This window comes from Aplidium turbinatum, chromosome 9, assembly GCF_918807975.1.
Source record: "Aplidium turbinatum chromosome 9, kaAplTurb1.1, whole genome shotgun sequence".
NCBI classification, from domain to species: Eukaryota; Metazoa; Chordata; class Ascidiacea; order Aplousobranchia; family Polyclinidae; genus Aplidium; species Aplidium turbinatum.
In genome coordinates, this window is record NC_137480.1 from 26,159,905 (window position 1) to 26,231,993 (window position 72,089).

General features: G+C 37.4%; 4 protein-coding genes and 2 non-coding genes across 6 annotated transcripts; 3 read left to right on the plus strand and 3 right to left on the minus strand.

The window, feature by feature from the left end:
* Positions 1-4,704: 4,704 nt before the first annotated feature.
* On the minus strand, positions 4,705-16,048 carry LOC145777615 (synaptotagmin-5-like). Its single transcript, XM_082589046.1, has 9 exons — positions 15,949-16,048; positions 10,916-11,319; positions 10,133-10,221; positions 9,377-9,509; positions 8,834-8,982; positions 8,317-8,454; positions 7,583-7,712; positions 6,182-6,353; positions 4,705-5,576 (listed from the first exon to the last, which is right to left on the minus strand). Exons 2-9 carry the CDS (start codon positions 11,235-11,237, stop codon positions 5,333-5,335), a joined length of 1,377 nt encoding a protein of 458 aa, XP_082445172.1. The 5' UTR covers positions 11,238-11,319; positions 15,949-16,048; the 3' UTR covers positions 4,705-5,332.
* Positions 16,049-21,982: 5,934 nt separating this feature from the next.
* Positions 21,983-22,056, minus strand: Trnai-aau (transfer RNA isoleucine (anticodon AAU)). The gene has a single exon. It is a non-coding gene; the product is annotated as a tRNA-Ile (tRNA).
* Positions 22,057-28,842: 6,786 nt separating this feature from the next.
* On the plus strand, positions 28,843-28,916 carry Trnai-aau (transfer RNA isoleucine (anticodon AAU)). Its single transcript has one exon. It is a non-coding gene; the product is annotated as a tRNA-Ile (tRNA).
* Positions 28,917-35,876: 6,960 nt separating this feature from the next.
* On the plus strand, positions 35,877-36,973 carry LOC145776886 (interleukin-17F-like). The gene is made up of 2 exons (XM_082588103.1): positions 35,877-36,046; positions 36,745-36,973. The coding sequence occupies exons 1-2, from the start codon at positions 35,877-35,879 to the stop codon at positions 36,971-36,973; spliced, it is 399 nt and encodes a 132-aa protein (XP_082444229.1).
* A 14,549-nt stretch (positions 36,974-51,522) lies between these two features.
* Positions 51,523-53,199, plus strand: LOC145776887 (kelch-like protein 31). The gene has a single exon (XM_082588104.1). It carries the CDS (start codon positions 51,523-51,525, stop codon positions 53,197-53,199), a length of 1,677 nt encoding a protein of 558 aa, XP_082444230.1.
* Positions 53,200-59,429: 6,230 nt separating this feature from the next.
* On the minus strand, positions 59,430-62,813 carry LOC145777120 (uncharacterized). The gene is made up of 2 exons (XM_082588415.1): positions 62,533-62,813; positions 59,430-61,829 (listed from the first exon to the last, which is right to left on the minus strand). Exons 1-2 carry the CDS (start codon positions 62,805-62,807, stop codon positions 61,712-61,714), a joined length of 393 nt encoding a protein of 130 aa, XP_082444541.1. The 5' UTR covers positions 62,808-62,813; the 3' UTR covers positions 59,430-61,711.
* Positions 62,814-72,089: the final 9,276 nt, after the last annotated feature.

Consider the following 72,089-nt stretch of genomic DNA (forward strand, 5'->3'; position numbering starts at 1 on the left):
ACTTCCTGCTCCCAGTTACTGAATTAATTACTAACCACAGCGGCACACCCGTTTTGGAAGTATTTTCAAAGTGGAAATTTATTTTTTTGAGATCTTCCATTTATCCAAACCCAACCCCAACACCTGTTTAATGAACAAATGATCAGTTAGTTTCTGCGTGTCTTTGTCCTAAAAAGATGGTGTGTACAATTATGTATGCAACTCACAGCACGTATCCACCACAACTAGGCGCAGCTTGAATCTTGGGTAACCCCATAAAGCAAAACCTTGACAAAAACTAAATAATCATAAAACGAGATAGAATGTCGAGCTGGCTGCAAAGTAATTCAAACGCTTTAATTTTATTCTTGCAAACACAATGATAAATAATAACAACAATAATAATAATAATATAGTTTTAATAATACTAAAAACTTGAAATAAAAAAATAATGATATTAAGTGAAAGTAATACAAAAAGTAACTGTGCTTTAAAATTTCGTGTGAATGCAAAATCAAATTTGAAACAAAATTTACCAAATTGAGTAATTTTGCAAAATATTGAAAAATTCCTTGTAATTCTAACCACAAAGACGCATTCACCAATTTGTTTTGATAAATTTCTATGCAATTATGTGGTTGGCTCTTTAAAAGCTGGCAACCCCGTGTAATTAACACCTTCGTTCACAGGTGAATATGCACTTTTTCATCGAAGTATCCATTATCTCACTTCTTCGGGGAACTTTTTGCGGGATGCAAATAAGAAATTTTGTCGTGTTTTTGTATTTTATCGAAACAAAAAATGTTGCTTTGACTTTGATGGAAATCAAATCATTAAGTTGGCAAAAATGACTTTGAACTCTAAAAGGTCGTGTCACGTGACAGTCAAAGCTTTGTAAAAAAAATTAAAGTGTAGCAGCCACAATACGAGTCGTTTTTATGAAAACACCCGAACTAAAACTAATATTTATGTTTTTTTGACTAGTTGTTTCTTTTGCAACTTTTGCCTAGGTTCAAGTGACACTATAGTTGAATCCATAGATATTTTTACAAATGTCAACATAAAACATATCTGACCTAACTTTAATGCTTTGGTGCTTATTTCAATATAATCGCTCCTTTATCAGTCAGGAGGTTGCAAACGTGCTGCCATTGTTTCCAACGTAACAAAAACTGTTATGACCTTTTGAAGAATGGCTCAGTGTGACAAAACAGATGCGATAGTGTAATTGATTAAAAAGCAGACTACTGGGGTCAGACAAGGGGCATTCCAGCGGCGCACAAAGAATTTAAAGAATTCAACTTTTGATTATTTCGGTCTGTCTAATCTAATTATTATTTCAATACAAACAAAAGATTTTTTTTATTTTTCATAAAGTTTTGTTTTATCTGAGCATTAAAGTTGCATTTTATTGCTACTGTTTCGTGTGTTTTTGTAACTTTTTAAAAATTATTAAAATTATTTTTCACGTCCTTGGTTTTTTCATGTTTGGATTATTTCAATTTTTATAAAGAAATAGAATCATATTACACTTGTACCAATGGAGTATCCTGGTTGATTTTCATAGCCACGCAATGAAGGGAGGGTCATAACCATTGTAGGAGGTCTGGAAGCATGCTCCCCCAGGAAAATTTTGAAGATTTACCTTAGGTTTTATAGCTTTTTCTTGCAATCTGAGTCTTACTTAGCTGATAATTGTTTGAACTGTTTTGCAAAAAATGAGGTTTGGAACGCACCATGATTCCAATGTCTTAATTTTATATCTTTATCCTGCATTGCAGGAAAGCAGACTTGAAGCGCTATGCAGCGGTGTACACCCTTCAGTATATACATGACCTGCGCTGCAGACTACGACATTTTTTGTTTCCGGTTGTTTTTGCTACATTTAACCATTTTTACTGAGTTAATGCCACCTTATCTGATTTTTATCTATAGCCTTATACTGGATTAGTCTAAAAAATTCATTGTCTAAAGCTGAGGAGAAGAACCCGCGGCCCGTCAAAGAATTTTGTGCGGCCCGTAAAACAATTTGACAATCGCTCATGCATTTAAGACAAAAGACATCTCAAAGCTGTTTTATGCCTTCACTGGTATACCTTTTCTTTGCTATTTTCTTGTTCTAAACACTAACTTTCAGGGTTTAAAGTTAGACAATAGGAAAGCTATAAGGTAAAGTTGTAAAAACACTATTCACCAACTTCAGAGTTGCCAAATTTTGATAACGAACAATGGCTTCGAATATTGAAATGAAGAGAGCGAAGAGGTTCTGCTATTAACATTTTCAATTTCTACGCAGAACTTCGCTGTTTCAGATTTCCGATTTCATCATAATTGTAAGGCATGCAATGCACGCCTTGCATGCATAGATAAGACTCCACTGGCTTGTACGTTCACTTACTTTTTGCAGTTGTTTGTATAGACATAGCTTCCTTAGTCTATACATATCATTGTATTCGATTGTCATACCACAATGCAATGTGGCATATCAAATAATGTAATAATGGACGCATTGTCAAATAAAGCAATCCACAATGCTTTGTAGTAAGCTGCTTAGTTCTTTGTCAAAAGCGGCGAAGAAAAACGTTAATTTTTTTTCTATTTATATCACAAGTCAAACAAAGTCTACTTGCGTATTGTAAACATTTCAAATACTAAAGCCTCTTTAAAATAATATTTGTATTGATTTTGTTTATGAATTCACCATGTAAATGCTGGGACCTCTGTACATCAAGAGTACGAAGATGAGGCAAAATCTAATGTTTTAGAGTCAATTGTGGACCTATGAAACGACAAGAAAACATTTTCCTATCGCCATCATGATTACCACTTATCTACATTACATTCACATTGCAGTTATGTTTATTCAGGCGCTAAAAACATTCATCTACTCTGCTTCACAGCATTGCATTCGACATTGCTTCAGTCACTGTAATTCTGTTAGATGACAATTGACCTCATGACGTGATAAGCGTATTGTTTTCCATTGTCTTCATTTTAAAATAGTTTTGCAGGAAAGTAGCACGATGTAAAAAAACAAAAAAAAACGTTACAGTATAGGCCTACGATTGGTCCGTTTAAGCGGGGTGGTAGTCCAATGAAGCTATGAAAATTGTATAGAAGAATGGATTTGGATTTGGGATTATGAAAAATTGTTCCGAATAAGGGAGTGGTCCAATTAAACGTGGATCACGTCTTCTTGGCAATGTTACGTCCCTGCGAGTCGCTCTCTGCTCTTCAGTAAGCAAAATGCTTCAGAGATGAATATGTCGTATGTGTATGAGTGAAGTCCAACAGCACATTTCATTACTTGCTCTGTTGCTGGGAGTTTCGTGAACACAGCTTAAGAATCGTTCAAAGATATTTTTAACCATAGTCTACGTACAAAAAGTCCGATCGATGGTTGGCTTTGATTTTTTATAGAATGTGTCAATTCTATAAACGCATCGCGTGAATGAGAGAGCTACCCAAAACAAACATCGAAGCATGTTACGATTAGAAGTATATAAACGTATCTTCCAAGAATTTGTTGTTCCGTAACGATGTGTGAATGATGAGCCAACAAGTCGATACCATCTCATTTCTGAATATAGAATTGAATTTTTTTTACTTTATTTCAATTATGGCAAATCCAGACAAAGTTTATCCATTGTTCAGGTTTCTGATGCCACAAACAGAATAATGGGTTTACGTTTAAAAGTTTTTCTTTATTGATCACAATGACTGATTGTGACGATTAAATGCTTCATATTTTGATTATTCCTCGCTTTAATCTGTATCGCCTTGCATTTATTGTGATGAACAATTTTCCTTAGCGCTGAAACAAAATTTTATTTGTCTAAAAAAATTAAAAAAAAACATCTTACAATACTTTTAAACTTAAATATAAATGTTTTTAATGAGTTTGTACAAAAATCACTCATGAAACATATCATTTGCTTATTTCATTGCACATAGTCTTTATGTTTCATTGTCGTCTTGTTTTTGTTGTTTTACTATTATGTTAAGTGCCGGTATTATGTTTCTAAATTTTAAAGTTTTCTTTATATGTTTGGTTGCTGACCTTTTGGTCTTTCGCTGCCATCCTTGTTGTGCGGATGATTTGTGTTTATTGTGTTTCGTGTAGTTTTGTTTATTTCCCAGTAGGAAAAACTAAACTAATCATTGTTATAACTGATTGTTATAACTTAAACTGATCTTACATTGATTCATCGTCTACAGACGATCAATGTGAAAAATGGTTGATTTGCTATCGTGGTTGCGAGCATTTGCAAAAGTCAAACTTTGTCGACAGGGAAGTGAAAGTAAAGATGCGAACCTCTCAAAAACAAGTAGCTCTCCAGACAGCGAAGATGGCAACACTTTTCCATTGTGAGAAACGATAATGACTACAAAGGCAACTGCAGACAAAGGCCAACTGTTTCCAACTTAAGGTTTCCTGCAGCACACAATATCTTTTTAGCATTTTTTTTCTTACAATAAAAAAAATGTTGTGAACTGTAAAGTCAAGTGATTTTCACTCTATGTGGAGCTGCATGTGCTTGAGACGTTGCTGATCTTCGCACTTTCACTTGTTGACTTGTATGGGTCAGCTTTTATCTTTTATGGGTCTTCTTTTGTATCATGAACCAATCTGGCAGACGTTTGCAGGTACACCTCTTATTTTTCTTACAATTCTTGTAAATAAAACCTGGACGACAACTTTCCACTCACACAGTGTGTTTGACAATTTTGTATTTTCAATCTTTGTTCTGTAAGCTATGACGACAATTGCTAAACCGAACTTCTTTGATTCTGGTTATGAAATCTTTTGTCAATCCCGCAATCTCAACTCTGATTTGGTAGGGAAGGGAATAAAAAGTTAAACAGTTTACCATTTAAAATCTGTAAACAAAAATTTAAAACATATGAAAAGTTTTCGTTTCTAAAACTATCAACGCTCGAAAAGCTTATTGCCTTGAATATTAAACCTCTGTTTGACGAAAACTTCAGAAAAGGAAAAGAAGCGCTGCTTACAGCGCCGTCTAGCCGCGGGATTGTACAAAAAATGGTCTATCCGTTTATATATTCAATATTGCAAAAGGCAAAAAAATAGTCTATCTACAAATATACAACATATCGTCAACTTCTGCAAAAATCTGTAGATAATTATGAAATGTAGAAAACGTGGATTAAAAAACACTTCAAATATAAACATCAGCTATTTGGCGCCGTAAGAGGTATCGGAAAGTCGATATAAGCTGCATGTAACAATAAAAGCAGCTATTGTGGTCAACAATGGGAGTAGCATCGATTAAGAAACGCTTAACTTCGATTTGTTTTCACAGCGCTGCGGCTCAACACATTTTTCAGTTAATTATGACGTTGCACTTTTTAAAAGTGATGACTCATCTTTTGCCGCTGGTGCGTCGTCCACAGATGAACACTGCCCACTTGAGGACAAAACATTACTTGTATTATAAGTCGTTAGGTAGTGCCAGCGAGCACGTTTCCTTAAGCTCATTAAATCTTTCCAGTGTTGCAATTCATCTCCAGTTGAATGAGACCCAATCTCGAGAAATCCAATCACTTCCTTCTTTTCAACTCCTGCCATCGTGTCTCTAAGTAATGGACATAATAAAAAGTAACAGATCATTTTAGTTTAGATTCCAACAAGCCGAGCATCCGTCACTCGCCACTCGTGTTCACGATCGAATTTACACGCCTTTGGCTACTTATGACGTAACAACCTAACAGCGACCCTCGCAATCCTCATTGCATACGGTTGTTTTTTTTATTTTGATTGCTTTCAATGTAATCATTTATGAGACTAGTACGCGTGTCTATAGAGTAGATGCTTGTGCCCTTGGTGTTGTAGTATCCTGTTGAGGAAATTTATAACCACACCCTGCAGTAGTTTCATACACAGCAACCAATTTTAAAATATTTTAAGGCTAAATGTGAAAAAGTTTATCTTTCTGAATTTGTTCTGTTTTCCTAAAAATACTTTTTTATAAACGTACTGTAGTGGCAAAGACAAAGATTAACCTACTTAAACCAACAAACTGACAAAACTAACACCAACATACACCTAATTTACAAAGCAAACAACAGAGAATCTTGGAAAGTTTTCATGTAAGAGGCAGTCAATGCTTGGAATCAAGTGCGACAATAAAAGAAGAAGACTGTAGTGGCTGTTGGTTTAATTTCAACAGAATAATCTTACTTAGTTTCGTGGATTACATGGAACTGGATTTCAATGAGCGGAAGCACATGAAGCGGTATCGAAAAGTTAATGACTTGGTTATAAGTTGCGTAGCAGGTGCTTTTCTTTGTAGATGTTTTCTTTTTACTCAACTTCGACCCTTCTCTGAGTATAGTTACTCTGATGTATGGATCTGGAAAACAATATACAAGGTCATATCATTCGCATTTATTCCAGTTTTCTTGATAAGTTAACACAGGGTGGCCCAAACCTTGGCATGCGGGCCGCATGAAGCTTCGTGCGGCACGCAAACACTTCATGCGCGCTGGCTTTTCCAGTGCAAAATCCACAGGTGTTGTAATACGCCTACCAATGCGTTACATAAATGCATTGCATTCTACAACCCTAAATAAGTCGCACAACATCAAAGCGAAGATCAACAGGTCACTAACATAAAGTAAGAATTTCTTTATACTGTACGGTTTGTGGCGACACAGACTAGCATTGGGTTTTGCTCTTTGTTGCTCGCACAGACTCTTGAATTCAGTTGCAAGTTAGCTGCTAACTTATCTATTTAGTCAAGTGAAGTAATTCATTAATAAAATAAGTGTCAAAGGAAAATAGAGAGTTTAATTTTGTTTGAGAGAAGTGTTTTTTTTTTACCAAAAGCAATGGTAATGGTAAACCAGATTTCTGGTGTGCTCGCAAGTAATATCCGTTTCGAAAGAGCTTAATTAAACAGACTCTACACGGAAGATGTGCACCATGTTTGATGGCAGGCCTATGTATAATTGCGAAAACTCTGTTCTTACTTACGAAGCGATTGAAAAGTGACACGATTAACAGAATGGCTGATGACACCCTGAAAGCTTGCTTACACTGGTCAACCACCGAATAGCTTGACACAATAACCAAAAGCAAGAAGCTACAGTATACCGGTACTATAAATTGTTTTGGTTTGTTATTTTTTTGATGCGTTATGTATTGTATTTTCTTTACAAGCTCAAAATCACTTTTTGGCTGCCCATAACATTTTCCTCAAACCTTTATTGCTCTTCATCCTCGCAGTTTTGGACCACCCTGTGTTAACATGTTTTCTTTTGTTCAGCTCTGAACGGCAAACTGAAATCTCTAGTTTGTTTATATTATTATTTGTTGCAATATTTTATTTTCTGGTTGGTATTTTGGCATGCGCATTTACTTCTGAGTTAGCGCATGCATGAAAAATAAAAACAGTAAAAAGTTTCCAATTACTTAAAAAGTCTTACTGTTTTGTAAAAATAAAAAAAAGTAAAATTGAAAATACTCTTGACCTTTGGTATTCGAAAACATTGTCCACGCAACTCTGCATCAGCCGCTAGCCTTTGTGTCACGTCATATAATAACAGACCAAAATGCTATTTTTCTTCTTTGGAATGTTACCTGGAAGTGTTTTTCTTTTTTCATCGCCAATTTCTTTCAAAGACCTCGCTCTGAGAACCACCACTGTCAACTTTTCCTCTTGTGTTGCGTATCCGAGCCTTATAAGTAACTCGCCAGCTTGTTCGGGTGTCTGCAGGTGGAATTGTTGTTGGTGGGACCAAGACAAAGACAAATAATATCTTTTTGTATTTTCTTCAGACAAAGTTATCATTTTAAACAAAACACAAGCAAGCCTTCAAAAATCCACAAACAAATTTTGTTTCAGGGAGAAAAACCACGAAATACTGAGTAAGAAACTTTATGTGGTTACTGGCTATGGAGACTTTTTGCAGTTGCAGATTACGGAAGGTGCCAAAGTCCAGCATCACTTGTCAGGCTGAAGCCATACTTGACATCTGTGGTCTTTTCTCTGGGCCTGCTAGTTTGAGTTAGGCGGTTGGGGCCATTTTTAAACATCAAAACCACGAAGGTTATGTAACGCATTGGTATTCTTGAATAGGATGTACGAGTTTGGCATTAACACTCTTTTTGTGTTATTTATACCATTTATCGCATCAATGCAGCAAATGCAAATATACAGTCAAGTATGCACTGTGGCCTATGATAAAACATTACTGAGACGTTGTGAGTGAGCAAATGGTAAAGTCTCCGACATTACATTTACTAAAATTAAGTAGGCTATAGACTTTGCTTTTGAAAATGATTTTTTTCTGGAAGCATAATAACAAACTTACCTGATCGCCGTAAAGAGCTGGTGAAAGAATTTTTCTCCACAAGTTGGCTTTAGAATCAAATGAAAAGTCTTCCAGCTTTTGTTGGACAACCCCAATACAAACGTGTCGCGAGTGTCGATCGAAATTGTAAAATTTCAGCTGAGATATCGCACAAGGCGCTTTAATTATTATACACAACAATAAATGAATTTAAAATTCAATTATAAGGTATGTTTGCTGCCTCTTGCTTTGTTTCAAATTAAAGCGACACGACCTTAACAAAAAGCTGACCTTCTCTTGATAATAACACTTATTGTATTCAAAACTAAATACTTTAAAAACAAATTGCTTTTTTCGACATGAAACCACAGCTGTTGCACTGATGCTGATGTGATCGGCATCATATTACGATAAATTTTAAACTACTTGCGCACTAGGTCACTGAATATAACCCAGATTAGTGTTGGACATACTAATTAGATTACGGTTGGTTTCAATGTTGTAAAGTTGTACCTTTTTATTCCAAGGTCAAACTTACTTGCAAAGTTTTTTCTTTCAGTTCACTCTTGGCAAAAGAAAAACTAAATGTTTCCCCAAAAAATGGGCTTGCTGTGTTCCATTTGGTTCCACTTTTCTGTTCCGGATACCCAGGCACAATAGCCACTGTACAGTAAGGATTGCAGGTGTCTGCAACACATTGTGACGTCAGAAGTCTTTATAAAGACCTATTGTATACATCGAATACAAGAAAAAACTACAATTTTGACAAATATTTTTTCCATTTCTCTATTTTTTACACTCTAGAAAAGTGCAGTACCAGCTGCAATACATGATACGCAGACGATGAAATAAAAATAGTCGTTGTTCATACGGTTTAAACAAAACAAACAAAAATAGACGGGTTTAAACAAAACTAGGGGCAAAACCAGCGAAACACAATGCTCGCTGTTCTGTAGTGAGTAGTCAGGTAGTGCTGACGCCAGGAAGATCGCTCCTTCTCAACTCTCAACTGATCTTAAGAATTCCAATTAGTAAACACAAGAAACAACACCGCCACCGCTTGGATCGATATTTGTCTTACTAATGTTGCTAGGTGGCTTCAAGAACTTTGCTTGGTCAATAAACACTCGGATACGTTTGGTGGCATCCTCATATTCAATCGAGAGGAACACCTGAGGTATACGCGTCTGCGAGTCTGCGCCGAAGCTGGAACTCTGCAAAAGCAAGGAGGCGACTTGATACTCAATTGACATCACTGAAAAGCAGCACTCTTCCAGCACTGAAAAGCAGCACTCAATTAACATCACTGAAAAGCAGAACTCTTCCAAAGAAATTAAAAGTAATCATGGACGCACTAAAATGAAAATTATTTATTTCTAAATTGTAGTTTTGTTTTTGCTGCAGTTGCATGAAAATTCTATCCTACTTCGGCAGCGCCATGTAAACTAGGCTGATTACAGCAAACTAGTGAAAATGCATAATAGACATCTCGCTAGATGGTGCCATTCTTGCTTGAATTTTGCTTTGATTTTACAACTGCGATAAATTGCCTCCACCAAGGTCAGTTTACTTTGATTCTTTTCTGACCGCACCAAAATATTGAAACATGGTAGGATTGACAGGAAATGTAAAAAAAAATTGTTCGAAAAATACAAAGAGGCAAGGCAAAAATATTTTCAGACAGAAAATTAGTCATCCTTCAGATTGTATCAACGTCTGCAGACGTTAATACAATGAAAAAACGAATGATTTGCAAACTGTCAAGAAAATCGAAATAGGAATGAAACACTTTATATGTGAGTCTCTTAAAAGGTCTTTGAAAACCCTCACAATTTACCTCTTGGTGATCTCCACGGTAGAGACGAGGATCCAGCGAACCAGGTTCAATCGGGGATTGCATCGAGACAATAGATTTAAGTTGATCTCCTGCAACGAATTGTTTGCTAACAATAGATCTCTTTGCGTTAGATTGCATTTTTCAATAAAACTCTTGACAGAATTTTCTGATATAAAGCGCCAACAAATCCCCACTACAGACCATTATCTGAGGTCATCAGGCACGTCCATGAATAAACGCAAGAAAGTCAAGGCAATAATTTCCACTGTGCATTTGCAGTGAGCGCCATATATTAAAAGAGGCAAAGATTTTTCAATTAATTGAATGATTGATTAGTTTAGTTTGTTTCAAACAAAAATCTATTTTATTTCGCTTCCCATGTGCATGTGCATGTGCATTGTGCATGTGCATGTACATGTGCACTGTGCACTGTGCACTGTGCACTGTGCAGGCGTTAGAGGAGTACCATAATGTAAATGTCGATGGGTTGTCAAAAGGCTAAACCGTTGTTTTGTTATACAGATTTCTTAGTTCAAAGTAAGAAAAGCAGTTGTAGATTTTTCTTGTCATGCAATTTCTTCGTTTCGGGGGAGCTAGCCTGTCTTCTTTAGCCATGCTTTGTAAGCAACAAATGTAGCTTAAATGTATTTTTTGTGTTTAAGTTTTCAAAATTTCCAAATACACCTGACAGCTTACAATGTAGTACAATGAAGTAATCGATATTTTCTTTGTACTTTATTTTGTGCTTAAAGTTCTGATGAAAAACACAATGATTATGCTCACCATCGCCATCTTCCGGATCAAAATCCGTCTTTCCTGGGATAACAAACGCCGGTGTCTTGTTTTGATTGAGCTCCCTGGCAGTGAAGAACTGTCCCGGAAGGTGAGAATGGAGGAATGAAGCTTTCGCTTCCGGGAGCTTTGCGATTGTTTGTGACTTTCGACTTCTGGCTTCATACTTCTGCCACAATTTTTCGCATCTTTGAGAGTATTCGGCGCTTTGTCGTCTCTTCTTTATGACAAAATAAATGGCCCACGCAAGCAGCACCCCACCGACAATGCTAACTACAATAATCCCCGTGAGGATTCCAGCCGACAACGTCATCCTTCTTATATCGATTGCATGATGTTGAGAAGAGTAACTGCTCCGATTTGTTTCAGGTCGATTTAGCCTAAAACTTCATTCTCTGAACAAACCACAAATTAAAAATTTATGCAGAGTTGGGTCTCAACTATCAACCTAAATTTCACTTTTCAAAAATGACCACTTTCTATCACTTTACAAGAGACGAAAGAGAAGTTTTTCTATAAAACTCCCCAAGCTTGTTTTTCCACAACAGCAAAGCGTAAAAAGCGAACTATGCCTCGAATTGGTAAGAAAAAATTTAATTGCCACACCGACTGTGAGTGTTATGTTCTTGGGAAAGACACTTCACATTGTTTTCCAACCTTGTGCTCAAATAGAATTGAAATCTCACTGAATATAGCAACATTTAAAGCGACCAATAGTCTAGAAACCGGCGAATGAAATTAAAAAAAAGTAGCTTTGCTTATTTCCAGTACTTCCACACTCATTCTTAGTTTATCTAGCACTAAAAGCAGCACTCTAACCTTATGTTTTGCTTTTAATTTTAGTTTAAAACAATGTTTTATTGATTGGGCAATGCCAAAGACAACCTTAGATATTCGTGTTCTCCAAATCAGAAATATCCTTTCATGTGGCTTCTTGTACCTTATAGTCTACATGTGAAGCTTTACGTTGGAATTTCATCACACATCGTATTTTGATGTCGCTTGAGTTCTTTATATGCAGTAGCTTAATGTGGGACAAAAGAACATCCAACTTTCTTAAATCTAATCACTGACTTAAATGACATGATGCGTTCTGCTGGTGCAAATTAGGTTAAACGATCACACAATGTATAAAGTGACAATCTGTTTATATAATCACTGACTTTTTGACTTTGGCTCTCATTGTATCAAAATATTCAAGTTTTAAGTTTTCCTTAGAATGGCTGAAGCCTGTTCCCTCTCCATATGAATGCTTAGGGTGCTTTCTCTGCATGTTGGATACCAATTGGCGGAGCAAGATACAAGCGCGCTGTATTATCCGGTGTCTAACACGTGCTTCCTTTGAGATAATTAAAAGTAGTTGACGCATCCAGAACATACGACACAGTTTGGAAAGTTTGCTATGGATGGCTTAGAAATATACTTTTTGGGAAACCAAATAAAGGAAATGTCTATAGGCTTTTGGATGCAACTGGCTGATTAATAGAATCCATTATGATAAACAAGGCAGTTTGGTGTTCACAATGAGAAGCAGTGAGATTGCATCGCGTAAAACCACTAATTTCACTTGTGTTTTGTTTGTTGTTTAAGGAGATGCTGTAACAAATCATAGTTTCAAAACACGTTTTCATCTGTAATAACTGCACTAGGTGTGCAAAATTTTACTGCGCAATTACGTTTTTAGTTTAAGAACTCTTGTACAATCAACCATTAGTAATGGTAGTGACGTAATAAAAATGGTTATGAGAGCATATAGCAAGCATGAACATTCCCGTGCAACAGGCGGAACTTGGACATGTTTCACTATTCATTTATTCTTCTTCTTCTTCTCTCGTTTGACTTGCAGTAGCTTAGATTGGCAATGCCTCCTCGTGCAGCCAAGATACGGCAGTTGGGTCCAGTTGTCGAATACCAGTAATTCCACTTGGGGGTCGTAAGATGGGACATTCGTGGAGTATGTGTTGCATTGTTTGTTCTACCGCTCCGCAGACACATATCGGCGAATTATGCAACCCCCACCTAAACAAATTAGCTCCAGTACAGCCAACGTCACATCTGATCCTGTTCAATGTGACCCATGCCTTTCTTGAGAGGTCTGCTCCAGGAGGGATGGAGAGTGCTGGCATAACTGAAAACTGGGGAGGGATATGTGGCAGCTCGTTCCATTCTTGGGTCCATGTTTCCATGCAGCTGAAGTTCTTATCCACAAGTTGTGTAGCATATCGATGGAATGGGCGCCTTGATGATAGGCGTTGAGGTCTGACTGGTCCATTTGTTTGGGAGTGACTGTAGAGAAGGTGTTGAGGATCGAGTCTCGCATGTAGAGCCAGTTTGTGAGAGGCTTCTTCCCTACGGACATGAGCAGGAGCAATGCCAGCCAAAGTTGGCAGATAAGCAGTAGGTGTGGGGCGGAGACAGCCAGTGATGATGCGCAAGGTGTCGTTAATGCACACATCCATCTTTTTTGTGTGTCTGCTGCGGTTCCATACAGCTGAGGCATATTCGGCTGAGCTGTAGACCAAGGTTAGTGCACTTGTACGCAAGGTTGATGCTCGGGCTCCCCATCCTGTTCCTGCTAGGCTTCTCAAGAGGTTATTTCGCGAGGTAACCTTGGCACGGAGTGACTCGATGTGGGGGTCTGTAGGTCAACTGCCGGTCAAATTTTACTCCAAGGTAAGTTGGGTTTGCAGTGTATGGATTCATTTATTAATTAAAATATCAGAACGTACTGTACAAGGCAGTCAATAAACCAAGGTGCAGTTGTATATTTTAGCGCGAGCGAAAAGTGTTTGCAATTTCCCTTTTTTCTATTAAAGATTTTCTGGATGACGTTTGTTCGTCGTTTCGTCATTTTCGAAACTCTTTTCTCGATTGTTAAACATAATTTGAAGAAATTTCGTATGATTGTGTTGATGATGCAATCCTACGCAATACAGAACGATACCACATCATGTTACGAGCGGGTAATTATGCGCGTTGTCGTTTATGTCATCTGTTCAAACACGCTACGCTGCGCCTTGTGCTGTGTATTCCCGAACAATATTTGCATATGACTTGCGGCGTGTTCTCCAACACTAGTTTCGCGTTGGAGGACGTCTCATAAACGTCCTTTGAACAACTCAGAGAGAATGAAGCGTTATTACCACATTTAAAACAAAGATGGTCAAATGTCACATCATAATAACAGCTGCACAATCACCTTGATCAAGCGACTTAAAGCTTTCGATGTGTATATGTGGCGAAACTACAAGTGGGCCAACCATAAAAAAGAGTTTCGATCCTTTAAAAAAATTCCAGTGAGATGATTCACCTCATATGCCAATAAAGCGTATTTCGCATTCCAAAATGGGAAGCCGTCGCCGTCGTCGTGTGAGCCGAGATTCTGTCTTTTCACCACCCCAGATTTACGACATTCCCGGGCTATGTTCGAAGGCTACTAGAGAGCAGCCAGTGTTTAGTTTCATCATCCAAGACAACCAGACCTTCCACTCCATTAGGTGGCTTGAAGATGGTACAATCCAATATGGGAAAGAAGCGTATACGATCGTTTATCATTTACTATAGGTCAACTAGGTAGATCAGAAATACAAGTTCCACAGCAATATTTCAAAAAACAAATTTTATGTAATGTTCCATGGATATATGCAAATCATAGCGTCGTTTGAAGAGTGACCGGTCATTATGAATCATAAAGATGATGACGATGCATTACAGCAATTCTTTAGTTGAAAGCAAACACTTTGCACTTGATATTTAAATACAACATAAATAATCATGGTCATACATAATCGATTGCGGAGTTCTTGACCTTCGAACTGAGATACTTCAATAAAAGCTCCTGACAGTTTTTCATACTCGTAGAGCCTTTGAACCGCTGACACAGACCAGTCACTGAAATCGACAAACTGAGTTTCTGATTGTTGAAGTTTTGTTGTTTTTGATTTATTTTAAACACTAGGCGCCGCTAAATGGACAGCAGACCTTGAAATGCGTTGCTCAAGTGAACATCCCGAGAATCGAACCAGCGCCGCTTGAACTTTCAGTTTTTGTTGTGATTGTTTGAAATGATATTTTTAGCAACGAAACCAAACAAAATATATTTTATTTCATCTTTTCAAAGTAAAAAAATAAAATAAATGCCAAGAGTAAAGGGTTAGTAGATCGACGCAAAACTAATGAATATGCGACACCCTTATTTATTTGAATAATGATTATTGTTTTACAGCAAGTTTATTTCTATAGCAAGTTTAGTTTCTCAATTTGGTAGTTTCGGGACGACCACGTGAAGGTGCTTTCCCAGACAGCCATTTTATCTTGTCCAGATCTGATAAAGTTCTGATAAAGTTCTGTTCTTTTATCTTGTCCAGATCTGATAAAGTTCTGATAAAGTTCTTGAACGACATGGCTCATGTATGCTCTATCACTCTTTTCCTGATACGGGGCCTCTTATCATTTGCTTACTTCTTCTTGTTTCGTTTGAGAACGCCGCAGATCACGTTGTTACATCCAGGCGCAGCAGCCAATAGATTGTGTGTTCATCGAGCGTTGTGAGGTCCACTTTTTGTTGCGAGATCCAAGATTTGCTTACAATTTGGGTACACGACGAAACAACAAGATAGAAAACCAGAAAATTTTGCATCAAAATTAAAACCATCCGCAAGTTTGAAATATTTACACCAGCCTGAGAATGTTGATTTTCTGAGGTTCTTCTTAAACAAGATGTTTTTGCTTCAAATTTGTTTTGAAGGTTTTACTCTCAATCTTTGTCGACTGCGTTGGTTGGTCATGCTGACATAAGCACAGCAATACACAATCTAAACAACCTGTAAGTTTCAATTGCAAGTCTCATGTAGAGCAATTATGTGGCCTATGCTCATTTTTTAATATTGTACCTTACCACGCGGTGTCACCACTGAGCTTTTTAAGCACACAAGGAATTTTTTTTATTTTCTGCATTGGTATCAAGCAGCTTGCTGGTTCATAAATGATTGCATCTTCGAAGCAAACAGACATAACTCACTGACCTCACAATTGAATAGCGCTGCAGGGATCAATGTTACGTCACGTGCGTAGGTTTGTTTTCGTCAGAGCGATACATTTGAGAAAAGAAACAAAATATCAAAAACATTAACAACAAAAATTGAAAACAGAACGTGTTAAAGTCTGAATTTCCTTACTCAACAAACGAATACTTGTGATGTGTGTGTTGTCTACGACTTGTAAATTCAACAAATTTCCAAAATGAGTAGGACCGGTAAGTTATTTCTGATTTACTACACACCCATTTTTCGATTTCTGTTTCCATCTGCCTCATGTAAAAATCTGAGTATGATTAACATGATAAAAATAATGTCCATGATTCATTCCTTCGGTTTCTGGATTTCTATTTTATTACAGTATATTGACCGTGTCCGATAATGGGTCATCTCGATTATGGTGTAACAGGAGCAGCTATAGTGTACAGAGCGTCTTGCTGCGGTTGCTCTATCAGTTTGTTTAATTTGAGAAGTAGCCTTGTCTGGCCAAACATGCACTCATTTGACCTTTCAATGATGTGTACAGGCAAGGCAATTGAATTGCAAAATTTTTAATGGCAAAATTTTTCACCCAGTTAAAAATAGAGATAGGTAGGTATCACTGTTAATAGCCAAAAAGAATGAAGAATAAACCACAACTGCTCTGCTGTATCTCTGCTTGAATGTTCATATATCTTTGTGACATAACAGTTTTAACCTTTCCATATTTGTTCTCCCAACAAACCGAAAGTCAACCAACTGACCAACATGCAAGGGTGTTCTTTGTCGTGTCTAGGCTTACACATAGTGCTTGATAATTTACATTAAGTGGACGGGAGGGCAATCTTCGTGTCCACCTTCAGGCATGCCTTTAAGTGTCCTGTCAAAGGCACAGTCGCATGCTCTTGAGCGGTGTCGAACCGGCGCCCTTTCAATTGCCGTTCCAGGGCTTTCACCACTCGGCTATGCAGCCGATCGGTGATGTAATTGTGTGACACTGCACTAAATGAGTTTTGTATCATAAAAATCTACATCAAAGCTGCCATCATTCGCGAGCTATTGCACTTCTTGATCACGTGTTAAAAGTGTATCGTGTTGGCTACTGTATATTTGAAGACGCAGACGTTACTATACAAGAGCCCGATGACAGTGAACCTACTCGACCAAACATTTATGTTTCGTAAACAAAATCCTCAATTGCAGTTCATAGAAACTGAAATTGTTGACGGCAGAAATAAAAGAAAGCCTATGAGAGGTCACAGAACGTAGGCATGCTCATGATGAAGGCTACAAGATGGCAAGACATTCATCGGAACAAAACAGCAGATATTCGTAAAATGCTAATAAATAAATGACTAAAATTAATTACAAGTTAATTACAATTAAGTTATTTTTCTGACGAGGGCAGAAAGTTTTGCCAAATACGTTCGAATTTATGTGGCCATCTTTTATTTTATGTATTGTTTTTGAATTATGCAATTCAAATCCTATCAAGTTGCTATCAATTATCTGACTGTGGTATTCAAGAATTATCTCTACCAAAGCTATACTCTTATGATAACGTTTTGAATCTTTTATGCCCATGTTTTTGGATCTCCTATACCCATGTTTTAGAATTGCCTTACCCAAGCTTTGGATCACTTGTGCCCATGTTTTGGTTTTCTTGTGACCTTGTTTTGAATCTGTTATGCCTAAGTTTGGATTTCTTGTGCTCAGTTTAGATTTCTTCCGTCTGTATCTTTATCGTCTGTATCCTTACCTTGTATCTTTTAAGGTCATGTAGATTGTACAGTATGATCGACCATTTATATGCCCATAGTCAAAATCTGTCATGTCCAAGTTTTGGATGTTTTAAATCCATTTCTTGGATCTTCTATTCCCATTATATTTGGATATAAACTGAACCTTTGTGGGACGCCATTTGAAAATTCAAACAACACTTTGAGAATCACTGTAATGCGCCAATAAACCCGAACATTTTTTAAATGTCGAAATTTATCAATCATGCTGCAAATTCGGAAAGTTTTACTGATCCCTGAAAACGTTTCGGGGTCCCCTTGTGGGTCCGCGGATTTCCGGAGGAGAACCGATAGAATTACTGTACTGCAATTTCAAGCAAGTCCAACTCCTTTAATCAAGATCAGATAAGATAACTGATTGTCTTGCTTTGGTATCACGCACGATATGACGTTCGCGTTTGTCGCTGCCACCTAACTCTAGAGTCTAGACCTCTTCTATATTTGGCATATATTGTTTTTGTTGTATAATGTTCAGAAATAAAAAGAAACTGAACCGAACTGTAGAGAATAGATACCCAACAAGCTATTAAGTTTTCGTGATTGATGTGTCGTGTGTTTCTGAGCACGGCGCTCTGTTCCTCAAGCATTCTACTCAGTTAATTATTGCCTTGTTTTCTACACGCTTTGGTTCTACGCTTTCTTCGTTCATTCATTCATTCAGTTCTCTTGTTGCAGCATTGTGTACTGTAGGAAGCAGTTATTTATGTATCCTTTTCATTTACAGATGTAGTTGCTTTCTATTTTATTAAAGCCTAAGCAAGGTTGTTGCACAAGTTAATTAAGTTCACTTCATGATGTTGGTTAAATTTCCAAAAAACAATTATTAATTAAACTGACGAAATAATTTTATTGGAAGTTGGTAAACAATCGATCTACAGTGACAAAACAATACGTCCAAAATTACATTATTGTATTCGTCAACAAGCATAAGCAATCAGGCATTCATTCATTATTGTTGTGTAACAAACGGTGTGCACAAAGTTGAAATCCACTTTTTGTTTCTTTGGGGCGTGTGGATACAGGACCGTCACATGATTTTCAACCAAAACGACAAACTACTTCATGTAATATGTACAAGCGTCATCAGGGGTGGATCCAGCAAATAACCTTAGGGGAGGACAATTTTAATAAAACATACTGATGTATATCCAGCATGTTTCACAGTAACATGTATATCTACAGTAATCCAAACCGGCAAATACACTGTGAACATAGTTACTTTTCTGTATGTTAAGAAGGGGGCATGGGGGAAGCAATCACCCCAATCGTCCTCCCACATCAGCCACAAAGCGTCGTGTAGACTAATATATATAAAAATTAACTTACGTCTGAAGAATGCAGTATTTTATGACAACACAACCACACAACATAAATAAACATAGACTTGTATACAGTGGCGTGCGCAGGAATTTTTCATGGGGGAAGGAGGGGTTGAAAAAAATTGTGAGACTATTCTAATTGTAATCAACATTTAGTTCACGACTGAAACAAAAGTGAGCCTATAACACGTCCACTAAACGTACAGTACACTTGTCATTTACTGATAATTAGGGCTACGAGATGGTCGAGAAAGCTTGAAGAACATTGGCGTACGTTTTGAGTTAAAAATTTGTTGGTTAATGCAAATTTCGATGTAAATCGTGAATGCAATGCACTGTCGATTCAGAATTTGGTCGATCTTTCCTGTGGAGTACGAAGACGTTTTCCAATTGAGTTACGTTAAGATTGCATTTTGTAGCAAAAAGGAATTAAAAATACTCATTTTTGGCTATAATTTTTGCATCACAACACAAATACCTGTTTACAAAACTTGATTTACATAAAAAGTAAGAAACATTAAGGATGACTTGTTTAAATAGATTCTTGCGTACGCCATTGCTTGTATATTACGATCATATGTCCGCCACAATCTTGATCATTAGAATGGTGGTATTGTGATCATTGTATATCAGACAAAACATTAATACTGTGACATCACTGGAATGGTACAATGGCATCCCACTTGAAGTTCAATTGTCTCCAGATAACACTGATTTCTATGGCGGCATTCGTTCACGTTTGTAGTCCAATTCAACCGGATGACGTCAATATTCACCTTTATAGCCTCGCTGACGTAACTGCGCTTTTCCATTGTTCCGTCATAGCATCCGCCACAAAGGCATTTTGCTTGGACAATGTTCCGAGGATATCTGAGAAAAAGTGAAGCAGAAAAAATACAAAAATAAGTTTGAAAAATAGCTCTCCAGCAAATGAGACAATCAAGTAACTGATAAACAAAGTGATGCTTTGTAGTTCAAAAATTACATTTGTTACCAAAAATCATTTTCTGTGTGGTATTTCAATACAGATGTACAGACTTATTCTTGTTCTAGACTATTGCCAATAATTTTATCATTTTATTTACTGAAATAAATATTATAAAAAAATGTCAGAAATAAGTAATTGCAATGCACTTTAATTATTAAATTTTTTTATCAAGAAAATGAAGTATCTGTATTCTTTGCATTGTTTGACGTATTCTTTGCATTAATTTTGTTATTATTTTATTTGCGCCAGATCAATAAGTCCATTTTAATTACCATACATCCAAACAGACAAAAACAAACCCAAAAATAAATATAAAAAGTTGGTTAAAAAGTTCTTGGAAGATTGACATCTATATAAAAAGTTGTAAATAGATTTGCGAAGTACTGCATCAAAGGTCAAAATAAAAGCATAAAGTGTAAATTTAAAGTTTGATCAATGCTTAAAAAAAAAACATCTTAAACAATTTCTTTACCTGTGATCATCTCTGTCTACGCACAATTCGTAAGGCGAGAAGCTCCTCAGCCTCTTTGACGTGCCACAAGTTCCCCTGCAGGTAGGTCGCGATATATCGTCACAATAGATCGATCTTCCAGCTTGACATTCTTCGTCGTTGAAAAGACAAAGATAGTTTGTACAATACAGACTGTTGGCAAAAATTGCGCTAGACTATTGTCAATAATTTTATCATTCTATTTACTGAAATAAATATTATAAAAAAAAATGTCAGAAATAAGTAATTGCAATGCACTTTATTTATATTAATTTTTTTTATCAAGAAAATGAAGTATCTGTATTCTTCGTATTCTTTGCATTAATTTTGTTTATTATTTTATTTGCGCCAGACCAATAAGTCCATTTTAATTACTATACATCCAAACAGACAAAAACAAACAATTCAAGAATATTCACAATAACTTAGTTAACAGATAATGCTGTTGCGGGGAATTGTTGACAAGTTAGCTGCAAATGGCTGATTTGAAATACGACGATTTGACAAGAGCGTCAGAATTGCAGAGAGCATTTATGTAACAATATTTGAAAGATTGACATCTACATAAAAAGTTGTAAATAGATTTGCGAAGTACTGCATCAAAGGTCAAAATAAAAGCATAAAGTGTAAATTTAAAGCTTGATCAATGCTTAAAAAAAAAACATCTTAAACAATTTCTTTACCTGTGATCATCTCTGTCTACGCACAATTCGTAAGGCGAGAAGCTCCTCAGCCTCTTTGACATGCCGCAAGCTCCCCTGCAGGTGGAAGTAGTGTATTGCGTTCACTTGCTACCAAATTGTGTGCACATTTTTATGGGTCCAGAATACTTTTCTGGGACAATTTTGTGTGCACATTTTTATGGGTCCAGAATATTTTTCTGGGACAATTTTGTGAGGATATTTTTCTGGGACAATTTTGTGAGGATATTTTTCTGGGACAATTTTGTGAGGATAATTTTCTGGGACAATTTTGTGAGGATATTTTTCTGGGACAATTTTGTGAGGATTTTTTCAAGCCCTCGCACATTGGACATTTGAACTTTCTGCGCATTGTGAGCGTATTTTTTCAAGCCCTCGCACATTGGACATTTGAACTTCCTACGCATTGTGAGCGTATTTTTTTGGGACAATATTGTGAGCACATTTTTCTGCTGATGACGCTATATCAAAGGTAACACATATTCATAACGGTTGATTTGAACCAGGAAGTGTTTGTATGCCTAATTACCTAAGCCATTTTTTAAAACATGTATTAAGAGGCTGCTTCGCCAGACCGCCACTGATTGCAATAGCAAACAGCTCATCTTAAATTGGATACAAAATATAGCCTAATTCGAAGAAATTCTGAAGTTCGTTCAAACGCCAATGAATCTAGATTTTTCTTTTAGCTACTTCTTCTACTGAAAGAAATATACAAAGACTTTTTTAAATCAAAATAAAATACATGGCCAGTACGGGGATCGAACCCGCGACATTCGCGTTATTAGCACGACGCTCTAACCAACTGAGCTAACCGGCCATTTTATTTTGCTGTGTTTTAATTTTAACTGGAAATCTTGTTTAATAAAACTTATGTGCTGACTGACAAAAGAAACAAGACAGTACAGTTTCAATCATATTTTATTGACAAATCGTACAAAACAATCACAGAATAGAATCTAATTTAATACGTTTTTGAGGTCGAAACGCGCTTGGTGATTGATCCTTTAGGACTTTTAAATATTTGAGGATTTCTTGTAATTGGTGTTGATCTTTTGGAGTTGGCAAGGGACACGCTTCGAATGTTTAGGTTGATTGAAGATTTCGTTGTACTTTGATGAGTTTTTTGATCTGTGGATCGGTTTTAGTTCATTGTACGGCAAATGATCAAAGGGTTGGGTATAATTATTATAATCTATGACTTGTCCAAAAACCTTAATAAATACTGCATTTAATCATCTTGAACAATAATAAATACTGCATTTTTTCATCCTTTCGGTTAATTTTCGTTTCGGTTTATGTTAGTTTCGGTAAACCTTTATTTCTTTAGGTCTACGTTTCGCTATAACAGTGGTTTCAGCTAAACCTTTACAGTAACGTTTGATACATGTAACTAACCTAGAGTAATAGCTTGGTCAAAACAACGTAACTTTAGGCTTATCATGCAGGAATAAATTTTACATTTTGATTTTAGATGATGCTAATACCAGCTAAACAACCAACATTTCTTTTATACAATGAGAACACCCAAATGAACAGCTATAGAACAAATTGTTGCAACATATACTTCTACAATCTGAGGACTGGAAAAAAATCAACAAACCTAGCGCAATCTACATCACAAATTGTTACCTTAAGACAAGCATGGAAAAATACAAACTCCAGCAGAATGAGAGCACAAATTTTGCAACATGTAATGACACCTGCTGATTAAAACACACAAACAAATCTCCAAACACAGATTTTAACGTTACAAATTATGCAACATAAAGTTTGCACCTCGTTAGTTAATGTTTTTTTATTTGTCAATCATACAGCTTTAAAGTTTGTAGCGTGTTAAAAATATTTTTGGTTGTTGGTTTGTGCAATTAAAAGTTTGTGATTTGTTAAAAATATTTTTCAGTTTAATAAAATTTAAGTTTGTGATTAATTTTTCGTGTATATGTTATTACAACAAAACTTTCAGTTTACAATTTGTCAAAACTACTTTTTACTTTGTAGAATAAAATTTAACTATTTTTTTTATTTAAAATGATTTTTCGTGTGTATGGTGTTAGAATAAAAACTTTTTAGGTTACGGTTTGTCAAAACTACTTTCTTAGTTTGTAAAACAAAACTTAACTATTTTTTTTTATTTGAAATAGTTTTTCATGTGTATGTTATTAGAATAATACTTTATGATTTATTAAAATTATTTTTTCAGTTTTGTAAGTTGCAGAACTAACATTTTTAATTTCTTAAATTTTATTTCGTGCTAATGTTTTAAAAAGTTTTAATTTACAGTATGTTGAAATAATTTTGTTTTCAGTTTTAAATTAAGGAGCTTAAAAGTTTGTAGTTTGTTAAAAGTATTTTTTAGTTGTTGGTTTTTGCAATGAAAAGTTTATGATTTATTAAAATTATTTCTTCAGTTTTGTAAGTTACAGAATTAACATTTTTAATTTCTTAAAATAATGTTGTTTTTTTCGTGTTAATGTTTTAAAAATTTTTAGTGTACAGTTTGTTGAAATAATTTTTTTATTTCTCTCAAGAATAATACATCCGCTTATTTATTCTTTTTTTTTTTAAAGATGAAGTATTTCCAGCAACCATAAGCTTACTCCCAGTAACCTTAAGCGTATTTCCAGCAACTTAAAGCACACTTATGATTTGCAAACTCTTAAATCGTTTTTATAATCTTAATCTAAAAATCACAAAACACTTTGGATGTGTCTCATGAGACTTTTAAATAACAACACTGTTTACTTAGGGGTTCACCTCCATTCGGTTCTGAAGGTTTTATTGTTGAGCTGTTGGATCCGTGATCGATCCCACGTTTACATTTGTAAAACGGATTAGTGTCTTGTTTATACTATGGTCACAAGTATTTTTTTCACATTTTCAACCCCTGTTATTCTTGTTAAACACACGCATGGTTTACTTTGTAGATGCTAAAATTTTATACTAGTAGTTTTATGAAGTATATTACTTTAAGTGATTTATATTTTCTACCTGCTACAACTGCAATTTAATTTCACATTCATTCTTAGCGATTTAGAGATTACTTATGTATATTCTTCTTATTCCATAAGTACAATTCATCTGTAAAGATAATAATTACCTATAACTAGCTGTTTTGAAGTAACAACACATTATTTTTGAATCGTGGTAAGTTGTATTGCATAAATCAGTCTTAAAGCTGTTTTAGGCTAATTTCAAAACAGTTTAAGCACTGAACTTTATAAAACTGAAGAACCCTAACGAAACAGCAATCTGTTATGAAAGTTCATAAAACAACATTAATTAGTTACTTATGCAAGTCAACAAGGAAACTAAAGTGAATCTTAAGTTATAACTAAAGTGAATCTTGTGTTATAAACTTATAAACTACCAACCCTTGAATGGTAAATTTACGTCAATACTACAAAATTTTTACCCGTCAAAGCATTTCATCAAAACAATGCAACTCCGTGACTTCTTCTGTTTCTTAAACAATCTTGTGCAGTGGTTCTGGAGTTGGAAAAATGCAACGCATATGTAGCCTACCAAAGACGTTTTTAATAAAACAGCATTAAGACTGATTTATGCAATACAACTTACCACGATTCAAAAATAATGTGTTGTTACTTCAAAACAGCCAGTTATAGGTAATTATTATCTTTACAGATGAATTGTACTTATGGAATAAGAAGAATATACATAAGTAATCTCTAAATCGCTAAGAATGAATGTGAAATTAAATTGCAGTTGTAGCAGGTAGAAAATATAAATCACTTAAAGTAATATACTTCATAAAACTACTAGTATAAAATTTTAGCATCTACAAAGTAAACCATGTGTGTGTTTAACAAAAATAACAGGGGTTGAAAATGTGAAAAAAATACTTGTGACCATAGTATAAACAAGACACTAATCCGTTTTACAAATGTAAGCGTGGGATCGATCACGGATCCAACAGCTCAACAATAAAACCTTCAGAACCGAATGGAGGTGAAACCCTAAGTAAACAGTGTTGTTATTTAAAAGTCTCATGAGACACATCCAAAGTGTTTTATGATTTTTAGATTAAGATTATAAAAACGATTTAAGAGTTTGCAAATCATAAGTGTGCTTTAAGTTGCTGGAAATACGCTTAAGGTTACTGGGAGTAAGCTTATGGTTGCTGGAAATACTTCATCTTTAAAAAAAAAAGAATAAATAAGCGGATGTATTATTCTTGAGAGAAATAAAAAAATTATTTCAACAAACTGTACACTAAAAATTTTTAAAACATTAACACGAAAAAAACAACATTATTTTAAGAAATTAAAAATGTTAGTTCTGTAACTTACAAAACTGAAGAAATAATTTTAATAAATCATAAACTTTTCATTGCAAAAACCAACAACTAAAAAATACTTTTAACAAACTACAAACTTTTAAGCTCCTTAATTTAAAACTGAAAACAAAATTATTTCAACATACTGTAAATTAAAACTTTTTAAAACATTAGCACGAAATAAAATTTAAGAAATTAAAAATGTTAGTTCTGCAACTTACAAAACTGAAAAAATAATTTTAATAAATCATAAAGTATTATTCTAATAACATACACATGAAAAATTATTTCAAATAAAAAAAAATAGTTAAGTTTTGTTTTACAAACTAAGAAAGTAGTTTTGACAAACCGTAACCTAAAAAGTTTTTATTCTAACACCATACACACGAAAAATCATTTTAAATAAAAAAAATAGTTAAATTTTATTCTACAAAGTAAAAAGTAGTTTTGACAAATTGTAAACTGAAAGTTTTGTTGTAATAACATATACACGAAAAATTAATCACAAACTTAAATTTTATTAAACTGAAAAATATTTTTAACAAATCACAAACTTTTAAGTTATTTTGGCAGCCGATTGTAGCATCGAATAGACAGCGATAGACACGTGTTTCGCCCATGAGGCTGGGCTTATCAGTATCGCACCGTATGTGTTAAACTGTTTTATTTGCATCGACAGCGCACGGGTACAAATAATTGACACGGCGAGAGAGCACAAACAAACATAGCCAGGTCGAAGACTTTCAGAAACCGGCCTGCCACACCCCGCGGCGGCGGGGAGCGGCGTGATTTATGGGGTGACGATGCACCCGGAGGGTTAAGTCCACCAGCTTAGGTCGCGAGGGCCAGGCTGGGGAGTCGAGGTACCTGTGGAGGGAGAGTGTGGATCGAAAAACTATATGGCCCGTCCGCAAATTTAGAATGGCGGAGCGGGCCAGGGAGACAGGCTCTTTCTGCATAGCCCAGAAAGAAGCCCTGCGACGAACCGGGCGACCCGTCGTGTGTGGACGCTGGAACCGGCAGTAATTGACCGCCGGGCAGCGCCCACGTCTCCTTCACGCGTCCTCGCGCAGGTACTTTGACTCTTATACCCGGTCTGCCAGTAGGCAGAGCGGATAAAATTGGGGTCTCCCACGAGGAAGAGAGTCGAACCATTTAAGGATAATTTGGCTCTCGTGGCAGACGAATATTCAATAAAAATGTGGAGCAGAGGCTCGATGAATCAATATACTGTAATCAAAAAAAAATATATATATATTACCAGTCAGTTTAACTCTTATCTTTGTGGAAAGAAAGAGCCAACAAAACCAGCAGGTGCCTGGGGTGGGTTATGTGAAGAAAGGCGTTCTTCCCGGCTATCAGCACAAGGCTGATTACTCACTAGCACAGCGAGCAGCAGTAACGCTTCGCTAACCAGAACGGTGTAGCTTCCACGCTAGCCATAAAGACCTCCAATTAAACGTTTAAGTTATTTTGGCAGCCGATTGTAGCATCGAATAGACAGCGATAGACACGTGTTTCGCCCATGAGGCTGGGCTCATCAGTATCGCACCGTATTCTTGCCACTTGAGTAATCGACCGCCGCTTTACCAGTCAGTTTAACTCTTATCTTTGTGGAAAGAAAGAGCCAACAAAACCAGCAGGTGCCTGGGGTGGGTTATGTGAAGAAAGGCGTTCTTCCCGGCTATCAGCACAAGGCTGATTACTCACTAGCACAGCGAGCAGCAGTAACGCTTCGCTAACCAGAACGGTGTAGCTTCCACGCTAGCCATAAAGACCTCCAATTAAACGTTTAAGTTATTTTGGCAGCCGATTGTAGCATCGAATAGACAGCGATAGACACGTGTTTCGCCCATGAGGCTGGGCTCATCAGTATCGCACCGTATTCTTGCCACTTGAGTAATCGACCGCCGCTTTACCAGTCAGTTTAACTCTTATCTTTGTGGAAAGAAAGAGCCAACAAAACCAGCAGGTGCCTGGGGTGGGTTATGTGAAGAAAGGCGTTCTTCCAGGCTATCAGCACAAGGCTGATTACTCACTAGCACAGCGAGCAGCAGTAACGCTTCGCTAACCAGAACGGTGTAGCTTCCACGCTTAAACCAAAATAACTTAAACGTTTAATTGGAGGTCTTTATGGCTAGCGTGGAAGCTACACCGTTCTGGTTAGCGAAGCGTTACTGCTGCTCGCTGTGCTAGTGAGTAATCAGCCTTGTGCTGATAGCCGGGAAGAACGCCTTTCTTCACAAATCACAAACTTTTAATTGCACAAACCAACAACCAAAAATATTTTTAACACGCTACAAACTTTAAAGCTGTATGATTGACAAATAAAAAAACATTAACTAACGAGGTGCAAACTTTATGTTGCATAATTTGTAACGTTAAAATCTGTGTTTGGAGATTTGTTTGTGTGTTTTAATCAGCAGGTGTCATTACGTGTTGCAAAATTTGTGCTCTCATTCTGCTGGAGTTTGTATTTTTCCATGCTTGTCTTAAGGTAACAATTTGTGATGTAGATTGCGCTAGGTTTGTTGATCTTTTTCCAGTCCTCAGATTGTAGAAGTATATGTTGCAACAATTTGTTCTATAGCTGTTCATTTGGGTGTTCTCATTGTATAAAAGAAATGTTGATTGTTTAGCTGGTATTAGCATCATCTAAAATCAAAATGTAAAATTTATTCCTGCATGATAAGCCTAAAGTTACGTTGTTTTGACCAAGCTATTACTCCAGGTTAGTTACATGTATCAAACGTTACTATAAAGGTTTAGCTGAAACCACTGTTATAGCGAAACGTAGACCTAAAGAAATAAAGGTTTACCGAAACTAACATAAACCGAAACGAAAATTAACCGAAAGGATGAAAAAATGCAGTATTTATTATTGTTCAAGATGATTAAATGCAGTATTTATTAAGATTTTTGGACAAGTCATAGATGATAATAATTATAACCAACCCTTTGATCATTTGCCGTACAATGAACTAAAACCGATCCACAGATCAAAAAACTCATCAAAGTACAACGAAATCTTCAATCACCCTAAACATTCGAAGCGTGTCCCTTGCCAACTCCAAAAGATCAACACCAATTACAAGAAATCCTCAAATATTTAAAAGTCCTAAAGGATCAATCACCAAGCGCGTTTCGACCTCAAAAACGTATTAAATGAGATTCTATTCTGTGATTGTTTTGTACGATTTGTCAATAAAATATGATTGAAACTGTACTGTCTTGTTTCTTTTGTCAGTCAGCACATAAGTTTTATTAAACAAGATTTCCAGTTAAAATTAAAACACAGCAAAATAAAATGGCCGGTTAGCTCAGTTGGTTAGAGCGTCGTGCTAATAACGCGAATGTCGCGGGTTCGATCCCCGTACTGGCCATGTATTTTATTTTGATTTAAAAAAGTCTTTGTATATTTCTTTCAGTAGAAGAAGTAGCTAAAAGAAAAATCTAGATTCATTGGCGTTTGAACGAACTTCAGAATTTCTTCGAATTAGGCTATATTTTGTATCCAATTTAAGATGAGCTGTTTGCTATTGCAATCAGTGGCGGTCTGGCGAAGCAGCCTCTTAATACATGTTTTAAAAAATGGCTTAGGTAATTAGGCATACAAACACTTCCTGGTTCAAATCAACCGTTATGAATATGTGTTACCTTTGATATAGCGTCATCAGCAGAAAAATGTGCTCACAATATTGTCCCAAAAAAATACGCTCACAATGCGCAGGAAGTTCAAATGTCCAATGTGCGAGGGCTTGAAAAAATCCTCACAAAATTGTCCCAGAAAAATATCCTCACAAAATTGTCCCAGAAAAATATTCTGGACCCATAAAAATGTGCACACAAAATTGTCCCAGAAAAATATTCTGGACCCATAAAAATGTGCACACAATTTGGTAGCAAGTGAACGCAATACACTACTGGTGGACAGCGACCTATCGTCACAATAAATCGATCTTCCAGCTTGACATTCTTCATCGTTGAAAAGACAAAGATAGTTTGTAGGTGACATGTCAGATCCCAGGTTGGCTGACTTCAGCAGCCTATTGATGTTCCTCACTGCTTTGCTCAAGTTGTTGCTGCGTTGTCCGGCGGAGGAATAGATGAAAACAATTATCAGGCATCCCAGAATAGCAATCGCTTTGTTTTGTCCAACAGAAAACATCGCGTTCTGTTTCTAAAAGTGACTTTGTCAAAGTAGCTGCTTTGTCGTGACGAACGTTTGTAATTTCGTTTCAAATGGTTCAATACAAACCTGTTTTTTTTTTATATAGCCAACTTTGACTTGGAAGGTGTAGGTTGATTTAAATGACATTTATTTATTTTTTAATCCTTTGAAAAGCATATCACCTCATTAAGCAAACTGCTACACTTGCTTGACATGTATTTTTTTGTTTGTTAATGTTTAATAGATTCTTTGAATTCAACCCCCTGGACAGTTTCAATAGTAGGTTTTTCGCATGGCGGATTGTCTCAAATATTTCAAATTCTTTTTTAAATCATTAAACAACGAAAGCGAAATTTTTACAGTTGGAAGCAGAACTTAGAGTCAATAATGAACCAAATAGAAAGTGAGAACCGGACAGACTTGCAACAAACAACAATTTGTTTTATTTCTGAAGAACCAACCAATCAAAGCAATGAAGAAAGAAAACTGATCGTATGACGTCATCGTTGTACAGAACAGGGACTACAAGATTCTTGGCTTGGACTTAAAGCTGGAATGATGCCAAACTTGTTAATGTTTAAACTTGTCAAGTTAAGAAAAGTTTGACTTTTATTGGCGATGTAAAAGATTGTTAACTTATTTTTAATATTCCTATCATTTGATTTGGTTCAACATTTGTCTGGGATGCTTTTCCTGCTCCCCAAACCTTTACACGAGCTTGGGTCGGACATCTCCCGTCTCTAACCCACTGCAGCTAATAATTCACAACTGAACCAAGATAGAGTTGAAACTTTTATATTTTGTATCTACGAAAATCTGTTTCAAAAATTTTCACAAAATCGAATCTTGGTCAAATGCGTAAAAATTTGTCTGAAACCAAATGTAACACGAGCAGTACCGTGAAGTGTTGACATAACTCTAAACTCTGTTCTAGTATAATTGATCTTGTATAGTATATTGTATATAGGTTTAGAACTTGCATACAGAAATGTTTCCATAACATGTTGTTTAGGCATTGTTTTATGAGATAACTCTTCCCTTCCACATCCGAGAGTCAATTTAACGATGAATGAACAATAATCGCATGATGTAAGATAATTACTAACGGACGATGTGATGTAATGGATTGATTGATGGATTGAATCTTTATCCTCGGACTGAGAAAGCTTCTTGAAGAGCTTAATCCTGGCAGTTTCGCATACTTGCAGAGGCCTTGAATCACTGACGCAGGCCCGGTCACCGAGATTGACAGAGTGAAGTTTCCGATTGTTGAAGTCTTGTTGCAGGAGAATTATTCCATCCATTAGATGCCGCTGAATGGAGAGCAATCCTTAGAATGCGTTGCTCAATCGCACACCCCGAGAGTCGAACCAGCGCGGCTTGATCTTGAAGCTTCTTCGTTCCAGAAGTCACGCGCTACCAATTGAGCTATCGGGATGGATGGTAATGTAATGGTGATGTAATGCGAAACTGCCAGGATTAAGCTCTACAAGAAGCTTTCCCAGTCCGAAGATTCAGTCCGCCCCGTTAGCTCAGTGGTCCGGCTCAAGATTACGCGGCGCAAGTTCGACTCTTGGGGTGTGCGCTTGAGCAACGCACCTTAAGGACTGCTCACCATCTAGCGGTACCTAGTGAATGGAATAATTCCCCGGCAACTACACTTCAACAATCGGAAAACTTCACTCTGCCCATCTCGGTAACCAGCCCTATGTCAAGAGCCTCTACAAGTATGCGAAACTACCAGGAATAACCAATCGAGGATTTGTCAGTCCGAGGATAAAGATTCAAAACCAACCAACCAAGATAAAGATTCAATCAATAAAATGATAACCCTATCACTTTCGGGTAATCCCCTTACTTCTAAATCTGATCAAATTCAAATGCGAAACTGATTGCTTGGCCACAAGCACACATCCATGTTGACTGAATCAACAAGCCAAGAGCCAAAAACGTTGCATTTAAAAGCGGTGGTTCAAACATTGCGCATCCATTACTCGGTGGTGACATCAAGTGGTAGATTACACAACAGACGTTTGGCCAGAAAATTGGCAATGAGGCAAGTAATAACTTCCCAGAGAAATTCTTCACTAGTCCATAAATCATTCAAAAACCAAAGAATGTGGAGTGAAGCGTTTGCTTGAAGCATTGCACAGCGAAGTGGGATGAGTTAATTTGCTATTTTGATTGTTAAGAAGGAGCGATCTTCCTGGCGTCAGCTCATGGTATCCGTCATGAACTCTGAGAGTTGGGCGGCGAGAAAAAAAAGCCTTATGGGCAAAACACGTGTCTATCACTGTCAAACCTTGCTAAACTCGACTGCCGTGAAACACTTGCTATTTAATACGGCTTTTTGATTATTTTGTTTCAAGACATTGCATTAATTCTATTATTTACTAAAACTGCAATCCATATTGAATACAAAAAGTAATAATAATTATTATTATCATCCATGTTTTATTTTTTATCATGACATCAGTGCATTCCACGATCAACAAACATTTGCTTCTGATGTCGCCACAAATTGTTTGCTTTCTTTTTTTGCTTTTCGTTTTCTTTTTTTTTTGCTTTCGTACCGTACAGCGTTTTCCATCTCTTTGTTTTTACTATTAGTTTTTGTAATATAACGTTCTTTGTGCGTTTTTACTACCATTTTTATTGCATTTTTGCTGTGTTGTTTTGTTTATTGACTTCTTATTGTGTATTGCGGCCCTCGGTTTAATTTACAAGTTTTTATTTGGCCATAAGAGCAGTTTGAGTTTGAGACCCTTGGTCTAGAAAAAAGTAGAAGCGACAAAACGCGAACGTTACTTCGCGCTTGTAATCGAAATAAGTGATTAAGTTAAAAAAACAATTAGCACGGTCGCAAAACTTTCAGAAAAATTTAGGATAAAAAACAAAATAAAAATAAATTACAAACAAAAACAACAACATATATCCAGGCTATAGCTTTATCAGCCCATATCGCTTTCAAATGATATTTTCAAGATTTGTAGCTGTTATAGTCGTCATTTTATTTACGTTGAATATAAATCTTGAAAATATCATTTGAAAGCGATATGGGCTGATAAAGCTGTAGCCTGGATATATGTTGTTGTTTTTGTTTGTAATTTATTTTTATTTTGTTTTTTATCCTAAATTTTTCTGAAAGTTTTGCGACCGTGCCAATTGTTTTTTTAACTTAATCACTTATTTCGATTACAAGCGCGAAGTAACGTTCGCGTTTTGTCGCTTCTACTTTTTTCTAGACCAAGGGTCTCAAACTCAAACTGCTCTTATGGCCAAATAAAAACTTGTAAATTAAACCGAGGGCCGCAATACACAATAAGAAGTCAATAAACAAAACAACACAGCAAAAATGCAATAAAAATGGTAGTAAAAACGCACAAAGAACGTTATATTACAAAAACTAATAGTAAAAACAAAGAGATGGAAAACGCTGTACGGTACGAAAGCAAAAAAAAAAGAAAACGAAAAGCAAAAAAAGAAAGCAAACAATTTGTGGCGACATCAGAAGCAAATGTTTGTTGATCGTGGAATGCACTGATGTCATGATAAAAAATAAAACATGGATGATAATAATAATTATTATTACTTTTTGTACTCAATATGGATTGCAGTTTTAGTAAATAATAGAATTAATGCAATGTCTTGAAACAAAATAATCAAAAAGCCGTATTAAATAGCAAGTGTTTCACGGCAGTCGAGTTTAGCAAGGTTTGACAGTGATAGACACGTGTTTTGCCCATAAGGCTTTTTTTTCTCGCCGCCCAACTCTCAGAGTTCATGACGGATACCATGAGCTGACGCCAGGAAGATCGCTCCTTCTTAACAATCAAAATAGCAAATTAACTCATCCCACTTCGCTGTGCAATGCTTCAAGCAAACGCTTCACTCCACATTCTTTGGTTTTTGAATGATTTATGGACTAGTGAAGAATTTCTCTGGGAAGTTATTACTTGCCTCATTGCCAATTTTCTGGCCAAACGTCTGTTGTGTAATCTACCACTTGATGTCACCACCGAGTAATGGATGCGCAATGTTTGAACCACCGCTTTTAAATGCAACGTTTTTGGCTCTTGGCTTGTTGATTCAGTCAACATGGATGTGTGCTTGTGGCCAAGCAATCAGTTTCGCATTTGAATTTGATCAGATTTAGAAGTAAGGGGATTACCCGAAAGTGATAGGGTTATCATTTTATTGATTGAATCTTTATCTTGGTTGGTTGGTTTTGAATCTTTATCCTCGGACTGACAAATCCTCGATTGGTTATTCCTGGTAGTTTCGCATACTTGTAGAGGCTCTTGACATAGGGCTGGTTACCGAGATGGGCAGAGTGAAGTTTTCCGATTGTTGAAGTGTAGTTGCCGGGGAATTATTCCATTCACTAGGTACCGCTAGATGGTGAGCAGTCCTTAAGGTGCGTTGCTCAAGCGCACACCCCAAGAGTCGAACTTGCGCCGCGTAATCTTGAGCCGGACCACTGAGCTAACGGGGCGGACTGAATCTTCGGACTGGGAAAGCTTCTTGTAGAGCTTAATCCTGGCAGTTTCGCATTACATCACCATTACATTACCATCCATCCCGATAGCTCAATTGGTAGCGCGTGACTTCTGGAACGAAGAAGCTTCAAGATCAAGCCGCGCTGGTTCGACTCTCGGGGTGTGCGATTGAGCAACGCATTCTAAGGATTGCTCTCCATTCAGCGGCATCTAATGGATGGAATAATTCTCCTGCAACAAGACTTCAACAATCGGAAACTTCACTCTGTCAATCTCGGTGACCGGGCCTGCGTCAGTGATTCAAGGCCTCTGCAAGTATGCGAAACTGCCAGGATTAAGCTCTTCAAGAAGCTTTCTCAGTCCGAGGATAAAGATTCAATCCATCAATCAATCCATTACATCACATCGTCCGTTAGTAATTATCTTACATCATGCGATTATTGTTCATTCATCGTTAAATTGACTCTCGGATGTGGAAGGGAAGAGTTATCTCATAAAACAATGCCTAAACAACATGTTATGGAAACATTTCTGTATGCAAGTTCTAAACCTATATACAATATACTATACAAGATCAATTATACTAGAACAGAGTTTAGAGTTATGTCAACACTTCACGGTACTGCTCGTGTTACATTTGGTTTCAGACAATTTTTTACGCATTTGACCAAGATTCGATTTTGTGAAAATTTTTGAAACAGATTTTCGTAGATACAAAATATAAAAGTTTCAACTCTATCTTGGTTCAATAGTGAATTATTAGCTGCAGTGGGTTAGAGACGGGAGATGTCCGACCCAAGCTCGTGTAAAGGTTTGGGGAGCAGGAAAAGCATCCCAGACAAATGTTGAACCAAATCAAATGATAGGAATATTAAAAATAAGTTAACAATCTTTTACATCGCCAATAAAAGTCAAACTTTTCTTAACTTGACAAGTTTAAACATTAACAAGTTTGGCATCATTCCAGCTTTAAGTCCAAGCCAAGAATCTTGTAGTCCCTGTTCTGTACAACGATGACGTCATACGATCAGTTTTCTTTCTTCATTGCTTTGATTGGTTGGTTCTTCAGAAATAAAACAAATTGTTGTTTGTTGCAAGTCTGTCCGGTTCTCACTTTCTATTTGGTTCATTATTGACTCTAAGTTCTGCTTCCAACTGTAAAAATTTCGCTTTCGTTGTTTAATGATTTAAAAAAGAATTTGAAATATTTGAGACAATCCGCCATGCGAAAAACCTACTATTGAAACTGTCCAGGGGGTTGAATTCAAAGAATCTATTAAACATTAACAAACAAAAAAATACATGTCAAGCAAGTGTAGCAGTTTGCTTAATGAGGTGATATGCTTTTCAAAGGATTAAAAAATAAATAAATGTCATTTAAATCAACCTACACCTTCCAAGTCAAAGTTGGCTATATAAAAAAAAAACAGGTTTGTATTGAACCATTTGAAACGAAATTACAAACGTTCGTCACGACAAAGCAGCTACTTTGACAAAGTCACTTTTAGAAACAGAACGCGATGTTTTCTGTTGGACAAAACAAAGCGATTGCTATTCTGGGATGCCTGATAATTGTTTTCATCTATTCCTCCGCCGGACAACGCAGCAACAACTTGAGCAAAGCAGTGAGGAACATCAATAGGCTGCTGAAGTCAGCCAACCTAGGATCCGACATGTCACCTACAAACTATCTTTGTCTTTTCAACGACGAAGAATGTCAAGCTGGAAGATCGATCTATTGTGACGATATATCGCGACCTACCTGCAGGGGAACTTGTGGCACGTCAAAGAGGCTGAGGAGCTTCTCGCCTTACGAATTGTGCGTAGACAGAGATGATCACAGGTAAAGAAATTGTTTAAGATGTTTTTTTTTTAAGCATTGATCAAACTTTAAATTTACACTTTATGCTTTTATTTTGACCTTTGATGCAGTACTTCGCAAATCTATTTACAACTTTTTATATAGATGTCAATCTTCCAAGAATTGTTACATAAATGCTCTCTGCAATTCTGACGCTCTTGTCAAATCGTCGTACTTCAAATCAGCCATTTGCAGCTAACTTGTCAACAATTCCCCGCAACAGCATTATCTGTTAACTAAGTTATTGTGAATATTCTTGAATGGTTTGTTTTTGTCTGTTTGGATGTATGGTAATTAAAATGGACTTATTGATCTGGCGCAAATAAAATAATAACAAAATTAATGCAAAGAATACGTCAAAGAATGCAAAGAATACAGATACTTCATTTTCTTGATAAAAAAATTTAATAATTAAAGTGCATTGCAATTACTTATTTCTGACATTTTTTTATAATATTTATTTCAGTAAATAAAATGATAAAATTATTGGCAATAGTCTAGAACAAGAATAAGTCTGTACATCTGTATTGAACTACCACACAGAAAATGATTTTTGCTAACAAATGTAATTTTTGAACTATAAAGTAGAACTTTATTTATCAGATACTTGATTGTCTCATTTGCTAGAAAGCTGTTTTTCAAACTTATTTTTGTATTTTTTCTGCTTCACTTTTTCTCAGATATCCTCGGAACATTGTCCAAGCAAAATGCCTTTGTGTCGGATGCTATGACGGAACAATGGAAAAGCGCAGTTACGTCAGCGAGGCTATAAAAGTGAATATTGACGTCATCCGATTGAATTGGACTACAAACGTGAACGAATGCCGCCATAGAAATCAGTGTTCTCTGGAGACAATTGAACTTCAAGTGGGATGCCATTGTACCATTCCAGTGATGTCACAGTATTAATGTTTTGTCTGATATACAATGATCACAATACCACCATTCTAATGATCAAGATTGTGGCGGACATATGATCGTAATATACAAGCAATGGCGTACGCAAGAATTTATTTAAACAAGTCATCCTTAATGTTTCTTACTATTTATGTAAATCAAGTTTTGTAAACAGGTACTTGTGTTGTGATGCAAAAATTATAGCCAAAAATGAGTATTTTTAATTCCTTTTTGCTACAAAATGCAATCTTAACGTAACTCAAATGGAAAACGTCTTCGTACTCCACAGGAAAGATCGACCAAATTCTGAATCGACAGTGGATTGCATTCACGATTTACATCGAAATTTGCATTAACCAACAAATTTTTAACTCAAAACGTACGCCAATGTTCTTCAAGCTTTCTCGACCATCTCGTAGCCCTAATTATCAGTAAATGACAAGTGTATGTACTGTACGTTTAGTGACGTGTTATAGGCTCACTTTTGTTTCAGTCGTGAACTAAATGTTGATTACTAGATTACAATTAGAATAGTCTCACCATTTTTTTCAACCCCTCCTTCCCCCATGAAAAAATCCTGCGCACGCCACTGTATACAAGTCTATGTTTATTTATGTTGTGTGGTTGTGTTGTCATAAAATACTGCATTTTTCAGACGTAAGTTAATTTTTATATATATTAGTCTACACGACGCTTTGTGGCTGATGTGGGGGGACGATTGGGGCGATTGCTTTCCCCATGCCCCCTTCTTAACATACAGAAAAGTAACTATGTTCACAGTGCATTTGCCGGTTTGGATTACTGTAGATATACATGTTACTGTGAAACATGCTGAATAAACATCAGCATGTTTTATTAAAATTGTCCTCCCCTAAGGTTATTTGCTGGATCCACCCCTGATGACGTTTGTACATATTACATGACTTAGTTTGTCGTTTTGGTTGAAAATCATGTGACGGCCCTATATCCACACGCCCCAAAGAAACAAAAAGTGGATTTCAACTTTGTGCACACCGTTTGTTACACAACAATAATGAATGAATGTCTGATTGATTATGCTTGTTGACGAATACAATAATGTAATTTTGAACGTACTGTTTTGTCATTGTAGGTAGATCGATTGTTTACCAACTTCCAATAAAATTATTTCGTCAGTTTAATTAATAAATGTTTTTTGGAAATTTAACCAACATCATGAAGTGAACTTAATTAACTTGTACAACAACCTTGCTTAGGCTTTAATAAAATAGAAAGCAACTACATCTGTAAATGAAAAGGATACATAAATAACTGCTTCCTACAGTACACAATGCTGCAACAACAGAACTGAATGAATGAATGAATGAATGAAAGCGTAGAACCAAAGCGTGTAGAAAACAAGGCAATAATTAACTGAGTAGAATGCTTGAGGAACAGAGCGCCGTGCTCAGAAACACACGACACATCAATCACGAAAACTTAATAGCTTGTTGGGTATCTATTCTCTACAGTTCGGTTCAGTTTCTTTTTATTTCTGAACATTATACAACAAAAACAATATATGCCAAATATAGAAGAGGTCTAGACTCTAGAGTTAGGTGGCAGCGACAAACGCGAACGTCATATCGTGCGTGATACCAAAGCAAGACAATCAGTTTTCTTATCTGATCTTGATTAAAGGAGTTGGACTTGCTTGAAATTGCAGTACAGTAATTCTATCGGTTCTCCTCCGGGAATCCGCGGACCCACAAGGGGACCCCGAAACGTTTTCAGGGATCAGTAAAACTTTCCGAATTTGCAGCATGATTGATAAATTTCGACATTTAAAAAATGTTCGGGTTTTATTGGCGCATTACAGTGGTTCTCAAAGTGTTGTTTGAATTTTCAAATGGCGTCCCACAAAGGCTCAGTTTATATCCAAATATAATGGGAATAGAAGATCCAAGAAATGGATTTAAAACATCCAAAACTTGGACATGACAGATTTTGACTATGGGCATATAAGTGGTCGATCATACTGTACAATCTACATGACCTTAAAAGATACAAGGTAAGGATACAGACGATAAAGATACAGACGGAAGAAATCTAAACTGAGCACAAGAAATCCAAACTTAGGCATAACAGATTCAAAACAAGGTCACAAGAAAACCAAAACATGGGCACAAGTGATCCAAAGCTTGGGTAAGGCAATTCTAAAACATGGGTATAGGAGATCCAAAAACATGGGCATAAAAGATTCAAAACGTTATCATAAGAGTATAGCTTTGGTAGAGATAATTCTTGAATACCACAGTCAGATAATTGATAGCAACTTGATAGGATTTGAATTGCATAATTCAAAAACAATACATAAAATAAAAGATGGCCACATAAATTCGAACGTATTTGGCAAAACTTTCTGCCCTCGTCAGAAAAATAACTTAATTGTAATTAACTTGTAATTAATTTTAGTCATTTATTTATTAGCATTTTACGAATATCTGCTGTTTTGTTCCGATGAATGTCTTGCCATCTTGTAGCCTTCATCATGAGCATGCCTACGTTCTGTGACCTCTCATAGGCTTTCTTTTATTTCTGCCGTCAACAATTTCAGTTTCTATGAACTGCAATTGAGGATTTTGTTTACGAAACATAAATGTTTGGTCGAGTAGGTTCACTGTCATCGGGCTCTTGTATAGTAACGTCTGCGTCTTCAAATATACAGTAGCCAACATGATACACTTTTAACACGTGATCAAGAAGTGCAATAGCTCGCGAATGATGGCAGCTTTGATGTAGATTTTTATGATACAAAACTCATTTAGCGCAGTGTCACACAATTACATCACCGATCGGCTGCATAGCCGAGTGGTGAGAGCACTTGAACGGCAATCGAAAGGCCGCCGGTTCGACACCGCTCAAGAGCATACGACTGTGCCTTTGACAGGACACTTAAAGGCATGCCTAAAGGTGGACACAAAGATTGCCCTCCCGTCCACTTAATGTAAATCTTCAAGCACTATGTGTAAGCCTAGACACGACAAAGAACACCCTTGCATGTTGGTCAGTTGGTTGACTTTCGGTTTGTTGGGAGAACAAATATGGAAAGGTTAAAACTGTTATGTCACAAAGATATACTGTATGAACATTCAAGCAGAGATACAGCAGAGCAGTTGTGGTTTATTCTACATTCTTTTTGGCTATTAACAGTGATACCTACCTATCTCTATTTTTAACTGGGTGAAAAATTTTGCCATTAAAAATTTTGCAATTCAATTGCCTTGCCTGTACACATCATTGAAAGGTCAAATGAGTGCATGTTTGGCCAGATAAGGCTACTTCTCAAATTAAACAAACTGATAGAGCAACCGCAGCAAGACGCTCTGTACACTATAGCTGCTCCTGTTACACCATAATCGAGATGACCCATTATCGGACACGGTCAATATACTGTAATAAAATAGAAATCCAGAAACCGAAGTGTTATAGTTGTCATTTTATTTACGTTGAATATATGTAACTCGTGACCAGCGTCACTACATAATCACAGTTCAGCGTTTTCTGGTACAGACGTTGGAATTGATTACTACCGCACTGCGCGTGTAATCAATTGAGCGTTCTGTACCACGTTCCTTAGTTGATTGTTTTGCGTTTCTTTCTTACTATATATTGCGTTGCTTTTATACATTGAATCAGTAAGTAACAAACCAGCTCAGTGGCCGAGTGGTTTCGCCTTCGGCTCTGGTGCTGGTAGATCTGAGATCGATTCCAGGTCGGGTCAAACCGAAGACTTTAAAAACGGTACCGATTGTGTTCCATCCTGCATAACGCAGTGAGAATGAGTCGGGTAATAATGTGATAACATCGTAAACCTGATACAAATTAAAAATGAGCCCTGTCGCTAAAAGACCTTAGCTGTTGTAGAGCGACAATAAATAAAACCATAACATCATCATCATCAGTAAGTAACAAGAGGTAAATGGTTTTCTCGGTTGGCTATCGCTACAATTATTATTGTTTATTTTATATTAAACGTCTGGAAATACAACAGACATTTAACTGGCGTCGCCGGCAGGATCTTTACAGAATGTCTACAGGATTTTAGAAACATGGAGAAACTGATCGAAGTCCTGCAACAACAAATTGCCAACCAAGAACGTCAGACGAAGGAGCAAATTGCCAGACAAGAAGAACGTCATGGAGAACAAGAAGAACGTCACCAGTTTGTGCAGAAAAAGACGTATAAGTCCACCAGCTTAGGTCGCGGGGGCCAGGCTGGGGAGGGAGGGAGAGTGTGGATCGAAAACGTTACATGACCCGTCCGCAAATTTAGAATGGCGGAGCGGGCCAGGAGACAGGCTCTTTCTGCATTGTTTGTTTGTTTGTTTGTTTATTGGCCGCTGCGAAAAATATGTACAATAAATCAAAACACAATGTACAGTAAAACTGTTGAAAAGTTTACAATAAAAAAAAACGAGTAAAAAATGATGGTAGCATCACAGCAGAGGGAGGCTGCGAAGTGACCGTTCAAGGCCTTCAAGTCAAGCAGCCACCCTTAACTCATCAATGATAATTATAATTGAATAATTGAGACAAAGAGATAATAATACATAAATAACGGTGAAGCTGTCCAAGAAGACAAGAAATCAAAAAACTGATTAGTAGGTTAATTTAGCATTTGTTTAATATGAGTCAATAATTTTCTTTTTGTACATTCTTTTAAAAGTTGTGAATGAGGATTTGCGAATTTCATCTGATATATTATTCCAAATTTTTGCGCCAGAGTATTTCATTGAGCGTTGTAGTTTTGTGGTTGTGTATCGATAATAATAGTAATCTAGGTTGGTCGAGCTTCGAGTAGAAAAGTTGTGAAGAAAGATGGCCTGCGACAGAAAGATGGCCATTGCCCAGAAAGATGGCCTGCGACAGGCCGTGCGACCCGTCGCGTGTGGACGCTGGAACCGGCAGTAATTGACCGCCGGGCGGCGCCCACGTCTCCTTCACGCGACCTCGGCGCAGGTACTGGACTCTTATATCCGGTCTGCCAGTAGGCAGAGCGGATAAAATTGGGGTCTACCACGAGGAAGAGAGTCAACTATTTAAGGATAATTTGGCTCTCGTGGCAGACAAAATTCAAATAAAAATGTGGAGCAGAGACCTTCCGGTCTCGTCAGTGCAGTGTTTATTGTTGTTCGACTGTTTTATTGGCATCAACAGCGCACGGGTACAAAGGATTGACACGGCGAGAGAGCACAAACAAACATAGCCAGGTCGAAGACTTTCAGAAACCGGCCTGCCACACCCCGCGGCGGCGGGGAGCGGCGTGATTTAGGGGTGACGATGCACCCGGAGGGGTAAGTCCACCAGCTTATGTCACGGGGCCAGGCTGGGGAGTCGAGGTACATGTGGAGGGAGAGTGTGGGTCGAAAACGTTACATGACCGTCCGCAAATTTAGCATGGCGGAGCAGGCCAGGGAGACAGGCTCTTTCTGCATAGCCCAGAAAGATGGCCTGCGACGGGCCGGGCGACCCGTCGAGTGTGGACGCTGGAACCGGCAGTAATTGACCGCCGGGCGGCGCCCACGTCTCATTCACGCGACCTCGGCGCAGGTACTTGACTCTTATACCCGGTCTGCCAGTAGGCAGAGCGGATAAAATTGGGGTTTACCACGAGGAAGAGAGTCAACTATTTAAGGATAATTTGGCTCTCGTGGCAGACGAAATTCAATAAAAATGTGGAGCAGAGGCTCGATTAATCAATAGAAGTACGCAAGCACCAAAGATACTACTACTGCCAACCTTGCCAAAGTGCTCAAACTGCAAGCAGTGAGCTTTGCGCAATGCATAGCAAGGTGCCCCCAGTAAAGTGCTCAATCGGCGTAAGCCAAGAGCGTCAATAACTTATATATAATTTATTTATAATTTATAATTTATTTCTTGTTACTTGTGCACACCAGGGTGTTAAATTATGTTTTTCTACGATGTCATTTATTCAACGTTGATATTGCGTTTTAAAACATTACTTTGCCAAAACGAATGAGGTTTCATTAACAAAAACAAATGAATGACCAATGTAACATCAAACCACCATCAATGTGTGGTTGCTTTGTAAATAATTCGTTTGTGACTTGGATTGGTTCAAAGTAACTCATGCAATGTGGAATGTAACTTCAATAGAGGATGAGGCTGTTCATCAGCCATTTACAATCTCAAAACATCTCTTCTGTGCTTCTGGTGTTTGCACTGCTAGGCTATACCACAAAACGTTAAATAAACTTATTGAATAGATGAACTTGATTACTGCACATGACGTCACCATTTGTGCAGACTTTCTGCTGCACATAGATGTTTGTTTTGCAAAAACATTTTCAACCACTTGATGAATTCATCACAATGCATATGATGACTTTAAAGAGGAACAGAAGTTCAAGAAATGAAAATTAGTTGTCTTTTTACATTGTATTATCGTCACCGAACGTTGAAACGATGGAAAGAATCATCATTGATTGATTTTGGTTTGTTTGTGTTTCATTTTACTTCATTTCTGTTGAAATTTTTCAAGTTTTAATTTCTCTTTCACGTAACAATAACATGTTTGTGTTTCGCATGATGCTGACATGAGTTGCAGACATGAGTTGTTTACAGCGCATTGTAAAGCAGACAGTGTTGGCGCAGCTGGGTATATCATTAAGTACGTCCGCCCAGTTAGCTCAGTGGTTAGGCTACAGCGCATTCTAAAGCAGACAGTTTTGGCGCAGCTGGTACATCTTTCCAATAAATCATTCAATTCTGCGAGCTGAGCAGAAACGAACCTTGGTGCTAATTTTTAAAGTTGTTGGTATGACCTGACAAAGCATCGAACTCTAGTCTACCACCTTAGATGCGAGCACTGTTTCCACTAAGCCACCGAGCCTTGCAGTCCACGACAACCTGACGCGGTGGAAGGAAACACTTTTAACTCCAGAATCTCAAACGGTGGCGAGTTTTGTCTTGTGGTGAGAGGATCAACAATTCGCTTTAAAAGTGAAGAGATTTCAACCAATCACAAAACTATTTCGTCTTTTTCCACACAAACATTTTGATTATGAGCTGCCAATGTAGAGGTCGCGATGTCATGAAATAGTCGAAGAGGAAATGTGTAGCCTACTGGCCAGTGGCGTGCGTAGGCCTCGGAGCAAATTTGAAAGATTAACTCTTCACCTTCTTTAGCTTGATATCGTGAAGGTTTACAAGCGTTTAATGATTGCTTTAGGTTGTCTTATTTTTCATTTTTTTATCCCTATCTTAGTACGAGCTATTTTAGTACGCGGATGGTACGTCACTACGTCATGAGCTATCTTAGCTCCGTGCTAATTAATCGCTAATAACGGGAGCTATGAAAATCACAGAGCCAAACTATTTTACAAGATAATAGCCATGTGTATTGCTGAATTTTTGAATAGTGGTAAATTTATTGAAATAAAGTGTTTGAGATGAATAAACGTCAGAAAGTCGGTTTTTATATTAACTTTCAAAAAATAGCTTCAAAATTGACTGTTCTAAAGCATATTTTTAAATTATAGCATAGAGTAATGCTAAACTAAATAAAAAATTACTTTTGATCATAAATATAAGGCATTTTTGGGCGTTTTTATATTTTAAAGTAGGATAAATCGCAGTGTCTATAATGTAGCAGTGTCAATTGCTATAATGTAGGCAGTTTTATGAAAAAGTCTAGCCACCTGAGATGAAATGCTTATTGTGAAGGGCAGGAAGGTAGAAAAATGACCAGTGTTGGTTTAGAAAATTCGTAAAGAATAAAAACTTAAAGCCAAAAAATTTCACATTTCTAGCATATTTCCTTCTGTGAAGTATTTCATTACTATAGTGGGGCGTCCTCATAAAACCTCGTGTCTCAACAGATAGGGTTAACGATCGCTTTACACTTAGGTTGTTTTATTTTTTATCATTATTGATACGTACTTCCCCAGTCCATATCAGTGTAAAAGAACAACTTTATATAAGAAGCCCAACAGTAAAACTAAAATAAAATAAACAGAATAACACATCTTCTTTTTTCGTATGAGAAAGAATTGTTTAAATTTCACGGCATCATCATTCTCCTCCAAGAGATCAACTGCCACAGCGTAGACAGACTAGTCATTCCAAACTATTTACTAGCTGGATTTATCCTAAACAGGACACATGCCCTAGCCAGATTAGTCCACGAGATGCTGAACTGGAGTCTGATCGAGCAATAACACATGACCACATAGCGTCGGAGAATAGCAAATTTCAGGGTGCAAACAAACATTGCCCAAATTTAGTTTTTGCAAAGATATTAAAAAACGCTGCAATTTACTTTTTTTACATTTTTTTTACGAATAGTTGGACATTTTTTGTAGCGGTGCAGCGACTGCCTCCCTACACCTCATAACGACGATATAGTAACGTGGTATAACAACTCACAAACTTCCGCCCAAAGTAATCTTGATCTGGTTTCGCGCCGCATTGGTAAACTTCTGAAACCACCAATCCTCCTCTTGTGCATGGTGGATGTTTAAGAACAATCATTAGACTCAACCAACCTGGGTTAAAAGTTAGTTCTGCAAGTGGTATGACTGGTGGTGTAGGCTATACGTCACAAAGTATGCTGCCATTGGTAGGCTACCTAGGATTCCATCGAGTTGACTTTCATTGCTGCAATATTGAAACAAAGTCTGGGAAAAGTATAGCAGACAAATATGAATATATTGACATCCGTTGAGGAAAGATTTAGTTATATAGTCAATTGAGGTAGATGCATGAACTGCGCCAGCAATCAATTAAGAGCGTCAATTCACGGTCCCTAAGTTTGGAACCGTGAATGGAGAGAAGTTGCGAGACCAACCCAATTCACAGTCCTTCCCAATACCAACACCCCACCTGGAGCAGAACTACCCCGGAAGAAATGGGTGAAGCTCAATCGCCTGCGGTCTGGAGTGGGCCGTTTTAGCAGCAACATGTTCCAGTGGGGCCTCGCCGATTCACCATCTTGTGCGTGTGGCTCAGATTTTCAAACTGCACACCACATTATCTATCAATGTCCTGTATACCGACCACAAGATAGACATGTGGACCTAACAACGCTCGATGAATACACGATCCATTGGCTGCTGCGCCTGGATGTAACAACGTGATCTGTGGCGGCCTCAAACGCAAGAAGAAGAAGAACGTCAATTAATAAAGAGTTGCAAGTTTTGCGACGATGAGTTAGAGGTATTGGGTCATGATTGCCACTTCTAGTATTTGAAAACCAACCAAATCGTTTGTTTCAAAATTTAATCGTTCAAGAAAATGTTTATGGGCAGCTCATTGACAAAAAGGCTCAATATTGCTGCAAACCTGGCAGCCCTGATAAGAATTATTAAAGCATCGCAAGTTCTGCGTGGAAGAGTTTGGGATATTGAGTCACGATTGTAACTTCTAATATCCAAACACCAATCAAACTGTTCGTCCTGCAACTTAATTGCTCAAGAAAATTTATGAAGCGTTGAGCGGCTCAATGCTTCTAACTTTGGATGATGCGCGCCAATGGGTAAATTGGGTGGGTTGTAGCAAGTATGGGCAGTGTCTGTATAGAATTTAATATTCAACTAGTAAAAATTGAATTTTTTTGCCATTAAAAAAACGCTGTCTCCATTTCACAATACTTTTGGTGCGTTAAGAAGATGCCTCTTCTTCTTCTGCACATTTTACAAAAATGTTTCCATCATTTTACATGATCTGATCCCATTTTCTTTCCATTTGTTGTGCAGCCTCGATTGCTTTATGCGCGATGCCAGAGTTACTTGTCGGCTCTTGGCGTAATGATCAGGAAGCCATCTAACTACAGTATCTCAATATAAAATGTACTTTTATATAAAATTTACGTTTTTAAGAAATCTATTTTCAATATCAGTGGTATAGGATTCGATTTCTAGGCAAAAGCAAGATCAGTGATGGTGTGAGTGCTAGAAAAGATAAGTAAGCTTATAAAAATTATTCAAAAATATTGGGTTATATATTTGCATGGTTCTTCATAACGTCCATCGGAACCCTTGAGACAATGATCTATCGCTTTACCATACCAGATTGGCGAGGTGTTCGAAACTACAATGAACAGTTATTGGAAAGCAGCCTATTGTCTCGTCATCAACGTGTGACGTGCAACGAGGAGAGAGACAATGGAATTCTTTACTCCTGACATTGTTTGCTCGTCCATAGAAGAAGTGCTAAACAATGAAATACAAATCTTCTACTGGCTGATGACACTTTGTTGTACAGTGTTGGAAGCAAAGAATCTGTGAATAATTTGTTGATATTGTTTGGCAATTGCGTCTTATTTTTAGATTGTAAAATAAATCAAACTAATTCAATAGTTTTCACGTCAGCACTGATTTGACATCAAACAAGCCATTACTGTAGCTTTCAAATGTTTAAACTACGCTGTGCTAGAGAGCAAGCATCGAGCATGCAAACGAAGTTGAACCTCAGAGTCATTGTGATCAATGATGCGTCGTTTGCGTTTGGAATGAAGAGTAACAGTTCAATTATTATTTGTCCAATTTAGATTGTGTAGATACTAATATGTTTAATTGTTCAAAGAAAGAAAGATGCGAAACCAGCGCAACAAACGTATTGTAGTGTAACACAGCGTCTTCTAGTGGCAAAAGAGTTGAGTTTACTTTCACACGATTGGTCTTAAAATGTTCCTTTGCGGGTAAGGAAAACATTGATAATTACGTTTAAACTTCGGATTATTGGTCTACATTGCATTAACACAGAAACAAAATTCAAGTTATAACTGATATGGTCTGGCGTCTACTGTATCCTTAGGTTTAATCTATGCATTTAGTTTTTCTCAATTTCAAAAACTGGAACTAATTAGAAAACTACAGCAACTGCCTTTTCAAAATCCAACGGTCCTGAAATACTTGACTGCGTGAATGACTAGTTATCCAATATACATACGTCATCTTCGAACATAGGAAGAAAGGAAACTGTTGTTCCACAGGCAAGGCTTGTAGAATACGTCATAGATTTGTTTGGCAACTTATTGTTGATAAAGTAGGACGCTTGTTATTTTAACAAACTGACGTGAAACACAAAAAAAAACTTTTTATCATCAAATAATTACTTAGGAATATGTTTAAACTTACAGCCCGAACTGTACCCAAAAAGCTTTAAGGTTTGGTACTAATGGGTCAATAAGTAATCCGGTGGAACCTCAGAGCTGGGTAAACAAAAGGTGGCGTACAAAGTTGACAAATGAAATGGCAACATTTGTTTGCTGGTTGCAAAGTGGAAGCTGATGTCTGTTAATCTTTGTACTAGTTCTGTTGTGTTATAATATACAGAATGATGAAGCTGATGAGGGTTAAGTGCCGCTGGACTATTGAGCATCACTGATGAAGTCAACCTACGTAGATGTAGTTTGACATTGTCACTGTTTTCGACGTTGCCACAAATGCATAAGTTAATAAATTAGACTTTTCTTTATTACTTGCAATCTCTTTTGTATTCTTGCGCCCCAGAGTTGTAACGTTTGTTTCTCATATATCACCAGAATAGACGAAAATAGTTTCAATTTATTTTGAAGCGGAATTTTCTGGAGTTTACAAACTTCAAAACCATAATTCAGCTTCGGTTTGCGGTTGTGAGTATATAGATGACAAGATATTAAAGAGATAGGGAATATATGTTTGTAGTTTTGTAAAGCAAATAGCTTTGAAAAAATCTGAAACTGAAGAGAATTGAAACAAGGTTTAAATTAATTTATTGCATAGAAAATTACTAAGTGGTTTATTTCTTAAGAAATCGTGATTGCAAAGCTTTGATTCAACGTCAGGTGATGTCGTGTCAGCCGCAATTTAATAAACTGCTTACATTTATAGCACCGAAGTTAGTTTAGTTTTCGAACTATTTGTTCAACATGAGTTTAGTATCTTGAGCTTATAATTTTTTCATTATTTCGATATGTATTTGAAAAAAATTAACTTTCAACGTGAAAATTTAGCTAAGTTTTCTTTTTATTCGTTAAATTTGAGAAACATTAGCAATGGACAGAAAGAGACCCAGCCACATCAACTGTGTAGAGTGCAGACGCACTCCATTGTTAAACTTCGATTGTCGGAGTTCGACTGTAGGTTTGTCAGGCGAAGACTTTGTAGCTGACATCGATTGTGATTAAGAATAAAGCTGCGATTTCTAAACTTCATTTGCAAACTGGAATGAAATTACTGGAAATATTTTTCCAAAGTTTCGATCAATGTTCTGTTTGTGATAGTCAATCAATCTCGTTGTAAATGTACAAGCAGAACACGAATGTTGGCAATGTGCTAAACATGGAAGCAATTGTCTTCATTGATCTCTTTCAACTGGCTCGGGTTCCAAATAGCGACTGTCAGAACAGCGACTGTCAATAGAGCGACCACACGACAGCGATTCATTTAAAACAGCGACTGTCAATAGAGCGACTACACGACAGCGATTCATCAAAAACAGCGACTGCCACAACAGCGACCTCACTTCTTTTATTAAATCCAAGGCTTACGCGCACACGCACTCTTTCACCCCCTCCACACATACCTTCCATCCCCCACACCTCTCTACACACGTATGCACGCACAAATAGGCAAACACTGCGTAGTGAAAGATTGAAACCAAAAGGGACTTTAAAACAACATTTTATTTGGACTATCCATAGAAGTCACATGATTTAAAAAGAAATAGGCTAGTCAAGCCAAACAACAGAAAGTCGTCAAGCCTTGCAATAAAATTCAGGGTCTAGAAAAAGATTGAAACCAAAAGGGACTTTAAAACAACCAAAAGTCTTGCAATAAAAATCAAGCCACGTTTATTTCTAAATTGTGAGCAAGGGCTCGAAGGAACTGCCGCAGATCATACTGGCCTCGATTTTGCTGTACAACAGTGATTCGTGTGTTCATTGTCACGTATCTTTTCATTCGCTGAGTCAGGTCTCTGCCTTGTAGTAGCTGGGTTCGGTTTGGTTCGGTTTAAAGTGTTAAGTCGCTATCATAACAGTCGCTGTTTTAATGCAGTTGGCATTTATACAATCGCTGTTTGGAATGTCGCTCACTTCATTACGTCGCTATTATGAAGTCGCCATTATGACAGTCGCTGTTTTGACAGTCGCTATCCGCCTGGATGCCCTTTCAACTGATGGTGACGGTTTCCTTGGTAACTTTCAAGTGACGTCAATCGCATGACGCAGCACGTAGCGTCACTAACTTTTCACCGTTATTTTTGGTTATAATCATCACCAGGGACAGTTTGTCCATAAAAACTGCAAGGGCTGCAGCCCTCCAATTGTTGAAGTACAAAGAGCAGTTTCAGTGTTGTATGTATGATGTGCTGCATTGGATCTCCTTTGAATGACGTTTGCTCTTATGACGTATTTTGAAGAACAGAAAAAAGGCCGGAGACGAGAATCAATGCATTGAAACTTTGGTGTCCGACGTTTTTTCGTAAACAGTTGTTAGTAAAAAAATTGTTCGTAAACGATTGTTCGTAAAACAATTGTTCGTAAATTTAATTCTTTGTAAAACAATGTTCATAAAGAATTTCTTCGTGCATGCAATTGAGAATTGATGTATACCAACAAATGCTTTACGAAGAATTGTTTTAGGGATTTAATTTTACCAACAACTGCTTACGAACAATTGTTTTACGAACAACTGTTTACGAACAATTGTTTTTCGAACAATTGTTTACGAACAATTTACCTATAACCGAAACTTTGTAATTGATTGATTTCAATTCAAGCTATGCCCCTCTGTAAATCCTGTGTTTCAGTTTTATTACATCTGTTTTTGCTTAGACTGAGATTTATAGCTATTAATGGCTTTCTTGAGTTTACATTGTACTTCCTCTTTTAAAACTAGTCTGAAACTAATTGTTGAAGAATTACAATAGTTTTCAATTGGAAGAAGTCTGGTGAAAGATTCTCGAATTGAACAAATTAATTATTATTGAACAACTGGTTAGCTCAGCTTAGTCCGCCCCGTTAGCTCAGTGGTTACGCGCCGGGTTCAAGATCACGCGGCGCTGGTTCGACTCTCGGGGTGTGCGTTTGAGCAACGCATTTTCAGGACTGCTCTCCATTCAGCGGCACCTAGTGAATGGAATAATTTCTCGGCAACAACACTTCAACAATCGGAAAACTTCACTCTGCCAATCTCGGTAACCGGCCCTGCGTCAAGAGCCTCTACAAGTATGCAAACAAGTACCAGGAATAACCTATCAAGGCTTTGTCAGTCCGAGGATAAAGATTCAAAACCAAACCAAACCAAACCAAACTGAATAGTTATTAGAAGGCAGGGTAGTTAATTAAATTTGATGATAAAGTGAAATATGCATGTGATTATTCATGGATTGTCATTGGGAACTGAATCTTAATTAACTGGACTAAGCTTCCTATGATTTAAATGTTTAAGATTGTCATTGAGAACTGACACTGTCTAACTTAAATAACGTTTTTGTTATAATAAATGTTTAAAAATTTGGAAATCTTTTGTTTAGATTTATAGCTTAATCTAAAATTATTTGCTTTTGTATCTTAGAAAGTGAATTGTTTGAAGATGTCTATCACATTGAGTGGAAGAACAAACCTCAAAGAAGTTTCCAGGAAAAGAGTTGCCACTGTCAATCTTTTAGATTTTGCAAACGAGAACAGAAAGTTAGGTTTGTTTAATGACGTCGTAATTCGTGTAGGGAACCAAATTTTTGAAGCCAACAAGATAGTTTTGTCTTGTTACTCTAGTTTCCTTAAAAACATCCTCAAACAAAAAGCCAAAGATGAATTCCAAAAGTCAATTCAGATCGAATGTGTGGACGGGAACTCTATGAAGATTCTCATCGAGTTCATTTACACTGGTGATATTATTATCAATAGTGATAATGTTTGTGACTTGCTTTCGGCGTCACATGTCTTGGTAATTGATGAAGTCGAAGAGTTTTGCTTCGATTTTCTCACTGAAGCTCTTAATCCAGAAAATTCCTTTGTCATTCTTGGCTTGGCAAATTGCTACAAAAACCATTCATTGAAAGCTCAAGCTGTTCAAATAATTGCTGATAATTTTGATAAAGCTGCAACATCTGTTGAATTCAAGAAGTTGACTAAAGATGAATTGGAATCATGCATCAAAGTACTAGAGGAAAAGAACACAGCGATGTCATCTCTCTACAATGCTGTGGTTGGTTGGATCAAGCATGATCAACAAAATCGTGTCAACAACTTTCCTGATTTGTTGCAACTCATCAAACTTGAACAGACATCTTTTGAATTCTTGGAAACCGTTGTGAAAACTGAAGACATGGTTCAGAACAACTTAATTAGCACTCAAATGTTGGCGGATGCTTTGATTCATCACACGAAACAATTGAAGCTGGAAAAACAGGATAGTGGTGATAGAATATTGAGTTTGGGTGGTCAATATACTTTGACAAAAGTTACTGAAGTTTATAATTGTTTGAACGAATGTGCAAAGAATTATCCTGATCTTCCAGATGGTCGATATGGTGGTTGCTCTGTCAAGTTGAAGGATTATTTGTATTATGTGGGTGGCCTGACGTCAGATGATAACGCAACTTCAACTTCAACTGTTTGGCGAATGAATTTGATTGAAAAAGAACTAAAATGGAAAGAAGTCAAATCAATGAGCAAAGCAAGAGCTGTGATGGGAGCAAGTGTGTTTGGAGGTAATCTGGTTGTTGTTGGTCATGAAGATCCTGGAGAGTGTTATTTGTCGAATTTTAATTTATGGCAAGACATTCCTCGAATGGAACAAAACAGACATGGAAATGCACTTGTCGCATGTAAAGATAATTTGTATGCAATTGGTGGATATCATAAGGACGAATATTTGTCATCTGTTGAATGTTTGCAAAGTTGTGAAATGAAATGGAAAGTTGTGAGTCCCATGCAAACTCCACGACGATGGCTGGCAGCTGTTTGTTGTGGTGGATTGATTTACGCCATTGGCGGACGAACTGGTGATGATTGGAATACTGCGCTAAAAAGTGTCGAAAAGTACAATCCAGCAACCGATCAATGGACCTACCTCAGTGAGATGAGTTTTCATCGAGGTGGGTGCTCAGCTTGTGTGTTGAAAGGAAGAATATTTGTTGTTGGTGGATGTAATGAAAACTTTAAAGAAGTAAAAGAATTGGAATCTTATGATCCATTGATTAATAAATGGAACATTGTTGGAAGAACAGATGATGAATTTCGTCATCACTCACTTGTTGTTTTGTGAATCTTCAATCAAATTTGAAGAACATGTAATTCAAACTACTAAAGTAAAATTTGAATTAATTGATATATAAATGCTTTTTGCAGTGCAGCCTACTAAAGAAAAGTGGTTTACTTCTGACCTGTATGCAATTTGGACCAGTCTTCTAACTTAAAAAATAGAAATCGTTTTTTTAATATTATGAACAGCTTGAAAGAAAATAAAAAATATAGCACAGATGTGAAAAACTCACCACCAACATTCTGGTAGAATAATTCTGCGCGATCCGCCTAATAAAACGTTCGGTAAAAAAACGCGCGATAAACAATGTGATAAAAGGAACAAAAGTCGGACGCTATAAAACCACTTCTCGTCATCACATTTAAGCAAATGTTATACTTTTATGTGGAAAAATGAACGATGAACACAAAAATTCAAACAAAAAACTCAACTTGTCATCAGAAAAGCAATTGCAAGACACAAAATCGGAAATTATGATTGTCACATGAGATTTGGCTAAGGGTTGTAGATCATAGGCATGCGAAACTACATCCGCTTTTGGAAACTACACGCGAAACTACATCCACAACACTAGAAGTTTCACGTTTTGTTTTTGATTTACAAAATGATGTAAGTGGCAATTGACCATTCTAACTTTGGAGGAACAACGGAGTTGCGCGTCCCGTAATGTACTGTTCCTAGATTTGGCAAAGAAAGTTAGCATCACAAAAATGTCGATAAAAACACTTTTTCAAAATAGTTTTAGAAATTTTTTTTTTGATTCGTATTAAGCGTTAAATTTGCTTTCCAGAGGTGTTACAATCCTGATGGCGCACACGAAGGAAACGTAAGCAGATTGTTTTGAAAATAGGGAATAAATTTACTTAAATCGAGCATAATTAAACATTTCGACGTTTTGACCAGTCTTTGACCACGTCGGCATTTTCTCTTTGTTTTGTTGATTCTTAATCGCTTATAAGATTTTCCCACCGCACCTTTGAGGCAATCTGATGCGGTCGTTACGTTTTTTGTTAACGCAAGATCTGTCAATTAGACCTGATTAGACCTATATTTCGACTTGTAGATTTTTTTGCAAACCTTGTAAAAATAAAAATAAGTCTAGCCAAACTTACAAAAAAGAAATTTTCGTGTGACATTCATCCTATTGAAAACATCATCGGCAGCAGTGGCCGAGTCGGCAGCAGTGGCCGAGTGGTTAGCGCGTTGGGCTCGCAGTCGAGAGCCTGCATGTTCGACTCCAGCCACTCGCACTTGCTGTTGTTTCTCTGGGCAAGAAACTTTACGATAATTGCCTCTACCCAGTGATCAATTTCGAGTAATGGGTAGTACCAAATTTAAGTCATAAGTAGAGTAGACAACCGGAAACAGACATTGCCGTCGGCTGCAGCGTGGGTCAGGTGTACGTCGGAAGGCGTACACCGATGCATAGCGCTCAAGTCCGCTTTCCCGCAATGCAGGATAAAGATAATAAACAAACAAAAACTAAATCTAAAGTGCAACAATATTTTCAACTGAAGTCGCCTACCCCCTTTGCTATTTTTTCGAATGTTGTGTATAAATTAGCTGTATGCGTGACGCAAACCAGACATACATTGGTATGTCAACCAGACATTTGTTGACAAGGGCTGGGGAGCACTTAAACTCAAACTTAACAACCAAAAGTGCAATTAAAGAGCACATCGCCTCTTGTGAAACGTGCACTGACAATGTCTCGATCGACCAATTTAAAATCATCTCTTGGGGCAGATCTGAATTTCAGACTAAAATCATGGATGTCAGGGCGGGGAAACCCAAATTAACTTTGCGACTTTTTTGTTTCAGCGTGATGTCATTGTGTACAACATGCGTTTTAGCAATAAAAAAAATCCATTTTTGTTGCCCTCGTCTCGCTAAGGCCGCTTTTGTTTGATACCCGTTTGCGAGGTCTCGTTGCGCATCAAGCTGTGATTCTGTTCGCTGTGACGTCACAAGGTACATATAGTTGTGGCAAAAAGTTTAAGACCAGACCAGACTTGATTTATGACGATTTTTGCATTACTTCAAAATACTGCATCAGATATAAGATGATGCATAAAGATGATGCAACTGAAACAATATATGATGCAGTATTTTGAAGTAATGCAAAAATCGTCATAAATCAAGTCTGGTCTTAAACTTTTTGCCACAACTATATGTACCTTGTGACGTCACAGCGAACAGAATCACAGCTTGGTGCGCGCGAGACCTCGCAAACGGGTATCAAACAAAAGCGGCCTTAGCGAGACGAGGGCAACAAAATTTGGATTTTTTTTTTGTTGCTAAAACGCATGTTGTACACAATGACATCACGCTGAAACAAAAAACTCGCAAAAAGTTAATTTGGGTTTCCCCGCCCTTTAAGAATCAAAGGTAATAATCCGTCTCTCAAAACTCAAAAGGCAGTTATTTGCCTGTGGTTCGCCTTTTCTTTTGTGTGTGTTCTCATTGTTTGTCACTTACCGGTACTTTGTATCTCATGTGATCAGTTTCCCGCCATGTTATTTACTCGTAATCATTCTTGTATCACTTCTTCAGTTTGTGCTTTTCAAAGTCAGATTTTTCTTATAATTTTCATTTTATGTAGGGGAGACCGGGGCTAGTTGTAACATTTTTTGAATTATTTATTATATGTCTGTAAAAACAAGTCTGAGCGAATTTTTTGGAGATTAGTTGTATAGGTAGACTATTTACGCATATTATTCCACCTAAAGCCCTGTGATATATATGAAGGATTTTGAGAAAATTGGCCTAGAAAAACTTTAATCGGGCGTTACAACTTGCCCCGGATCTGGGGCAAGTTGTAATACAGGCAGAGGCAAGTTGTAACAGAATATTTTTCCTGCGAATAAATAGCAAACACTTTACTAAACATTCACTTTTCTTCAAGAAAGGTTTATTCACTCCTCAAGGTCAGAAAATTTTCACCAGAAGGTACACACTGAAGCAAAACTGCACACAATATAACAGGCATTTCAAAAATTCACATTTTTCCTTTACTCCTCACAAAGGTGACAATAATACTTTGGCAATCCCTCGGTACATTGAGAATGCGACCAACCATGGCACTTTTCACACCTGACCCAATTTTCTCCCGGTCTACTGTTCGAATACGCTCGAAAGACATAGGCCTACAGGTGTTCAATGTTTTTTCTTACAATCAGTAAGCTATCTTAGGTAGGCTAGTTAAGTTTACCTTTAACTTTCTTAACCAGTCTGTACAAAGTCACATGGCATATGTTGTAATCTTTGGCAATTTTTCGAATAGACTCATTTCCAGTGATGGCTTCCTCAGCAGCACGTTTTAATACAGCAGGTGGAATCTTCCCACGTTCACTTTTTCTTTTATAATTACGCATAATTGTAACAGTTACCAAGTAATCTAGCTCATTTACTGCCAAAGAACATAACACAGCTCTTGTTACATCTTGCCCCAATAGCAGTTAGCCATGAACTGTTCGATATTTCACCAATAAAATGCCACATATTTTTGGTCACCTTTAATTTTTTAAATACCTAAGTAAATGGTTATATCAAAAAAAAAGACCAGCCCTTTAGCTTACTTTTTCTTGTCGTAGTAACTACAAGTTTATTTTTCTAAAATTTTACTTTCAGTAGGCAAAAAATGCTTTTCGTTATAACTCAACTGTACGGAGAGATATTGAAACGAGGGTTTATCTGTAACTTAGCTACAATACACTTGATAGAGGGCGCAATAGAAAAATACATTTTTCTGTTTAGTTGGGGAGAAAATGATAGTGTTACAACTTACCCCTGTTACTTTTAGCCCCGGTCTCCCCTATATTGCAGATTTAAAGTAATTCCTGATGATGTAAATTATGTTTTTCTACGATGTCATTCTTTTAACGTTGTTATTGCGTTTTAAAACATCACTTAGCCAAGACGAACGAGATTTCATTGAGAAAACAAATGATTGACCAATGCAGCATCAAACCCCCATCAATGTGTGGTTGCTTTGTAAATAATTCGTTTGTGACTTGGTTTGGTTCAAAGTAACTCATGCAATGTGGAATGTAACTTCAATAGAGGTTGAAGATGTTTATCAGCCATCTACAATTTTACAACATCTCTTCTGTTCTTCTGGTGTCTGCACTGCTAGGCTACCACAATACGTTAAATAAACTTTTTGAATGGATGAACTTGGTTACTACACATGACGTCAAAATCTGTGCAGACTTTCTGCTGCACATAGACGCTTGTTTTGCAAAGATATTTTCAAGCACTTGATAAAGAATTCATCACAATGCATTTGGTGATATTGGAGAGGAACGGACATTCCAAAAGTGTAAAGTTGTATTTTACATCGCATCATTGTCACCAAACGTTGAAACGATGTAAAAAGCATCATTTGTTTACTTGTATCTTGATTATACTTCAATTCTCCTTATTTGTGTTAAAAATTGCAAGTTTTCATTTCTCTTTCATGTAATAATAACACGTGTATTATTTTCGAATATTTCTTTCGACGACCAAAATACTACATCGCAACGTTGGAAGAATGACCGGTTTGCCGCATTTCGAGTCGTTTTCGAAATGTTTAACGAAAACTGCGGCAAACATGTCATTCCAGGTGACTACTTGTCGTTGGACGAAACGCTATACCCCATGAGGACACAAATTGCCTTCAAGCAATATAATCCAAACAAGCCTGCGAAATATGGCCTTCTGTTCAAGTCGATAAACGCCAGCAGATTCCTATACACATTTACGGCATCGGTGTATTCATTTTTACGTTTGTGGAACAGAAGAAGTGGTAAAAGGAATGGTGATGAGCCTGGAACAATACGGTGACCTTCAAGGTCGGAATATTTTGTATGGCCGCTTGTACACCTCTGTACCACTCGCGCAGTGGTTGCTTGACAAGGGATATAACGTCAGTGGGAACCCTCAACGCTATACGTAGAGGAATACCCCTGGAAGTGAAGCAAGTGAGTGGTAGGGAGGAATTTTCGTACAAAATGTATTGGCAGACATGTGAGGCTGATCTCAGCCTACATTCTTATGTATTAAAAACGAAGAGTTCTGGCATGTGGAATGTGTTGATGTTGACGACCATGCAACCTATATTGGGGATTACCAAGGATGACGACAAAAAGAAGCCAGGCCTGTATAAGCTTTACGACTTCACAAAGGGTGGCACCGATATCATCGACCAAAGGATGGGTTCATTCACTTGCAAGGCGAAGTCCCCACGGTGGACAACTACTATACGTTTACTTATTTTTTGGATACTTGCCGCGTCAACGCATTTACAGTTTTAGCACTAAATGAAGGGACTGATCCACGCAAGCGAAAATCCTTCGACTTCGGTTGGTAACTGGCCATGGAGCTCGTGAAGCCATTGATAAAGTCGCGATCTCTCCAGGGCATGAACTATCACACCATACATAAGATTGAAGCAGTAATAGGGAAACAACCTTCAACAACCCCTGTATCAACTCCAAGCGGCAAACGACACGACGTAAATGCGACGTATGCAAACACGCTATTATGGGAGAAGGTGCCAAAGCCAGAAAAAAAAACTACCAAAAAACCGTGGCCAATGTCAGTGCTGTGAAAAGCCTTTATGCCCTGCACATTCCATACGAGTACGTCAAGCTTGCTATGTCAAGATTGAATCTTAGAGAGCTTAATGAATTCACAAGAAAATAACCAGTTTTGCCCGAGGCATTACATTTACAGAGAAAGCGTTGTGAGGTTCTGTTAATTAATGAACCGTAACTGTTTTATTTTGAATTTCTTTCTGACTTCTGTTTAGAGCATCATCGACTTTATCGGGTAATCTTACTCCTAGTACTAGCCTTGTATTTAGCCGAGTTCACATTGAACTTACGTTGAGAGACGCTGTTGCAACTACAATACATTGCATTTAAACCGCGGTTTTTGTCGCATGATCTTCCATTCGTTTCGTGGATTACATAATAGTATTTGATAAACGCCACCCTGCTTCTTCAGCTGGTCTACATTTGTTAATAAAGCGTTGAAGTTGCTGTTCTAAGAACCGAGGTCACAAGTTTGTAATCCAAATTGGTGTGACACGCGTTCAGAAATCTCATTACTGCATGTAATTGATGAAGCATTGTTCTTTTAGTCAAGCAGCGACCTTATGTTTGAGCGTGGGAAAAGTTATTATTTTGCATGAAAAATATAGATTCAAATTGAGATCATGTAAAAAAAAAATAATCACAACATTGCAATGCATGTTCTTCATTACTCTACCAAAAAATAATGTGTAAATTCACGCTACAATTGCTTTAATCGCAAAATAATCTAAAAGTCATAAGTCACCTCAACATTTCAACGTATATGAGCAGTTCTAAAATTCATATAGTTTTAATTTTCAGATATGCTCATTGTGAATAATTTTAAAAAATGAATCCCAAATTTTGAAACCGTGCCTTAAAAAATAACAGAGATATCACTCCTAAAGCATAAGAAGAATCGACAGCCCCCCCACCCAAACTGAGCAAGACTCCAAGGAGCCCAACCTTCTAAGTGTTAAACTGCCGAAATAATTTTATTGGAAGTTGGTAAACAATCGATCTACAATGACAAAACAATTAAACAATACGTCCAAAATTACATTATTGTATTCGTCAACGAGCCAACGAGCATAAGCAATCAGGCATTCATTCATTATTGTTGTGTAACAAGCGGTGTTCACAAAGTTGAAATCCACTTTTTGTTTCTTTGGAGCTTGTGGATATAGGGCCACCACACGATGTTTAACCAAAACGACAAACTAAGTCATGTAATATGTACAAGTGTCATCAGGGGTGGATCCAGCAAATAACCTAAGGGGGGGGACAATTTTAATAAAACATGCTGATGTATATCCAGCATGTTTTACAATAATATGTATATCTACAGTAATCCAAACTGGGAAATACACTGTGAATACAGTCACTTTTCTGTATGTTCGGAAGGGGGCGTGGGGGAAGCAATCGCCCCAATCGTACTCCCAGAGTCGCCACAAAGCGTCATGCAGATTAATATAGATAAAAATTAACTTAACGTCTGAAAAATACAGCATTTGATGATAACACAACCACACAACATAAATAAACATAGACTTGTATACAGTGGCGTACGCAGGAATTTTTCATGGGAGGTGGTTGAAAAAAAATTGTGAGGCCATTCTAATCGTAACCAACATTTATTTCATGGCTGAAACGAAAGTGAGCCTATAACAGGTCACTAAACGTACATCTGTCATTTACTGATAATTAGGGCTAGGGCATTTTTTTGTTAAAAATGTGTTGGTTAATGCAAATATTCGATGTAAATCGTGAATGCAATCCACTGTCAATTCATAATTTGGCCAATCTTTCCTGTGTAGTACGAAGACATTTTTCATTTGAGTTACGTTAAGATTGTATTTTGTAGCAAAAAAGAATTTAAAATACTCGTTGCAGTGCTTTGCTTTTACTTTGGGACAGAAAAATGTTGGTTGAAGATGATAACAATCTCTACAAACCATGGAATTAATTATCATTCATTTATCAAACAAAACAAAACTTTGAAATGGGTTGTGTCTTGTTTGAAACACCCCTGAGTGAAAGTAGTCAGTTTATCTTAAACACTTTGTACGCAATCCCACGCATTTTTGTCTTGTCGCATTCTACCTTGTAGCCTACGATTTTTATGCATTGGCATTTCATATTTCTTTTCAGCGCATAACGAAACCAAATTGCTGACATCTCGAAATCAATAAAGATAAAGAAATTTTACGTCAAAATGAAACAAAACCCTGTTGTAAACAGGTTTCAACGTAACATTAAAGTTGCTCATGCTAGGACCTAGGAGATGTCCAATCAAACGGTGGAAACTGTTGCCTACTAAAAACAGGCTAGCCATCGCCAAAAAGTAGACCGGTTATTCAAGCTGGTGGTGAACCTGGGTCTACAATAGCCTACAGTTTAGCTTCAAGCAGCTGCACTAAACTTATCAACAACAAAAGCAAGCGAAAAATTAAAAAATCCGATACCAGCTACTCAATTATTCTATTTTGTTTCGTCACACATAGCTTTTTGGCTATAATTGTTGTACCACAACACAAATACGTGTTTACAAAACTTGATTTACATAAAAACTAAGAAAAATAAAGGATGGCTTATTTAAATAAAGCCAGGATCAGCCATAAAACAATACAAAAATTTCAAATATCAAGCTCAATGGGGAGGGGGGTTAACTTCCCCCTTCTTGCGTACGCCACTGTTTGTACTGTATATTGCTCGAGGAAGGGTTGGGGTTTAAACCTCAACCGCCCCCCTTGCACACACCATTGCTTGTATATTACGATCATATGGCCGACGCAGTCTTGATCATTAAAATGATGGTGTTGTGATCATTGTATATCAAACAAAACATTAATGCTGTGACATCACTGGAATGGTACAATGGCATCCCACTTGAAGTTCAATTGTCTCCACAGAACACTGATTTCTATGGCGGCATTCGTTCACGTTTGTAGTCCAATTCAACGGATGACGTCAATATTCACCTTTATTGCCTCGCTGACATAACTGTGCTTTTCCATTGTTCCGTCATAGCATCTACGACAAAGGCATTTCGCTTGGACAATGTTCCGAGGACATCTAAGAAAAAGTAAAGCAGAAAAAATATAAAAGTAAGTTTGAAAAATAGCTTTCCAGAAAATGAGAAAATCAAATAACTGATAAAAAAAGTACTACTTTATAGTTCAAAAATTACATTTGTTAGTAAAAATCATTTTCTGTGTGGTAGTTCAATACAGACTTACACTTGTTGGCAAAAATTGCACTAGACTATTGTCCATAATTTTATCATTCTAATTACTGAAATAAATATTATAAAAAAAATGTCAGAAATAAGTAATTGCAATGCACTTTAATCATTAATTTTTTTATTAAGAAAATGAAGTATCTGTATTCTTTGCATTCTTTGACGTATTCTTTGCATTAATTTGTTTTATCATTTTATTTGCATCAGACCAGTAAGTCCATTTTAATTACCATACATCCAAACAGACAAAAACAAACCATTCAAGAATATTCACAATAACTTAGTTAACAGATAATGCTGTTGCGGAGAATTGTTAACCAGTAAGCTGCGAATGGCACATTTGAAATACGACGATTTGACAAGAGCGTCAGAATTGCAGAGAGCATTTATGTAACAATTCTTGGAAGATTGACATCTACATAAAAAGTTGTAAATAGATTTGCGAAGTACTGCATCAAAGGTCAAAAAGAAAAGAATAAAGTGAAAATTTAAAGCTTGATCAATGCTTTAAAAAAACATCAGAAACAATTTCTTTACCTGTGATCATCTCTGTTTACGCACAATTTGTAAGGCGAGAAGCTCCTAAGCCTCTTTGACGTGCCACAAGTTCCCCTGCAGGTAAGTCGCGATATATCGTCACAATAGATCGATCTTCCAGCTTGACACTCTTCATCGTTGAAAAGACAAAGATAGTTTGTAGGTGACATGTCGGATCCTAGGTTGGCTGACTTCAGCAGCCTATTGATGTTCCTCACTGCTTTGCTCAAGTTGTTGTTGCGTTGTCCGGCGCAGGAATAGATGGTTTTTCGCATGGCAGATTGTCTCAAATATTTCAAATTCTTTTTCAAATCATTAAACAACGAAAGCGAAATTTCTACAAGTAGAAAGCAGAACTTAGAGTCAATGATGAACAAAATAGAAACTGAGAACCGGACAGACTTGCAACAAGTAACAATTTGTTTTATTTCTGAATAACCAACCAATCATAGCAATGAAGATAGAAAACAGATCTTATGACGTCATCGTTATACAGACAAGAGACTACAAAAATTTTGGATTGGACTTGAAACTGGAATGATGCCAAACTTGATAAACTTTAAACTTGTCATTTGTCAAGTTAAGAAAAATTTGACTCTTTTTTGGCTACATAAAAGATTGTTAACTTATTTTTAATATTCCTAACATTAGATTTGGTTCAGCATTTGTCTGGGATGCTTTTCCTGCACTCCAAAGTTTTACCCGAGCTTGGGTCGGACATTTCCTGTCTCTAACCCACTGCAGCTAATAATTCACAGTTGAACCAAGATAGCGTTGAAACTTTTATATTTTGTATCTACGAAAATTTGTTCCGGAACTTTTCATGTCAAAGATGTAAAAATTTGTCTGAAACCAAACGTAACATGAGCAGTATCGTGAAGTATTGACATAACTCTGTTCTAATATAATTGATCTTGCACACAGTAGTATATTGCATAGTTTTAGAACATGCATACTGAAACGTTTCCATATCATGTTGTTTAGGCATTATCTTATGAATATGATATAACTCTTTCCTCGCACTTTCGAGCGTCAATTTAATGATGAATACGCTACTTGCACACAGTAGTATTGGTCACAGCGGTAAACCATAATCTCTTCGTGGGAAAATTTTAACATAAAGTTCCCGAATCCGTTCGTCTGTATATAATGACCGAAGAAACACACACTTGAACTTCTTTTCAAACAGTGTATTTCTATAAAATTAGCCCGCGGCTATCGAAATGGAGATGCAATGCCTACACCTCTAAAACTGTCACTACGATACAGATTACTTGGATAAAAGACGGAGAATTTGTCCAGCTAGCAAGCACCAAATAAACCAGTTAAATGTGCGACCGACTTCCAACAAACAACTTCGAGAATGAATCAGAAAAATTTGTGATAACTCAAAGGCACGAGAGCAGTTCGTGACGCAATATTTCATGTCCAAACAGGTCTCAAACTGAAACAGGTTTAAACCGGTTTGACACAGTCTTACGGACGATGGTGCAATTTTGGCTCATGTTTTAGGAATTTCCATGACGTAATATTCAGTAGACCCGAACGGTTTCTACATGACGTTTGACCAGGCGAACAACCGTCTGGAACATAGCGGCCCCTAGTTATGACAGTCTGACATGGCATAACTAAAAAAGAATTGACGACAATTGTGAGCCAATGAATAAAAACACATGATACACAAATTGTTTGAATCACTCACGTTTAAGTTAATACGCAAATACAAAGGGCATGCAAAGAATGAACAGCAATAAGAATAAACACGACGATACATGAAATTGGTACCATAGGTATTAGGTACACGCAAAAAATGACGCTATATACCATGGTTGCGATAATAACCGACTGTTCTGGGCTCAGACAAGTGTTGGCCACCGCAGACAAAACCAGGCTCAAACCCTAACACTTAGGTGTTCTTTACGGGGGCGAGGCACGAAATATCCCTCAACACACAGTCTACTTTCACTTTCCCCGTACTCTCATCATCAGGGCCCACAAGAGGGGGGGACAACCGGTGCCATGCACCGGGGCCCGGTGAGTTCAAGGGGGCCCGACAAAATATCTAAATTAACGCGTTAAAGTTGATTTCAACGATTTTGCATAAAATATTGTTTTTATATTAGTTCCGTATGTTGATCGGGCCCCCTCATGGGTATGCCCATTTTTAAAACTACAGAATTTTTTATGTTTTGAGTTCAGGGGGCCCGACAAAATGTTAAAATTTGTGTGCTCAGGTCGATTTTGCATAAATTATTGTTTTTTATATTACCGGTTGTGGTTTCATATTTTAATTGGGCCCCCTCATGGGTATGCCCTTTTTCAAAACTACAGCATTTTCAGTTTTTTTAGTTCAAAGGGCCCGACAAAATGTTTAAATTTGCGTGCTCAGGTCGATTTTGCATAAAATATTGTTTTTTATATTGCCGGTAGTTTCATATTTCGATTGGGCCCCTCATGGGTATGCCCTTTTTCAAAACTACAAAATTTTCAATTTTTTTAGTTCAAAGGGCCCGACAAAATGTTTTAATTTGCATGCTCAAGTCGATTTTGCATAATATAGCCTATTTTTTTTATATTAGCGGTATTTTCATATTTCGATTGGGCCCCCTCATGGGTATGAATGAATATTTTAGTTTATTTCAGTGTTAGTGTTTTAATTTCAGTGTTAGTCTGGGTGTTTTAATGTGAATATTTGGGTACGTGTACGGCATGTTTTAATAAGCAATTGATTGATCAGGTTAGGTTACAGTCATACAGAAGGTATTCTATGCATTTGCTGACATCTTGTCAATTTATGACACAAGCAAGCAGTGACTGTTATGTGTAGGCTGATCATGTTGAACTGGTACAATTTTAGTTGTATATATAATCTTGTTTAGCGTGATATTTTAAGAGTTCAGAAAATAGTAAAAAGTATTGAAATATTGTTAAAATACTTAGCAAGAAGTCGTTACTGTCACTTTTTCAGTACAGAAATGCTCAAGTATTTTTTGTTTTGGATATGATACTAATTACATGTACTGAAATCATGGAACTTGTCTAATATAGCCTGAGACAGTTACAGTATTTTTGAGTTTTTAGGACTTGTTGAATGATTTTGCTATATTGGAATGCAAGCAAGTTTCATGGAGGCAATGCAGAAAAATAATTTTGTCCTTGTAGCAGGGCCAAATGTCATAACAGTCTAACAAAATTCGAAAAAAAGTTAAAAGATTAGTGGAAGTGTGATTTTTTGAGTAAAAATCATAGATCTTTACTTCTGTTGAAGTGCAGTTTCTTTCAACTATAGACAGAATCAGAAGTGTCCTAATTGCAATGCAGCTTACTTTTTCCAGCACTGCAGAAAGGTGTTGATTTTCAAAACTAATGATTAGTATATAAACAAACATTTGTTTCGAAGAAGTTTTCCTTTTTGTTTGTTTTCACTATTTATTTTTTAGCAGTCTTCTCGAGCCAGGCCAAGCCAATCTTACTCTTAAATTTCAGGAACAGTGTCAATATTGACTCAAAACAGCCATTCTGTCACTATGCAGGGTATTTGTAAAGGTCTCGATACATAGTATAGTGATAGATGTAGGTGCATTTATATTGATAGGACTTAAAAAAAGAAATATATTCAACTTTGGTTTCTCCTGACCACTTGCTGTAGAAATGAAGACAAAGTGACCCTCAATCATGCGTGAATGCAGTTTCACTCAAACAAGCAAAGAAAACTAAAGGAGTAAAAATAAGAAGCTGCTTATTGATCCTGAAATAAAGTTGGTATTTCTTAATGTCATGAACAATAGCAATGCATTCATCCAAGTTTGGTCTCCTAGTCTCTGCTGATTTTAAGGTCACAAATGATATTGTACGGTATGTTAATGTAAAGGTGTATGCAGTATGCACACATATGCAATGCTACTTGTATATCAGCCATGCCGGATAGTGTTGCCATTTTTATCTTCAAAGTGGCTATTTTTACCCACTTTTTGCCATGGTTAGAATCAGGTGTTGCCAGAGTTAGGATTAAAGTTAGGAAGGGGTAAGGGTTAGAGTTAGGAATAAGGTTAGGGTTTTGATCTTTGACCATGACTAAACATTTTTTCCAAAATACAAGTTTTTGTTTTCAACAGCTATAAACGTTTCCTCAAATTAAAGCAGAATTCCTTATCTGGCTACGCTATTGAGGCTATAGTTACACTACATAGTGTAACTATAGCCACAGCCTTTTATCTTTGTATAACTAGTGTGTATCTGTGAATTTAAAGTCATAAACACCACTACAATACTGCATTCTTTGTGAAATAGTGGAGTGGTAATACTTTAACCTAATGTATTCTTTGTAGTATTTTTAAATAGGTCTGGTTTTAAAATAAAAACACTGTGCGGAACACCATGTATGCATTGGCCTTGTGGATTAATGCGCATCGCAAATTTTGCTTGTGATTTGTGAGATATCACGCGACATGTTGCGCTGGGGGGCCCGGCAGCAAGATCTGCACCGGGGCCCGGCAGGGCTCTTGGAGGCCCTGCTCATCATAGTTGCAGACGGCAACTTTAGCTCTACGAACCACAGGCTTCCCTTTTCTAATTTGTGGAACTACCTCATGCACCCTCCCAAGTTGATACTTCCCACGTTTACCAATGTCCTGGAGAGAACCTACCACTACAAGTTGACCAGGCTCCAAATTCTCGGCCATTTTTAGCCATTTTTTCCGGCCCTGAAGACCTGGCAAGTAAAAATCAATCCATTTACTCCAAAACTGATGAGAAAGTGACAAATTGAACCGATAATCCCCTCTTAATTGGTCACGATCATGTGGTTGCCCAACAGCACAGTATGGGTCTAAGTATGGGGTCAAAAGTGAGGCAGGGGTGATGACAGTAAAATCCCTAGGGTCGTCACTCAAAGGTACCAAAGGGCGTTCGTTCACGATCCGAACGGCACTGCCTGTGTACGTAAGCAGTTCAATAAAATTGGGCTTACGACTTGAAGAGTCCAAAATGTGAAAAAATGCAATTTTAAATTGTTTAACCATTGCCTCCCAGGCGCCACCTTGCGCCGGAGCATACGGAGGTATAAATTCCCAGTTTATCTCTCTCTGTCTCAGGGCGTTGTGAAATTCAGCTGATTCTATCAACTCGGGTAACTTCTTAGATGCTGCCTGAAAGGTACTTCCATTGTCGGAATAGATAGCATTAACCTGCCCACGTAAATCTGTAAACCTTGTAAAGGCAAGTAAAAAATCACTCAGCGACAATGACGTAACCAGCTCAACATGAATAGCGCGAGATGCCATACATGTGAACAAGAGTCCCCAAGCTTTTTTGTGACTTCTACCTTCAACAAAAGTTAAAGGTCCAAGATAGTCTAAGCCGCAATCAAAAAAGGGTTTCCTATGCGCAGTTGTGCGAGACAAAGGTAAATCAGACATGAGCTGTCTTATAGGCCGAGCTTTCTCAATCGCGCATACACCACAGTCATTAAGATACCTCTTCACTGAGGCATTACCATTAGCGATCCAAAACTTCTGTCGCGTAGACAACAAAGTGTGCTGTACTCCACAGTGCGCATTTCCATTATGATGCGACAGTACAACAAGCCTTGTGAAGGGGTGCTTCGAAGGCAAAACAATCGGATGCTTTGCTTCAAGAGAGATCTCGGGAGAGTTACTTAAGCGCCCTTCAATGCGGATTACACCAGCGTCATCTACACAAGGTCTGTACTTTTTAAGTGAACGTAATTCTTTCAAGCGTTCCTTCTCACGTTGCGAAGCGCCAACACTACCTCGCTTTATCACTTCCTCAAGGGCATTCGGCGATCGTTTGGTCATTAAATGTACCACATCGCCATACACGCTCTTCTGAACAAACTTCACAGCCAACTCTGAAGCACTGTTAAGATAAGATGCATCCAGTTTTGGCTTCACAAAGCTACGCTTTCTCGTTTTACAGCACAAAAATTCAACAAAAGCAACCAAATAAGCGATTCTCTTTTTCATAACATACAAAGAAGGTGCGGCCTCGATCAATCTGTGAAGACCACCCTGTCCAACGTCAAGCGACTCCTCTTCGTCACGAAGATATAGGCTATGGACAGGTACTGGAGTGGCATTTTCTACAGATGGAATTTCCTCACACTGGTAGAGAAGACTAGAACCATTTAACCACAACTCTCGAAATTCTTTCTTTGTAATAAGATTTGGCCTTGTGCCAACATCAGCTGGGTTCATATCGGTAGGGCAAAAACGCCAATCCTGGGCTCCAGACAACAATAAAATATGCTCAACTCGACGCGTAATAAACTTATTCAAACGTAAATCAGAGTTTTTAACCCACTGCAACACAGTACGAGAATCACACCAAAAATACTTAAGGCAGTCGGGCATCTTCAATGCCTCGTAGGCCTGCTTCACGAGTCTTGCTGTATTCAAAGCGGCAACAAGCTCTTTCCTAGCTATCGGCCAAGAAAACTGATTTTTTACAACAATGGTAGATTTACCCAGAACGAAAGACACACTAGGAACTCCGTTAACCAGTCTACGTAAGTAAACAACAGAAGAGAAAGCTTGATTCGAAGCATCACTAAACCCATGCAATTGATATGAAACAATATCATCCGGACTGCACACACCAGAGTTTGCAAAATACCATCTCGGTAACGAAAAATCCTTAAGCAGGTCCAAAGAGCGAAGCCACGACTCCCACTCTTTAACAAAGCTATCAGGGACCTCGGTGTCCCAATCAAACTTGTCTATCGCCAATTGCTGAAGTATAAGGCGTGCTTTTAGAAAAAATGGCGCTCCAAAGCCTAGCGGATCAAAATTTTGTCCAAGCTGACTGAGCATACTTCGGCGCGTGTGTTTAGCTAAGGGCTTTAAGGAACATGCGATACGCATCTCGTCAGACTCGGTTTGCCACACACAACCCAATGTCTTCGCTGATGGCAAAGTCATATTTTCAGTCTGAAAGTCAATGTCACGAATCAAAGGTGAAAACATCTCATTATCCAAATTTGACAAGACAGTCATAGCCTCCTTGTTAGCACTCCACTTACCAAGTTTAAACCCACGGCTATCAAACAAAGCAATTGATTCATGAGTGATTTGCTGAGCTTCCTCTAAGCTATCAGCCGAAAATATAAAATCATCCATGTATATACATATTATTTGCAATATTGCAGAGAGTCAATTCACCAGCACTGCTGGGATTCTGCTCGATCATTTTCTTTATAGCCAAGCAAGCGATATACGGGCTACTCTTTATTCCCCAAGGGTGTACACAAAAACGAAATGGTACCATCCTACCATTTTCAAGGTCATCATCTTCAAACCACAATATACGAAACAAATCCCTTTGCGACTCAGGTAACTTTATTTGAAAGAAGCATTTAGTCACATCAGCCATGAGACCAAATCTACCAAGCCGAAATCTAGCCAAGACATCTACCAGAGGGTTTAACAAGTCAGGACCCGAAAACATTACATCATTAACACAAGTTCCTCGAAATTCAGACTTGCCATCGTAAACAATGCGCTTTTTTAATTGTGACGTAACAAAGTATGGTAAATACCATTCAAATCCCTTGACATTTCCTGCTTCACCAGTACGCTCAATATAGCCATTTGATTTAAGATCTTTCATGGTGTCAGTAAGGAAATCACGAAGTTCAGGTTGTTTTAAAGCCTTCTTCCTTAAAGCAGCAACTCTATCTGACGCCAACACAAAATTGTTAGGTAGATCAATATCTTCCTTCAACGGAACAGGTATCTCAAATCGACCATCTTTCAACTCAATATTCGGTTCAACAAGTTCTCTAGCCAAAATATCATTGCGAGACAATTCACAGGTTTCATTTTGCAAAGTCAAATCCTGAATGACTTTATTCAGGTCTGCTATTTCCATATCGCGAGACTCAATTTTACGCTGAAAGCCAGAGATGACATCCGACTCTGAAGACGTCTGCACTCTGCACACTTTAGCAACGCTTTCATCTAAGGGTGACTTACCACCACAAGCCAACCAACCGAGAGGAGTGAGCAAAGCATGTGGTTCACTACGATTTTCACCAACACGCTCTTTTTTTGCACACATCAAATAAGCGTTGTCGTTGCCAATCAGTACATCTACCGTACTACAATCATTCAAATGAAACATATTCACGTCATGAAAATGACGGAAACCATTTAAATCTTGTTTATGCGGTAAAGTTTTAACATCGTCAGCCCAAGCTGGGTTAACCACCGAAGTTATATCACAAAACAGTTCATCTGTCTCTAACGACTGGATGTTGAGTTTGACAAGGTCAGCACAAGTAGCTTTCTGACCAGCCAGGGTATCCATTTTAAACGACGCTTTATCGTACGGTTTAAGATCAAGTTCACACACCAAATCACTCGAAACAAACGTCAACTGCGAACCAGGATCATGCTGACAATACACCAACTTCGATTTGCCAGTCATTGGATTCAAAACACGAGCAGCAGTAACGCGGTTAAAGGCTGCTTTAACATTTCCAATCTTAACATTACGCACAGGAACTCTGGCACGAGCCTCATCTTTCCCAACAGAATCCAGAGAATCACGTGACGTCACATAAAAATCATGCAGAAGAAAATAGTGTTTCCTATCGTTGTTAGGCCCACACTTACGACAGTTATTTGCATGAACGCAATCCCTAACCATATGCTGGCGCAAACAATTCAAGCATTTGCCAGCTTTCACAATGACATCTCTCCGATCTTTAGGTGTCAAGCGCAAAAATTCTTTACAATTAGACAAAAAATGATATTCAACTTGACCACGTGACGAACAACAAATGCATGCCGGTAGGTTTTTACGTCTGGCTTCACCACCGCGCGGTGCGCCAACAACAGTCGAGTACTGCGAACTCCCTGACATCACATCATCGTGGGGTTTTACGGACGTCTGCCTAACCGGACATGAAGGCAATTTTCCTTTGCCAAACTTTTTAAAATGCTGCGACTCACCAGAATCGCCCATTAGCATAATGCTAAAATCAGTCGACTTACGCGTTTCCTCCCGTACTACAAATTCAAACAAACTCTGAAAGGTAGGCTCATCAGTGCCACCATACTGATCACCTAAAAAGTCAAGATAACGCTGCTTAGCGTCAAACGGGAGTCGCTTAGCCAAATCCAAAACAAAACGTCCTTCCAATTTGTCACGCTGACCATAAGCTTGCGCGTAAAGCAAACACTGCGATAATTCATCTTTAAACTCTTTCAGATCACTGGAAGAGGTCGAAGTCAATTTGCTACCATAGCGATACTTTCTAATTTCCGGTTCTGCAAAAAGACCTCCACGAACCCCAAAACGCTGGGACAAGCGAGCTAACGACATTTCTATCCTGTCTTCCTCTGACAAGCCAGGGGTGTCAGAAACCAAATTAGCAATCGTTTGCGCAGCTGTCCTAACACAAGCTGCTTGTAACAAAGTCAAACGAGTCCCCTTAAAGGGCGAAGCTGCCATTAAGGCCGTAACACGATTTTTAAAGAAGATAAATGGCATATTATTACCATCGTAACCAATCAAGGCCGCCTTATCGAAAAACG

What these genes read in the sequence shown, in the direction of transcription:
- LOC145777615 (XM_082589046.1), bottom strand. Translation starts at nt 11,237, where the DNA reads ATGACGTTGTCGGCTGGAATCCTCACGGGGATTATTGTAGTTAGCATT. An exon ending in TGATCCGGAAGATGGCGATG is followed by an intron (nt 10,222 to 10,915) that starts GTGAGCATAATC and finishes AATTCGTTGCAG; the next exon opens with GAGATCAACTTAAATCTATT. An exon ending in CATGTAATCCACGAAACTAA is followed by an intron (nt 5,577 to 6,181) that starts GTAAGATTATTC and finishes TCCATTACTTAG; the next exon opens with AGACACGATGGCAGGAGTTG.
- LOC145776886 (XM_082588103.1), top strand. Translation starts at nt 35,877, where the DNA reads ATGTCACCTACAAACTATCTTTGTCTTTTCAACGACGAAGAATGTCAA. An exon ending in GTAGACAGAGATGATCACAG is followed by an intron (nt 36,047 to 36,744) that starts GTAAAGAAATTG and finishes ACTTTTTCTCAG; the next exon opens with ATATCCTCGGAACATTGTCC.
- LOC145776887 (XM_082588104.1), top strand. Translation starts at nt 51,523, where the DNA reads ATGTCTATCACATTGAGTGGAAGAACAAACCTCAAAGAAGTTTCCAGG.
- LOC145777120 (XM_082588415.1), bottom strand. Translation starts at nt 62,807, where the DNA reads ATGCGAAAAACCATCTATTCCTGCGCCGGACAACGCAACAACAACTTG. An exon ending in GTAAACAGAGATGATCACAG is followed by an intron (nt 61,830 to 62,532) that starts GTAAAGAAATTG and finishes ACTTTTTCTTAG; the next exon opens with ATGTCCTCGGAACATTGTCC.